Source organism: Leopardus geoffroyi, chromosome B1 (genome assembly GCF_018350155.1).
Source record: "Leopardus geoffroyi isolate Oge1 chromosome B1, O.geoffroyi_Oge1_pat1.0, whole genome shotgun sequence".
Lineage (NCBI taxonomy): Eukaryota > Metazoa > Chordata > Mammalia > Carnivora > Felidae > Leopardus > Leopardus geoffroyi.
Window position 1 is genome coordinate 148,486,054 of NC_059327.1, and position 72,089 is coordinate 148,558,142.

General features: G+C 38.0%; 1 protein-coding gene across 2 annotated transcripts; it reads right to left on the reverse strand.

Moving 5' to 3' along the window:
* Positions 1-20,849: 20,849 nt before the first annotated feature.
* On the reverse strand, positions 20,850-36,347 carry AMTN (amelotin). 2 transcript variants are annotated; one of them, XM_045450339.1, is made up of 9 exons: positions 36,266-36,347; positions 36,093-36,161; positions 32,913-32,996; positions 31,478-31,543; positions 30,223-30,312; positions 25,928-25,963; positions 24,779-24,805; positions 21,827-22,091; positions 20,850-21,124 (listed from the first exon to the last, which is right to left on the reverse strand). In XM_045450339.1, exons 2-9 carry the CDS (start codon positions 36,144-36,146, stop codon positions 21,114-21,116), a joined length of 633 nt encoding a protein of 210 aa, XP_045306295.1. In that variant the 5' UTR covers positions 36,147-36,161; positions 36,266-36,347; the 3' UTR covers positions 20,850-21,113. The 2 variants fall into 2 exon arrangements, with proteins under 2 accessions (XP_045306295.1, XP_045306296.1); XM_045450340.1 differs by lacking the exon at positions 24,779-24,805.
* Positions 36,348-72,089: the final 35,742 nt, after the last annotated feature.

The following is a 72,089-nucleotide window of genomic DNA, read 5'->3' on the forward strand; positions in this document are numbered from 1 at the left end:
GCTGGGGGGTGTAGGGCATGACAAATAATTTTGCCTTCTAGAAGCTAAGAGTCTAGTTGGAGAGAATAATGCACACATGTACACACACCAATGATCAGCAGTGGTGGTTCAAGACAGTGTGAGATTAAAATCCAACTATTTATAGTAAATAGAGCCATAGTATTTCAGAGAAGAGATCTTCACAGGCAAGAGAAGTTTCAAAAACTGAATTTCAAATCCCCTTGAATGAGCTCTGAAGGGCAGATGGGACCACAGGACAGAGAGGAGGGATAGGTGTCTAATAAGGGTCGGCAGTGGCAACTAGTGTAAACCTATTATTCTTTTCAGACCTGAAGCCCTCTTCTTATAACAAATATTTCCTTTTCTGAAATTAAATTGATTCCATAATGTACATGCACAAGCAATTTAAAAATGAAATTACTTTAAATATAAATATAATGTTCTTACCATAATTTAAAGGAGAAAGAAAGATATAATAAGCAGTGCATTTCAATACATAATCCTTCAGCATGACTACACAAGTAGCCAAAATGAAGTAGTCAGATGTTTAACCACTTGTAATAACTAAGATAGAAGTTCGAGGAAGTAAGATTAGAAGCCACGTTGAACAAGAAGTAGAGGAAAATGAAAGAGCAGAGGCACAGTGAACATAGAATAAAAACTAGTGCTAGGGTGAGTAATGGCAGACTAGACCTGTCTATATGTGATGAGAGAAGGAGGGAAATCACCTTAATTGCAGCACAGATAACATGGCAGACAAATTATAGATTGTTGATGTGAGAAAATGAGGAAGTATGGTATTCTTGCAAATGAGCTGGATCTTACCTATCAGTGTGTGTCAAGGTAATTCCCTGTGTTGCCTGGGATGGACGAGACAGAATATTGCAGTAAATAAATTCTATCTTGAAACCACAAGTTGAGGTGTACATTCTGTCTTGAATATCCACAGGGACTACAGAGACCATCTGCTTTGATAATCAACAGGAAATTAGAGATCTATTGAAAAAAAGAAATAGCAATTCAAGGGACAATACAGAAGTTTTGTGGCAAATCTCTGGGGGATGAAGGGTTGGATAGAAAGTGAGATTGAAGAATAGCAAGCAGTTTCAAGAAAAAGTTTCCAGTTTAATTTTCATAACATACGTAACAAGAAACCATTACACCACAAAATTAAAGTAATATGATTATTAATACAATGTGATGAGATGTTTACATTTCATGTATATCAATTAATATTAATATTTGTCTCAAATCTTCACTGTAAATATTTGTAAGCACCAAATATTTGCAGCTACAAATGCAGATGGTACAAGTGTGGAACATGGGTTTGCATGCTTGCATTTCGAGACAAGATTTTCTACAATGGTTAGCAACTTTTGAAAAAATTTGAACAAAACCAAAGCATACTATTTTCTTTAAAGCATGATATTTTCATGATTAAGAGGAAGGTGCTGGCCTAAAATATTCTGTGTATATTAACATTGTGCAAAAAACACGTTGTGTTATATATCAAAAAGAGTTGAATCCTAGGCTCAGATATACAAATTATTTTATTTACTTCCATGAAAATCTGGTGGGATGTTTGGAAGTCATGTAGGATGTGAGCCCAATCTTCCTTGTTTGGCACATGCTCATGTGTTGCACAACATTTAGCAGGACTGTCCCTTGACACTACACATCAATAGCAGTTTCAATTACATGACAGTTAAAAATGCCTGAAAAAAATTGCCAAAATACCCCCATAGGGTTTTCCCATCTCCATTACAAGATTCTGTTACCATACAACAACAACAAAAAGGCTTAGGCCAAGTAAAGTTATACTTAAAACTAATGCAGTACAGTGGGTTTGAAGGAGAATGAGGCCTTCTGTTGGGCAGAACCAGTTAGCAGAGACTTTAAAAATAATTATTTGTTTCTGGGAGAGAGCAAACTGGGGGTGGGCAGAGAGAGGAGGACAGAGGATTCTAAGCAGGCTCTGCACTGACACGCTAACAGCAGCGAGCCTGATGTGGGGCTCGAGTTCATGAACCATGAGATCATGACCTGAGCTGAAGTCAGATGCTCAGCTAACTGAGCCACCCAGGTGGCCTAGTAGAGACTTTTAAATCCAAGGCCAAAGATTTTATTCAAAAAGTCGTGACGGGGCACCTGGGTGGCTCAGTCGGTTAAGCATCCGACTTCGGCTCAGGTCATGATCTCGTGGTCCGTGAGTTCGAGCCCCGTGTCAGGCTCTGTGCTGACAGCTCAGGGCCTGGAACCTGTTTTGGATTCTGTGTCTCCCTCTCTCTCCGACCCTCCCCCGTTCATGCTGTCTCTCCCTGTCTCAAAAATAAATAAACGTTAAAAAAAAATTAAAAAAAAAAAAAGTCGTGACAAGTTATTGGAGTTTTTTAAAACTTTTTTTTGGTAATGTTTGTTTATTTTTCAGAGACAGAGAGAGACAGAGTGTGAGTGGGGCAAGGGCAGAGAGAGGGAGACACAGAATCCGAAGCAGGCTCCAGGCCCTGAGCTGTCAGCACAGAGCCTGACGCGGGGCTCGAACTCAGGAGGTGTGAGATCATGACCTGAGCCGAAGTCAGAGGCTTAACCTACTGAGCCACCCAGGTGCCCCAGTTGGAGTTTTTTTTTTTTTTTTAATAAAAACACCAGAAATTTAGTTCTCACAGTTCTGGAGGCTGGGAAATCTGAGATCATGGGGCCAGCATGGCTGCCTTTTCTGATAAGGGCCCTCTTCCTGGTTCACAGCTGGCATCTTCTCATTGTGTCCTCACAGGTGGGAGGGGTAGGGAACTCTCTGGGACCTCTTTTATAAGAGCACTCATCCCATTCATAAGAACACTCATCTCTTTTATTTTTTTAGTTTTAATTTATTTTATTTAAATCCAAGTTAGTTACATATAGTGTAATCATTGTTCCAGGAGTAGAATTCATTGAGTCATCACATATAACACCAAGTGCTCATTGTTATTGAAATGTTTTAATACCTTTAGTTAGTCTAAAATTCATTCATCTGTAGTTTTTCATGTTTTTGTAATTGTTATACTATCACAGCTCTAAAGGGTCAAACTCCTTAGATAAAAAACAGTGAGTTTGCAACTTGTATTCACTCACTAGTAGGTGTTTAAGCAGAGTTTGCTGTGGGCATTTGTGGCTAAAATGTCAATTGTAAGGAATGTTCATTTCAGGAATGTCATTCCTGGAATATCATGTCTGCGCACCCCAAACTTCAAATCAGTAACTAGTGGTCATGTAATGAAGGGGGTAAGAATTTTCATTTTGTGAAACTTTTTAGTCTTGCAACGATGCAAATCTTTGTGTCTAAGTTAAGAAAAAAAGAATGTACCCAAGTTTTTGGGACAACTGACCACTTTTTTACCCCAAACTTCAAATCAGTAACTAGTGGTCATGTAATGAAGGGGGTAAGAATTTTAGTTTTGTGAATTTTTTTAGTCTTGCAACGATGCAAATCTTTATGTCTAAGTTAAGAAAAAAAGAATGTACCCAAGTTTTTCTTGGGACAACCGACCACATTTTTACCCCAAACTTCTCATGGCTTTGTTTCACTTTTCTCCTCTAGTGTCTAGGTCTCTTACTTCATGCTGACTGCCATTATTTAGGGAAATTGAAGCATAAATATTTCAGTATCTTCTAGAGGGTATTGTGGAAGGATTTCCCTGATTTTCACAAAGATGTAAGTTATTGTCATAGCCCAGCATGAATACATACCAATCATCTTTCTAGGCAGAGAGTGGATGCTTTTTCTTGAGCCTTGTCCAAGAAATCTGGGATTGGTAATTTCCTGAAGAAAAGTATAGGAGAATTTCAAGGACAGGTATAGTATCTTATTTCTTTTGTTGTTTCCAGTACCTAGCCAGTACATAATGGGCATTCAGTAAGTGTGCTTGGATTGAGTGAATGAGGCAGAAGTGCATACAGAGGTTACTGCCCTTTGTGATTTTCCAGGATTGTTCTCCATTCAGTCTTCCTCTCTGATACCATTTGGTCAGCAGAGGGAGTCCAAGATCCATGTCAGTATCAGAATAAACTAGGGAAATGAGAAAATTTCTAGACATAGAAAAGCAATCATCAAAAAAAGGAAGCATGAGTTTGAAATCGTCAAGAAGGCTTAATTTAACTCTTTCAATAAACTGTTACTCTTAGAATGCTAAATAATCTTGATCTCATGTGGATAATATATTAGAGGGAAATGTCTATTTTTATCTGATTTGAAACATGAAGCTTCCAGGATGTTTAAAGGAGAAAAAGATTGTTTACAACTAATTTTTACTCACATTTCACTGTCTCTACTTTTATCTTTGTATACATAATACATAGAATGTAGGATTCTTAAGGAAAAGGATTTTTGTATTATTTACCAGATTATTCCAAGTACCTGCTATGGGGCACCTGGGTGGCTCAGTCAGTTAAGCGTCTGGCTCTTGATTTTGGCTCAGGTCATGATCTCACAGTTCATGGGATGGAGCCCCCCATTGGGGCTCTGTGCTGACAGTGCTGAGTCTGCTTGGGATTCTCTCTCTTCCTCTCTCTCTGTCCCTTCTGCGCTCACTCTTCCATTCCCTCTGTCTCAAAATAAATAAACAAACATTAAAAAAAACCCCTTAATTAAAAAAAAGGAATAGCACCTGGCACATATAGGCATTAAATAATGAAGCTGTTGAATTAATCAATAATTAAAATTATACTACCATCCAGTTTGTGTCATTTAGCATTATATTGTCTATCAATGGATGGATGAATAAAGAATATGTGAGCTACACACACACACACACACACACACACACACACACACACACACACACTAGACTATTATTCAGCCATGAGAAATAAAGAAATCCTTCTCTCCTTCCACTGGCAACATGGATGAACAGGAGGGCATTATGCTAAGTGAAATAAGTCAGACAGAGAAAGACAAATCCTGCATGGTATCACTTACATGTGGAGTTTAAAAAAAAGTCAAACTCATAGAGAGAGTAGAAAAGTAGTTGCCAGGGCCTGGGGGTTGGGGAAAATAAGATCGTTTAGTAAAAGTGTTCTAATTTTCAGCTCTGAAGGTGGATAAGATCTGATCGACTAATGTAAAACATGGTGATTATAGTTAATAACACTATATTATATAGTTGAAATTTGCTAAGAGAGTAAAACTTAACCATTCTCAAGAAAGAAAGAAAGAAGGCAGTAAAGAAAGAAAGAAAGAAAGAAAGAAAGAAAGAAAGAAAGAAAGAAAAAGGTAAACATGCGAGGTAATGGATGTAATTAACTAGATGGGGGGAATTCTTTCAAAATGTATATGTCTACTAAATTACCAGTGTACACTCTAAATATCTTACAATTCTATAGGTTAATTAACCTCCAAAAAGATAAAAAAAAATTCAGTATTATATTGTAAGCATTTTCTTACATTGTATTTTTAACACTTCCTTTTATATTTCATTATTTCATTAAATATCCACATAATCACAATTTTGTCTATTCAGTAAAATATTCATTTTCCTTTGAATGAAAATACTCACTACTAGGCCCCACTCCCAGAGATGTTGATTTAATTAGGCTGGAATGGGATCTGGGCATAGATAGCTTGTAAAGTTCACCAGGAAATTTTAATATACAGCCAGGGCCAGCAAGCATTGGTGTAAGTTACATAGCCAGACTACTTTCCAAAACGGTTGCACTGATTTACAGCAGAATCAGTTACACGTAGCACCAGATATTTTCACCAATACTTATCATTATGGTTGGAGATTGCCTGAGTATTGGAAGTGTGGTCCCCAGCTTCAGCAACACTGGCATCACTTGGAGATAATAAGAAATGTAGCCTCTCTGACTCTTTTTGTGCCCTAGTGAATCAGGATCTAAGCTTTAACAAGATCTTCTGGTCATTTGAACACACATTAAAGCTTGAGATGCACTGATATAATGTCTTTTCTTAAACTGATGAGGCAAAAACAGTAGCTTGTTTTTATTTGAGCCTGCTGAAGTTCAATTTTTGAGGTTAAACTTTCTCTTTCATGCATTTATTGTCTGTTTCTGGCTCATCTTTTTAAATTGTCCATTTTCATCCTTCACCTGTTTTAAAATTAGGGTGATTTTCTCAGATGTTTGGATATATGAAGAAGCTCTGATGGCTTAACAAGGGACATGAATGAAGTATGAAGTAGAGATCTATTGGCATTGAAATTTAAATCTATCTAGAAGCAAAAGACACAAGAGAGAGATAGGGAACTAGGGAAGAATATTTAAACTGATTCTTATTTAAGGCCCTTAACATTTGTATCTCTCCTCTTAGCATTCATCAAATACCCAATCATCCATTCATTTAATGCATTTTTAGATTGTCTTTATACGGTATATGGTACTAGTGCTGTGAGTCTGTGTGACCATGTGGAAATCTATTTGCTCATCTTGGGGCCTTATAGTCTATTTGGTCTGGTTACACGTATGCAAAGTTAATTAATAATAAAAAGTTTTGTTTATTATGGCTGACTGAGTGCCAACTGGATGGCTAAGACATTGGAGTCATCTAGGAATTAAGCAATGGGTAGTGGAAGAGAAGGAACTCATATCCATTGAGTCTTATCCTGTATATGTTCTATCTTACTCAATTCTCATGATAACTCCATAACATGGTCAGGATATTTGGATCATAAACCATGTGAAAAGTTGAAGAATGATTGCTATTGGTGACATAGCAAATAAAGTTTATTTGGGGGAGAAAAGAATTATGTAAGAATTCCAATTAAAAAATGGAGAAGAAATGAGGGAAATAGAAATTCTCCATTAGAACCCCACAGTAATTGTTACTGTAGGAGAGATCCACAGATAAATGCTAAAATTAGTGGGTCAAACTTTTACAGAAAAAGATGATATTTGGATAGCCTAAAATCATCTCCCCCCAATATTTGGTAAGGGAAAAATAGTATATTTATGGTGGAGAAACCTAACAGACACCAGTTCAACATTACATGAGACATACTAATTCCATTTACCCCCTGAAAGATGCACTGAGAAGGGCATATCACTTCTGTGGTATTCTTCCTCAAAATTATAACCTCAATCTGATTCCTTAAAAAGTTAAAAAAATAGAATTACCATATGATCCAGTGATTTCAGTACTGTGTATTTACCCAAAGAATACAAAAACACTAATTTGAAAAGATACATGCACCCCTATATTTATTGCAGCATTATTTGCAATAGCCAAATTATGGAAGCAAACCAGGTATCCATCAATAGATGAATGGATAAAAAAGATGCAATATATATATCACATATATATATATATATATGAAATGTATATATATATATATATATGAAATGTATATATATATATATATATATATGAAATGGAATATTATTCAGCCATAAAAAGAATGAAATCTTGCCAATTGCAGCAATATGGATGAAGCTAGAAGGTGTAATGCCAAGTGAAATAAGTGATTCAGAGAAAGACAAATGCCATATGATTTCACTCATGTGTGGAGTTTAAGAAACAAAATAAATGAACAAAGAAAAAAAGGGGGCAAACAGAACAATAGACTCTTAAATATAGAGGACAAACTGGCACCTACCAGAGGCAAAGTGGGTTGGGGGATGGGTAAAATAGGTGAAGGGGACTAAGAGTACATTTACAGTGATGAGCACTGACTGTATAGAAATTGTTGAATCACTGTATTGAATACCTAAAACTAATATAAAGCTGTACGTTAATTATACTGGAATTGAAAAAATAAATTAAAAAAATTATAACCTCAATCTAATCACAAGAAAACATCAGAAAAAACCCAGTTGAGGAATAGTCTACAAAGTACCTACCAATACACTTCAAAGGGTTATTAAAGACAAGGAGAGCCTAAGGAATCACCCCTATAGGAAGAAGCTAAGGAAACATGACAACAAAATGAAATGTGGGATTTGAATTGGATCTTGGAACAGAAGAACAGTAGTGGAAAAACTGATAAAACCCAAATAAAGTCTGTAGTTTAGTTAATAATATTGTAGTAATGTTAATTTCTTAGTTTTAAAATCATACCATAGGTGTGTAAGATGTTATATGAACCTGGTTGAAGAATATATGGAAACTCACTCTGTGATTCTTCTCTAAGTCTAAAATTTTTTCCAAAAAATTTTAAAACATAAAAAAACCTGTTTATACTAAAAAAGAAAAATTTTAATTCTTCCTCTTCATCTTGATTCAGTTCTCAACATATGGCTGCAACCAAAACCTTCTTTACAAAAAAGAGGAAATGAAAAAAATTAATGTGATTAGGTTTTCCTTTTGTAAAGAGTGATCATTTCTACTATGGAACAGAGTTCTTGGCTGTTTATAGTCACTCCTTCATTGTCAGGTCTGCAAAGCATTGTTCCTGTGAAGTGAAAATTGTGCAATATACTGAATCTCTCTTGGCATAAGCATTTCTGGAACATCTTTTCACAATCAATAGAGTTTCATCTTGGACATCAGCTTGTCCAGCCTGCTTATTTTCATTTCATAGTTAGGATGGAAATAATACTAGATGTTTATATGTTACTTTATACTTTTAAAAACAGTTTTATATTTATATCTCACTTCATGCACACCAGCTGTAAGTGATAGGGCAATCATAACTGGCATCCCTGTTTTATAGATTTCAAAATACAGGCTGTAGGATGTTCACCAAATTCTAAGGCCACAGTTAATTATTGGCTGGCACTCTTTTCCACCTTCCTGAAACTTTCCTATTCTCTCTGAAAGTGAAAGTGGACAGTCAAATTCTCTTTCCCTTGCAGGTCAGAACACAGGGTAATCCTTATGTAATAATAATAATTAATAGTTAATAATAATATCCAGCCTTTATTGCATTCTTACAATATGCTAGAGGGTTTGCCGAATGTTTTTAAATAGATAATCTCATGCAATTTTCTTTATGATTTTACAAGCAGGTGGAAGCAGATGTGGAGGTGATTGGCATCTAATTGGATATGATTAGCAGGAGAAGAGGGAAACATAAAGGGTCATGATGGTCATAAGCTTTGGCGATATGGAATATGGTGGTACCATTAACAAAAACAGGGTGCAGAAAGAAGAATATGATGTAAGATGACTTCTTTTTTTTGTATATGCCACGTGTATACTCTGAACTTACAGTGTGCCCCTTGACTTTTTTAAAGTACTTAGAATAATTTGTTATGATTTAAAAAATTTACATGTGCATGCAATTGTAATGGTACAGAGACTGAGATTTGATTAGACAAGAGAATGTAAACTCATAACTTTCAGCAGACCCATCTAATAGCCACTTGCCTGGCATGGTGTGAAATCTTCCCTAAACATGTTTCTGAGGATTGCATTGGTGCAACTAGCTTCAATTAGCCTGGGGAGACATTCCTTTGAAAAGCAAATCAGACTGCAATTACGGTGTGTGGGGCAGACGGGGCGTGGAGGGGGTAAATGATTGATAATTAACTAGGAGAAGCTTGCTGACACAAAGTCTGATTTGAACAATGATAAAGAAACGTGTCTATAGTTATTACAGAATATGAGTTTTCTCTCTCTGTAACCCCACAACTACATCCCTCAGAGTGGGAGAGGGTGGGGAGAGATAGTATGTTACTGAGCAATCTTACATCAGCTGATGAAGCACATACACAGTACCCACAAGAATGTACAGAACAGTCCTTCAGGTCAGAGTCAAGTCCTACAACAAGGGCCATGGGTACAGTCAGCCCTGTCTGTTACTCACAGATAAGAGTCCCTCCATCTCTCATGGAAATAACTGTTTATGATTCCATATTGCTTTATACTAGGAGAAAAACCTATTTGGACTTAAATATATTCTATGGCCTTCAGGTTCCTTTAGTCTAGGGTTCCACCTTTTTTTTTGTTCTAAGTTTCCAGAACCAGTTGTTAGTTCCACCTGATTCCCCACTGGATGGGGCTAACTGAGGAGGGTTTCATCTCATGGTGAGGGTCTATGAGCCAGCTAGACCTTTCACACTGTTAAAAAGGACCACACCTTAGTCTTTCAGTTGATAATATTCCTAAAAACTCTCTCCTCTGTTTCCTTCCTTCTCTTACCAAATCCCTCTTCTGTTACCCTTGGTATATATCATGTCACAGACATGGGGAGGGAGGAAGGAAAAAAAGGCCAAATATCATCCCACTGATACCAGTTTTCAGGTGGGGAGAAGGAGGAAAAGAAGGTCACAGTGATAGGGAATTCTATTTTCACTTTTTATAGTGGTAACAGAGATAATTAAAGATTTTCTTAAGGTGCAAAATCCCTTTAAGAATGTTAAAGGATTTATTACATAAGTTATGGTTAATTGGTAAGGTGGAATACAATTTAGACATTAAAAATACGGAGTTTTTGGCAAAATAATGACAGGGAAATATTTATGATATATAGTTAAGGGGAAAAAGCATGTTATATCATACACTATGTTACTGTGGAGATAATTCAGCTTTGTGAAAAAAATAAACAAAATATGCACAGAAAAAAGCGACTAGAAAATGTTCATGAAAGTGTTAATTACGGTAGTATTACATAAATGGTAAAATTTGGGTGACTGATTTTCCTAGAATTTTCTGCATTTAGAAAATTTTCTGTTTGCTTCTTCTCTAAGATAAAGTCACAAGAATCAGCTGGTGACTGGCTGAAAGTCTCTTTATTGGAAAGTGCACAAGCTCCAAATTACAGTGGATATTTTGACAGTCCTGGCATAATTTTGTTTACTTTTAAAATGAAAACTAATGTACACATTCAAAGTACGCAGAATAACTACTGTAATATTTAGAGTTCATTTTGTACATATACAAATTCACACACCCTCCTTATCAAAGTCTTGTTAGTTTTTTTCTGATTGAGGACCAGAAGGGACCATTAATGCTTAATATTTGAGATACCAGATGTATCATATTTCTAATGAATAATCACTTCTCATTTGATATTGGATGAGGTACCACGTGGAATTGTTCCCACTTGATCAGAATTAGCAACTGAGCCTCAGATTAGAAGAACAGGGGCTGAGCATTCACATTCTTTGTTTCAAGGAACCATCAGGTATCAGGACTAGCCGCTTCCTTGAACACTATACACCTTTTGATTGTTAGTAAATCTCCCTCCCTGCCCTCCCTGCCAAAGATACTGTGGAGTGGGTTAGGAATAAACACCAGAAATGGATTTCTGGTTTCCATAATGATAGATTAAGTCGTTTGGACAGATTCTGTCTGCTGGAGAAAACTGAACATGTGAATGATACATTGAAAAAAGTTTAAACCATCAAAGAGTTAATGTCCTAGTGAGGAATTACTAGGCCAAGGTCCAGAAGGGGAATGGAAATCTAGAGAGGAGAGTCCAACATTTGGAATCATTTTTGCGCTGGAGCTGGTGGCTAATCTAGAAGTGACCAACTGCACGTTCAATAGGGCTGCTAGGTTTGAGGGGCAACAGTCAGAGTCTAGGGCCCACCAAAAGTGGGAGCCCTAGAGAGCTACCATCTGCTATTGTTAGGGCCCAGTAAGGGTGAGCCAGAAGGAAGTCAGTTCTGGAGAAATTGAAGCCCAACTTTCCATTATCTGAGTAGACCAGAAAAATCTCAAACTCTAAAATTGGGTTAAGATGATCCAAATTGACGTTCCCCTGGGCTCCTGGCAGAGGCAAACAAAAATGCTCTCTGACCTTAATGGTTTCTGCACAAATTTTTAGAAACAACATCTGACGTGCTATCCAAGATAACTTGATTCAATAGGGGGCAAGATCTCATGAGTAAGAAAGAGAAGAAAAACCAAATAGGAGAGACCAAAGTTGAAACAAGATTACTAGGATTATACTTTACTTTGAAAAAACCAAAGCTCAAAAAACTTATCAGGAAACAAGAAACTATAAGTATGGTATAGCAGATTTCAAAAAGAGCCAAACAGAAATTTGGAATTGAAAATGTCAGTCAACAAAATTATAAAACAATAGATGGGTTTAACTGCAGATTAGCTACAGCTGTAAAAAAAACCACAACAATCTAATAAGTGAAACGTAGGTCAGAAGGTTAGAATGTAGGGTGACAATGAAGGTTTTTAGAAATACATATTGACAGGGCACCTGGGTGGCTCAGTTGATTAAGTGTCTGACTTCAGCTCAGGTCATGATCTCATGCCTCGTGAGTTCAAGCCCTGTGTCAGACTCTGTGCTCACAGCTCAGAGCCTGGAGCCTGCTTCAGATTCTGTGTCTCCCTCTCTTTCTGCCCCTCTCCCACTCACACTCGTGTGTGTGCTTGTGTGTGTGTGTGTGTGTCTGTAAAAAATAAATAAACTTCAAAAAATTAAAAAAAAAAAGAAATACATATTGACATTCAGAGGTTACCCCCAGGGTATTGAGGATACAATTTGTAACATAAATGTGTCCACCCAAACCAGTGATGGCTATCCACCTTGAATGGTAGTGGGGAAGGAGCAGGATTATCTGTGCAGAAGGTGATGTGTGTTAGTACACAGAAAGTGTGCTAACTTCCTTCCATGATTGCCTTCTATGACTTTTCACATTGTTCTATTCTCAGATGCACGAGGGCACTAAAATAGACTGGTAGGCTCTTTGGGTTCTAAAAATGTTTAATAGATTCTGGAAAGGACATAAGTATACTACTTGTTGAGATGTTCTTATATGTGATGTTTTCTTGTGGCTATAAATTTAAGGGAAGTTTAATTCAAACTAGTTGTTCTTTTCTTTCTTTTTAAAGTTAAAAAAATTTTTTTTAAAGTTTTTATTTAAATTCCAGTTAGTTACCATGCAGGTAATAATAATTAGTGTACAAAATAGTGATCAACCCTTCCATATAACACCCAGTGCTCATTACTAGTGCACTCCTTCATCCTTATCGCCTATTTAACCGGTGCCCCCACCTACCTCCCCTCTGGTAACCATTAGTTTGTTCTCTATAGTTAAGGGTCTGTTTCTTGGTTTGCTTCTCTCAAATTTTACTCTGAAATGAATACTTCTTGCAATTATTTGTCCTATGTGTGGGTCTAAAATCTGTCACACAGTCGTTTCATGCTAGGTATGTGATTTTAGTTTTACAAATTTAAAGTTTTAATTATGTTAATAATAATAGAAGTTCAACTTCTGTTTCCTTAGTTCCATTGAGTTTCTTGAATGTGGCTCCTAATGTCTTAGGTTAGATGTTTACTGGTGAGGTCTGTCAATATCTCACTGGGAGAATGAGCCTGCATTTTTATAGCTCTTTTAGGATGATTTCTTTTCCTGACCCGCAGAGGTCTTCCTACCCAAGGGATACTTAGTTGGAGGAGTTATGGAATATTGTTTCCTCCTTTCCAAATCACTCCCATTGTAGAAGGTGTCAATCACTTATTTATTTTGCTCATATGTTCTCTGATTTTCCTTCCTCAACCTTCTTCCTGAGTTCATGGGTTCTAACTTGGATTTTATGAATAGCTATCAGATTTGAGACTAAATTTATTTCTAAAAGTGCCCTGTTCCCCTGAAACAGCTATTGCTCTCTTTTCCTTGGCTTGAGTTGGTTCACTACACTTCTAGTTTTTCTGTCTCTGGACCACCAGGGGGAGGTATTTTCTATCCCTTGGCCTGATAATTTCTAGCAAGTCATATCAATTGCAAATATTGTGGGCTAATAATTTTTTATTTTTTATTTTTTTGAGAGAGATGGAAAGAGTGAGAGTGGGGCAGAGAGGCAGAGGGAGAGAATCTTAAGCAGACTCCACGCCCAGTGCAAAGCCTTACATGGGGCTTGATTTCATGACCCTGGGATCATGACCTAAGGTGAAATCAAGAGTCAAAAGCTTAACTTAGTGAACTACCCAGGTACCCCTGGGCTAATATTTTAAAATACCAACAAATGTTTAGGAATCTTTAAAAAAATTGATAGACCCTTAAAAAAAAGGTCTTAGGTTTAAAGAAAAATTGAACAGAAAGTAAGGAAATTTCCCCTTTGTCCTCTTTCCCACCCCAACCATTGATCTCATTACTAATATCTTACATTGCTGTGGTGCATTTGTTACAATTGATCCAATACTGATACATTTTTATTAACAGTTTTCCATAGTTTACATTAGGGTTCACTTTTTATGTTGTAGATTCCATGAGTTTTGATGAACAAATGTCTAATGACATGTTATCTATCATCTCAGTATGATACAGGATAGTTTCATTGACCCTCTGTGCTCCACCTAGTAATCCCTCCCTCCCTCTGAACCTCTGGCCACCCTGATCTTTTTACTATCTCATGGTTTTGCCTATTTCAAAATGTCATCTGGCAGGAATCATATAGTATGTATTATGCACAGATAGGCTTCTTTCACTTTGCAATACGCACTTAAGTTTCCTTCAAAAGGTGGATTTTTCATGGCTTGATAGCTGAATAATACTTCACTGTTTGGATGTCCCATAGTTTGTTAATCAGTCTTCTACTGAAGGACATCTTGGTTGCTTCCAAATTTAGCAATAATGAATAAAGCTGCTATAAACATTTGTATGACGATTCTTCAGTTTTCAACTCATTTAGGTAAATTCCAAGAAGTGCAATTGCTGGATCATTTATTTAAGAGTATGTTAAGTTTTGGAAGAAACCACAAACCTGTCTTCCAAAGTTGGTGATACCATTTTGCACTCCCACCAGCAACAAATAAGAGTTCCAGTTGCTTCACATACTCCCCAGCATTTGGTATTATCAGTGTTGTGGATTTTAGCCTTTCTAATAGGCATGTAGAGGTATTTAGTTTTTTCTTAAATTTGTAATTTCATGCATATGATGTTGAACTTTTTATCTTTTTCATATATTTATTTGCCATCTATATATCTTCTTTGGTGAGATGTCTGTTCATAGTTTTGTCCATGAAAAAAAATTGTATTGTTGTCCTATTGTTGAATTATATAAGTAGTTTGTATATTTTGGATAATAATGCTTTATCAATTTTGCTACTATTTTCTCCCAGTCTGTGGCTTTTTTTTTTCATTTTTCTAACATTATCTTTGCAGAGCAGAAATTTTTAATTTTAATTTTAATTAAAAAATTGTTAATGTTTATTTTTGAGAGGGAAAGAGGGAACAGGGGGCGGGCAGAGAGAGAGTGAGACATAGAATCTGAAGCAGGTTTCAGGCTCTGAGCTGTCAGCATAGAGCCCGATGCAGGGCTTGAACCCATGAACCATGAGATCATGTCCTGAGTTGAAGTCAGATGCTTAACCAACTGAACCACCCAGGGACCCCTTTAATTTTAATTTTAATTTTAATTTTAATTTTAATGGACTTTGGGTTTTCTTCTTCTTCTTCTTCTTTTTTTTTTTTTTTTGGTGTTGTATCTAAAAAATCATCCCTATACCCAAGGTCACCTAGATTTTATGCTCTGTTATATTCTGGGTAAATTTAGGTATATAAGTCATTTTGAGTTAACTTTTGTGAAAGTTGTAAGATCAGGGTCTAGATTTGTTTTCCTTTTCTTTTCTATTTTGTTTTATTTATTTATTTTTTGCATATGAATGTCTAGTTTTTCCAGCACCATTTGTTGAGAGGATCATCCTTACTTATTTCTGACATTTTTTGTATCTTATATGACAATGATTTTATAGTATCTTTTTTTTAATGTATAGAGAATAAAAAGATAGAAAAGAATAGAAAGATGATTTGGTCTTTCCTGTAGCATTATTGATAAAATTTTATCTTTGGAAATTTAAAAAAGTTTCTTCCAACTTTATAACTTATGCAAACCCAAGTTCAAATGCTAGGTTCTCTGTGACCTTGGACATGTGACTTATACTAAGCTTTAGATTTCCCATAGGTTAAAAGGAATTTTACTTTAAAACCTGTGGTTCTTCTTAAATCTAGACTTGCACTGTCCGATGTGGTAGCTACTCATCACCTGAGGCTATTGAGCCCTTGAAGTGTAACTAGTTTAAATTGAGATGTAAATGGAAATTCTCATTTGATTCCAAAGATTTAGAAACCAAAAAAAAACAAAAACAAAAACAAAAACAAAAAACCCAAAAAACCAAAACCAAAACCAAAACCAAAATCAAACCAAACCAAAGCAAACCAAAGCAAACCAAAAGCAAAAACAAAAACAAAACCGAAGAGATTTTTGTTTGAGTCTAAAATAGACTATTAATTTTTTATGTTGCATATATGTCAAAATATGCTATTACATATATATGTTGTGTTAAATAAAATGCATTATCAAAAATTTTTTAAATTTTTAAATTTAAAATTTTTTAATGTTTTATTTATTTTTGAGAGAGAGAGAGACAGAGAGACAAAGCATGAGCAGGGGAGGGGCGAGAGACAGGGAGACACTGAATCAGAAGCAGACTCCAGGCTCTGAGCTGTCAGCGCAGAGCCCAACAGGGGGCTCAAACTCACAAACCCTGAAATCATGACCTGAGCTGAAGTCAGGTGCTTAACCGACTGAGCCATCCAGGTGCCCCAAAATGCATTATCAAAATTAATTTTACCTACTTCTTTTTACCTCTTTTATGTGGTTACTAGAAAATTCAAAGTGACCTATATGGCTCATTTTATATTTTTATTGGATGGCATTTCTTTAGACTTTGGTATCCATTATCATGTCAAGAGTAAATTAGAATTCCGTTTTCTAAAAATATTCTGTTTTGTACTTCCTAAATAGAATGCCCTAAGTATATATTATTTCCCTCTTCTTTGGGCTCCAAGAAGAATTTGTCATCTAAAAAAAATTTTTTTTGACGTTTATTGATTTTTGAGACAGAGAGAGACAGAGCATGAACAGGGGAAGGTCAGAGAGAGAGAGAGGGAGACACAGAATCTGAAACAGGATCCAGGCTCTCAGCTGTCAGCACAGAGCCTGCTGCGTGGCTCCAACCCACAAACTGCGAGATCATGACCTGAGCCGAAGTCGGACGCTTAACGACTGAGCCACCCAGGCACCCCTTGTCATTTAGAATGAAGTAGATATTATTACATTTTGCCTTTTAATGAGGACATAAAAAGGATTAATGTAAACATAACACAAAGCGCAGGGAAAGGAGGGCAAAGCACATGTCTAGATCTAGGAGACAGAGGTGGATTTATAATGAAGCTAATGAAGTTCAAGTTCACGCTGCAGTGCTCTTCACTTGTATGGGTTCCTTCCTAGCCCCTGAGAGGAGAGGAGGCTAATAATGTGCTCACAGAGTCTTATGTTTTGCAGCTCTTGAAATAGTTAGATATTTTAACCACAACCAGTGAAAACATTTGACTCTCTCACCTTGACTTTCCTTTCATCTTACTCTATCTTGTGTCAAATAGCATTGGGGTGATCACAGGGATTTTGGGGACGGGCCTAAGGAAGGTTGATTTAGGGACATATTGAATTTGGTGGGGTATATTTATATAGATTGTGAATAATTAAGTTGCTCTGGTTGCTTCATTTCGCACATGGCTCTTGGGAATACTCCTAACTGTCCTCCCCACCTCTGCCCCAGCGACTCAACCCACCAAATTTTGGGACACCAAAGTGAAGGCAGTATGAACTTGTCTTGTGGTGCTTGGAAGCAGAAGTACGTGGTAAGGGAAGAAAAAAAAAAAGTTCTGTATGATGTTTAAAGACAGAGACTGGTCTGCGGAAAATTTTACCAATCAGACTGTAAAGTTGACAGCAGGTTTCAGCTTTCACTGGTGCTTTGTTGAATGGGAAGATGTCAGTTGCCAAGAATAGATTTAATACTGCAGCACATACAATTACATATTTACTATAGTTTTTTTTTTTCTTCTTTGGTGGGAATTGAACGAAACTGATTGTATCAAAACTACTGTGTTTGTAGAATAAGAATGAGAAGACCTGTGTGTGAAGTCACACACCTGTGATAGGTCGCCATATATTTTCAATATAATTCCAGGGAGAAGATTAAAAAAGAATGGATGCTACAATGCTCAAAGTTGTTCTCAAAGTTTGGTGATGATCCTTGGGGGTCCCTGGTATCCTTTTGGTACATCAGTGAGTTAAAATACTTTTGTAGTGATACACAGATTATATTTTGCCTTTCCATTCTCATTTTCTCAAGAGTATTCAGTGGAATTTTGAGCAGTTATGTATGTGATATTACGACAGATACATACAGATTGAATGCAGAAGTAGGTATGAGAATCCTATCTTTTTTTTTTTTTTTTTTTTTTTTTAAGTAGGCTCCACACCCAGCATGGGACTTGAACTCACAACCCCTGGAATCAAGAGTCGGATGCTTTACTGACTGGGCCAGCCAGATGCTCCGAGAATTGTATCTTTTGTTATGTCAGACATGAGAGAAATTTCAAAGATAAATCCACTCTTCTCACTACATTTTCTTAATTAAATAAGGCTTTCTCATTAATAAAACAGTATTTTCATTATTTTTATTTTTTTAAGTTTATTTATTTATTTTGAGAGAGAGAGAGAGAGAGAGAGAAAGAGAGAGGGAGAGGCAGAGAGATGGGGGGAGAGAGAGAATCCCATCCTCACTGTCAGTGCAGGGCCTGATGTGGGGCTCAGACTCACGAACTGTGAGATCATGACTTGAACCAAAGTCAGATGCTTTGGGCATCCCAAAAACAGTATTTTTCATGTAAAAATATGTTATTTGTACCAACATGTAATTTATTTATTATTGATGTCTTTAAGTGAATGGATAACTAAACATTTTTAATTTCATATATTCTTTTTTTTTAATTTTTTTTTTCAACGTTTATTTATTTTTGGGACAGAGAGAGACAGAGCATGAACGGGGGAGGGGCAGAGAGAGAGGGAGACACAGAATCGGAAACAGGCTCCAGGCTCTGAGCCATCAGCCCAGAGCCCGACGCGGGGCTCGAACTCACGGACCGCGAGATCGTGACCTGGCTGAAGTCGGACGCTTAACCGACTGCGCCACCCAGGCACCCCTAATTTCATATATTCTTAATCTCTACTGTCAGGAGCACACTGTATACACTGTATGTTAGCCAACTTGACAATAAATTATATTTAAAAAAATAAAAAAGAAAAAAAGAAAAGATGTAGAGAAATATTGGTAGAAGTACATCCACATGGCCATTTTAGAGAATAATTTGCCAATATCTATCAAAATTTTAAACATTAAAATGCATATCCTTTTATCCAGTAATTCACTTTCAGGAATCCATCCTCTAGAAATTCTGGCTCTGGGATGCCTGGGTGGCTCAGTTGGTTAAGCATCTGATTCTTGATTTCGGCTCAGGTCACAAACTCAGTTTCTGAGTTTGAGCCCCACGTTGGGCTCTGTGGGGACAGGGTGGAGCCTGCTTGGGATTCTTTCTCTCTCCCTCTCTCTCTGCCTTTCCCCTGCTTGTGCACTCTCTGTCTCTGTCTCAAAATAAATAAACTAAAAAAAAAAAGTTTTCAATGATCAATTACATGATAATTCCATTAGGTCCTCATTTAATTTTGTTGAAAGCTAAGAACAAGAAACTACTGAGTTGCAAAAGGTTATTTTCATTCTCAACATCAGCACCAATATTTGAAATTCTTTGTTATGTATCTCGGAGGTGTTCTATGACAGAGCAATTTCCCACAGTGAGATTGGCGGTAGGTAAGACATGGTCCTTTTTTGGGTAATGTTGGGAAAGAGACTATGTAAGGAGAGAAGGAGAGAAGGAAGAGGAGACGTGTTCTCGATCAAGGTCAGTCTTTGCAAAACACACATGTGGGGGTTAAGAATGGAGATGTCACCCTCAGAACCATCTGTTTGTAGCCCTTGGAAAGTCTTCATGTTCCTGCAGGAGTAGCATGCTCCAGGAAGACACCCGGTCTAGATTGTCTAACTGGTAATCATACAACTAAACTGATAATTAAAGCACAGAGAGGAAGGATAGGGACAAAGGGTGGATCTCAAAGGACAGATAATTTCAATTGGTTACAAGGCTACTAAAAGTTTATAGTGGTGTGGAGTTCGCAGAGCACTTTTATGCACTATCTACTTGTGTAAACCTTGTGGGACATTTATAGCAGGGTTTTTTGCTCCCATTTTACAGATGAGAAAAATGAGGCTAAGAGAGAATGTGTTCTGTTTTTTTTTTTTGATAATGGGTCATCCAGGAAACCATTTGATAGCTCTTTTAATTAGTATCACATGGCACTAATGGAAAAATAGTTTTGGAAAATTCAGTCTTGATTTACTCAATTTGGCTATGAAAACTTTGACAGTTTGTAAGTATATTATTCATACTCTGCAAATCTGAAACATTGTGGCTAATAAATGGTCAGCCATTAGTAAATCTTTAACCACCTGAAAAGCTTATCATGGCATATATATTTGGATTTGTTCCATACTGATGGGGCTGAGTCAAACATAGTGAGAGATGTTATGAAACCTATCCATGTTTTCCCTTTGTGGGGCTCTATTGTGGTTTCTGTGAATCCTTTCCATTCCTTCCCACTCTGAATGAACTGTGGTGGTCTGAGTTATAAACTCATTCAGACTAAGTTCTACCTTTTAGATGTGTGGAGCAAGAGAATCACTTTTAGTGATTACTTCATGTCATTTCTCACTTTTAGATATACCAAAATAAAGCACTAAACGCCAAAATCCCTAACTCTGTATTTAAGCAACTTGAGGACAGGCAGTGTGATTTACAATTCTTTGTTTCCAGTTCATATTTTGGGAGTGCTTGTAGAAAATTAAAGCTGTGGCTCTTATGGGAGAGAGTGGGTAATAAGTTGGTTGTGAGGAAATCAGAAATTATCTTCACATTGCTCAATATCCACTCCGTGACTGTAGTGCCTCCTACTCCAAAGAAAGCCCTCCATCTGGAACATCATCTAAGTCCTGATGTAATGCAGTTTCTGAAAGGGTCCCATTTTCTTCTCTCCCCAAAGAAGAAAAAAATTCAGTTTCAAAATACATTTAATACGTATACTTTCCAAGTCCAAGGTGGCATAACGTTACATTTCAAAGACAAATTTATCCATTTGTTTTCAGAAGTCATTATTCTCCAGGAAGAATATATTTTCTGAAATTTCAAGAAAGTTAGGTAAACTAAGAGTTTCTTCTGATACTCTCTAGCGTGTCTCCATCTATTCCATGATATGATCAGTGAAAAAGATTTGAGGTGCATTTGAGGCGGCTTAGTTGAAAAAAAATTGAAACAGCTTACTGATTTCCTGGAAGAAAACAAAACACTTTTTAAATGTAGGTAAAAGCATATTGGATTGAAACATTTTTACTTGAGATCAAAATTTCTTTTCTAGGAGTATCCATCTCAAATCATTCTTTTGTTCTTTCCAAGGACATTTGGTTCCAGAGATCTGTACATGTTAAATGATTATTTCTGCTTGTTGGTACTTAAAGAGCTTAGTTTTGCAACATTTCTTAAGTCCCATCTCAAGATAATGGCACATATGTTCACCTACTGTGCTAAATCCTATCTATTACTATGACTATTACTATAGACAGGAAGTATTACTGCTTCCAACACTAGGTTAAGAAGGTTCTGTGTCTCATCCATGATGGGTGAGTGGACAAAAGTATCATGATTGATGAACTGTGACTGCTGCGGACCTGCATGTGTTTGGGAGTCAGAGGGAGGTGAGAAAGGGAAAGGAAAGTCTGTTTCCAAATACTCCCAGATCAGACCTAAGATAGAAAGTATGTTATGCCAGCAACTAAATGTCTCCTTTCTGGGTTGATACAATAGAATTGGTGGCCCAATAAAAATACTCCCTCACAGTACTGGAATCAACTGTGAGTGTTAGGTATAGGGGATCCCTGGTTTTATTAGGATCTGTATTTGTCGAGGCAAGACAACTCTGCTCCCACCCTGCAGATGACTTTCACAAGGCATTTTCCTGGCTCAGAGTATTTACCATTTGACGGCCCTGTGGTGGTTTCCTGGGTAGTGTGCATGCCCCTTCGGATGCCTGCAGGGACCGTCACTTCAAAGTCATCATCTGTGTCACTAGGAGTTGGAGAGAAGCCTTCTGAGGTTCCCTGGATGGCAGGATTCATTCCTGCTTGCCCTGCAGGAAGGATTCCATTCTGGGCATCTGGATTAGCTTGACTGTTGGGCAGGATGGATCCTGGGAACAGGGGCTGGAAAATGAGGCCTGTGAAGATTTGTGGGGCCATTGGCTGGAATGAGGAAGGGAAAATGCAAACAAAGTCAAAAGACACATTTTAATGCTGATCAACCAGCCTTTTCTCCTTTGAGGTTAGCAAATTGAGGTAGGAAATGCAGGACCAGAAGGGTAGAGTCAGGCAAGATAATCAGGATTGGACATTCCTTAGAGGAAATGCCTCCTTCTTTTGAGCAAGGCTGATGCTGGTTTTGTGACTACAATTCCATGTTGTATCAGAAAGGACACATCAGAATCAAGCCAGTCATGGGAAAAGGAATAATGAAAAATTTGCTCATCTCAGATGTATGTGGAGATAGAACTAAGGCAGAAAATCCATACTATTATGCTGGGCTTTCTCTCTGCTCTTAACCTAAATTATAGTCTCTCTTTTGCCCAAAAGTTTTTAAAGTAATTTAAGATACTAAACGTTAATGGAAAAATTAATCCAAGTAGTCAATCAATCCTCATCTCATGGTTGGCATCTCTTCAGGTTTCTTTTGATTTATTTTTCAAAGGCATTGGAATATTCAGTTAGAAATATTTCTCTTGTCATTTCAACCACTTCTTTATTCCTTGAGGTTACTCAACGGAATTCCTCTGGATAGGTCTGTCAGTGATTTGCACACTGGAAATAAATGTTGCTGCCTGCATTTATTTTTTTTCCCCTGGAAAAAATTACTGTAAGAAATTCTTCCTAAGAAAAAATAATTTAGTATAAACTGGATTTGGAGAGAATTCAGCGGGACTTGTTCTCTGAAACCCCTTAGCTCTGATAATGTTGACATTGAGTAAGAGGGGTTGAGGGCAAATAATTAAGATACAGGTCATTTTCTTTGAGCATAGTTCTTAATTGTAAGTTTGTATAAGAATGGCCTGAGGGGGGTGCCTGGGTGGCTCAGTCGGTTAAGCATTTGACTTCGGCTCAGGTCATGATCTCACAATTCATGAGTTTGAGCCCTGCGTCAGGCTATGGGTTGACAGCTTAGAGCCTGGAGCCTGCTTTGGATTCTCTGTCTCCCTCTATCTCTGCCCCTCCCCCACTCACATTCTGTCTCTCTCCCTCTCAAAAATAAACAAACATTAAAAAAAAAAAAAAAAAAGAATGGCCTGAGAAGTTTATTTAAAAGGTAATTCCTAGGCTCTATTGTTAGAGAGATTCTGATTGAGCTATTTTAGGGGAAAATCCAGAAGTCTGCATTTTTTTTTTATCAACACCCTGAGTTGTTTGATTTGCGAGCCAACACTAAAGTTTTTGAAAACACTGTCTTAGATTTACCAGGTACTGAAACCAGAATTAGACTTACGGCAGATGAGAGACAGGAATAGAACACAGATATTTTCAAGCTGGGGGTCATGGCCTCCATAGATTTGAAATAAAGAAGGCAGTAATGCCCATTGTTAAAAAACAAGATAAAAAGAATAGACTATAAATTACCAAGTGCATTCTCTACAGTAAGGGTAAATACTATTTCATGAAGTGTGTCTGTGTGTGTGCATGTGTGTATGTGTGTGTGTTAGCTGCATGAAAAATATAGCTGTTACCATGAGTTTTACTGAAAAGAAGTTTGAAAACCACTGGTATAATGGATCGAAAAATGGCTTTTGATCCGAATATACTGTTTCTTGACCTTAGGACCTAAGGTGCTTGGGTTCTCTGAGCCTCAGTCTTGTTACCTATAAAGTTGGGTTACAACTCTGTTCTTTGTGTTCTTCTGGACTGGCTGGCTCAGTCCGTAGAGCATGCAACTCTTGATCTTGGGGTTGTGAGTTCAAGCCCCACTTTGGGCATAGTTTACTTAAAAATCTGTACTTTGTCACCTGGTGAGAATTAAAGGCAATGTATGTAAAAGATCTACCAAGGTACCTGTTACACAGAATTGGCTTAATGACTGGTAGATGTGGATGTTCATATACCATTGTTGCAGAAAAGCCCCATTACTTGATTTTATTTGTGAACAATCTAGCAAATCTCTACCTTTTTCATAATAGAAAGATTTCAAAGAAAGCTGTCTTCCAAGATACTGCCTCAACTCTTAACTTCAGTGTCATGTTTAGATACTGCATTAATTCAAGTCATTTTTTTTCTGACATGACTTAAGGGGAAATGTATAGAAGTGTCTAATAATGGCAAGATGAGTTTCATTTAGGTCAGCCCTCTAGTTATTTCTGTGTATAGGGAAGGTTCATCCATCACTATAAGATGCTAGAAAAAACATATTTTCATAAAATTAAAAATTTAAGCCAAGAAAATGAATCTTTCTTTCAATAAATATCAATATGTATATTATTATACATTGTATGACTTTTGATAATTTAGAATCCTAGATTTTAATCTATGCATTTTAAAAATATGCATTGGATTTCTGGATAGAATTGAATTTGATATCAATATAGAGAAAACAAAAGCTAAGTCAAATGAATGGAAAAGTATCTGGAGAAGGATAGTGAAATCTTCAGCTAGACAAAGGATAACTTAATACAAGGACCTATAAAAATGTTCGGTTTATAGAAGCATGCACAAGGGTTAGCGGGTGTGGTCAAAAGAGATTGTGTGGGGACAGAAAGAAGGATTGTGATAGCAGGGAAAAGAATTTGAAGTGCTCGTAATTTTAATAATTTTATATAATTTTATATTTTATATAAAATTTTATATAATTATATATGTGTGTCTGTGTGTATATATATATGTATATATTTTACCAATTCTTCTGAGCTTAGGATGGTACCCTAAAAGGACAATAATAACACAAGTTATTAGACAAATTTTAATATATTTGAAGCAAGATATGTATAACATAACTTAAAAACTTAAGATACTTATAAAATTTGTAAAGAGACATTTAAAAAATTTCAACAATATTTTAACTGCCTCTGTGACTTGTGTCATATAATTCAAGCTGGCATATGATATTGGACTGCTAACACTTATTATCTGAATGATGTGAAGTCTTCTGCATTTAAAAAATTATAAATGTTTCTATTATTAAGTAATACATGCACATTGGAGGAAACTTGGAAAATGTAGAAAGCAACAAAGAAAAAAAGTATAATGCCATTGTACAGAGTTGGATGGATTTTCTTCCAGATGTTTTTCACACATGTCTTTTTTCCATAATAGAAGTTATGTCATTTATATAATTTGGGTCTTACTTTTTCTTTTAATACTATATCAATAATCATTTAACCTTACTAGTGACAAAATCGAATAAATAAATATCCTTTTGGATGGTCACAAAGTATTTGCTCTATGTTGTACCATTTACTCAAACATTTCCTTTTTGTTTAAATTTAAATTGCATCCAGTGTTTTTCTCCACTACAAATATTATTATTTTGATGGATATGTTTGTAAATAAACTTTTGCCATATTTCAGATTATTTCATTTGAATGTGTTCCTAGATGTGGAATTAAGAATTGATACGAACCAGGGGCTTGGTTAAGCATCTATCATCTCATGTCATGATCTCTTGGTTCATGGGTTCAAGCCCTGCATTGGGTTCTGTGCTGACAGCTCAGAGCCTGGAGCCTGCTTTGGGTTCTGTGTCTCCCTCTCTCTCCCTGCCCCTCCCCTGCTCCTGCTCTGCCTGTCTCTCTCTCTCTCTCAAAAAAAAAAATATTGTCGTTAAAAGGTTGTTTTGAATACTGAGATAGTATATAACAAATAACCAGATGCCTAGAACAGTGCCTGGTGTGTAGTAAATGCTCAATAAGTGTTAGCTCATTACTATCAGTGTTCATACAGTGCAAAGTAAACAGGAAACTTGGCAACTATCTGGTGAATTGAGGCAGGATGACATATTTCACACTAAACTGATTTAAAGTAAAAATCACATTGCAAAACAATCTTACCTGGGCTCCAAGGTGTGCTACAATAACTGGCAACATCTGGAAAAGAGTGAAAAATTCAATAAAAAAATATGTTCCAAGCAGATGATATAAATATAGGGACTTTCTTAAGAGTATACAATATGCCTTGAACAAATATTTGTTACCAATGTATCAGCTACAATCATAGAGGCCCATCGAGTTGGATGGGAACTGGAACTCATCTGATGTGTAAAAAGCAGATTCAACCCAGAGGGATTTGGAAACTAGTCCAAGGCAGCACATTAAGGAGGTAGAAGTTACTAAATTGGATGAGCAAAAACTAATTTTGGTCTCAAGCTATCTCCAAACTGAAAGTTATTACAAGTAATCATGAGGATAAAATGCATGTATTTCTTTTATATGGCACCTCAGAAGATACACTAAAAAACAGATTTCTAAAATACAAAGATTTATTGAAGCAAATACATTTAGTCTCATAATGATTACCTGGATATTTTGCTGTTAAAATAGAGCACTGGTAGAAAATGATGGATGACGTTGTTCTATAATCTTGATACTGGCAGTTCTTAGAACTGAGTGAGAAATACTTTACTGGTCACTGATAATCACACGAATGTTATTGATATGGAGAACAAAGGCAAAAGAAATGTAGATAAAATTAAATTTCCACATAACCTGCAGCCCACTGACAAATACTTGAGGCTGGCAGAGTATGACATTCCTATAGGAACTCCCAATCTTAATGTTAATGCTTTGCTAGAGGAAAAAACAACCTTAGCTTGACAATAGCTAGGCCTCCAGGATCCTATAAGTCTTCTTTAACATATGAAAACCTTTTGCGAACTTTTCTTTTTCTCTGCCCCTCCCAACTTAAAAGTATATAAACCAACAGCTTCTTACAATCCCCAGGACAGCCCTTTCTGCCCTCAGTCCTGTGTCCTGGTGCTTTAAATATAACCACTTTTTTGCACCAAAAATGTCTCAAGAATTCTTTCTTGGCCATTCACTCTCAGACCCCCACTTCAAATCACATCATTATGAAGTTTTAGTTGAAAAGATTTTGGTGAGGGGGTTGGCATTCTCTAGTACTCTAAGAGTTAACCTAGAGTTTGTCCAAGAGAACTAGGCTTTTAAAGTTTATTTTAATCTCTATAGAAATTCACATAGTGTCACGAAAGTTATCAAAATGGGGATTTTAATACTAACCACACCAAAGATGCAAAAGTCTTATGAAATGGACTCTTAACTTTGTTATTTCCCAAGATAGTTTGCACAGTAATATCCATAATGCCAAAAGGTACATGCATTTAAGTATATACATTTAAGAAAAAGTTTTACTGTCAATCAGATTCTTGATTACTGACAAAACAACTGAGTAATCTTCAGAATGGCAATGGCAAAGTGGGTTGAGGGGAAGGGGTGCTCAGGATTTGGAAAAAAAGCATAATTAAATTTCTTCTTTAAAGGCCAATTTGAAGGAACGAAAAGATAAAAACAGGAAACCACAGATGTGTAAATAAAAAGTTTAATAAAAAAATAACTTAGTTATTAACCAGTGTAACAATAAGGAGAAAAAATTTTTATAAGTTTTTTGGTAGAGAAATTGTTTGAAATAAAAATAGCTAACACTTCTGAGTGTTTACTGTGTGGTAGGCACTGTTCTAAGTGTTTTATGTTTATTTACTCATTTAATTCTTATAATAGCCCTAGGGGTAGGTTCAACTTTAATTCCTATTTTAAATCATGAGGAAAGTGCGCCACAGAGTGGTGAAGTAACTTGACCATACATGTAGTGACTAGGGAGCTGGGATTTGACCAAAGTTTTATGGTTCAGGAGTTCACTCTTTTTTTTTTTTTTTTTTTAATGTTTACTTATTTATTTTGAAAGAAAGAGTGTGCATGCAAGCAGGGGAGGGAAAGAGAGAATCCCAAGTAAGTTCTGTGCTGCCAGCATGAAGCCTGATATCAGGTTAGAACCCATGAACCCTGAGATTATGACCTGAGCCGAAATCAAGAGTCAGATGTTTAACTGACTAAGCCACCCAGGCACCCCTAGCGTTCTTAATCATGTTGGCTTTGGGTTGATTAATGAGAGCTGTGGACATGTGCCCAGGTTTCTGGCAGAGGATATAAGCTACTCTGCATAGGGAGAGGCAGGCTCCAAGGAGCTGGGGCAGCACAGGAAGTCAGGTATGGGGACCCTTGGTGGTGGCATATCCTGGAGACACTGAAGAATCCCTACTGAGAATGGGGATTGATTTATATTATTGCATGTTGGGAGCATGCAGTGTCAAACCCAGTCTACTGAATCTTTAGTAACTTCTGTGGTGCCTACTAATGCTTTTGACTCCAGTGGATGTTTGTTGGTGAATTTGAAGATGTACTAAATTTGACTTCAAGGTTGAAGCAGGGTGACAATTGAAACTGAAGCTGGGGAGTTAGCATATGGATTATATCAGGGGCATGTGTTAAGGAGATTCTCATTTTATTTGCCTGTCTCTAGTCTTTTAAGTCTTTCTCTAATATGTATGTAAGAAATAAGCACTGACTGATAGACAAGATACATCTCAATATTAAAAAAGAAATGTAAAAATTAGTTATGTCACAGAATTTCACAAATATGAATAAATGAAACAGTATAGAGTTCCCTGTGTTATTTTGGATAAATGAAAGTACAGAGAAAGTACTTAGTTGCATATGACATAAAACTTGAGCAGCTTAAAATTATTTTGTCAGTTAAACTCAGCTTTGATTATAATTACTAATTAATTTAGGCTAGATCTTATTAAGACCTGGAGGTGTCCATAGTGATAGGAAGATTTTAGAATATATTGGTCCATTGTTGAATTCATGTTTCATAATTTGGGAATGTGTATTAAAAGTCTTACATATTTGTATGTCTTTGGATCCCAAAATTCTGTTCCTAAGAACTGGTCATAAGAAAATAATCATTGACATGATAAAAGACTTAGTTAAAGGATATTCACTGTAATATTGTTTATAGAAGCACACATTTGGGTGAAAAAAACCCCACAATTTTTACAGTATGATGGAATGCTAAGCAATCATTAAAAACCATTTTATTAGTGAATATTTCAAAATACAAAGACTATTAAAAATATATTAAGTGAAGGTGGCCTAGGTGGCTAATTGGTTAAGTGTCTGACTTGATTTTGGCTCAGGTCATGATCTCATGGGTTTGTGGGATCGAGCCCCCTGTTGGGCTCTGCACTGGGCATGGAGCCTGCTTAAGATTCTCTCTGTCCCTCTCTACCACCCCCTCTCAGAATGGATGAATAAACTTAAAAAAAAGAATTCTATCATATATGCATATATATATATATATATATATATGCATTTTCTTTAAAAAATGTACAATACTCATATTTTCTTAAAAAAATGTACTTACATGTGTAGAAAAAGGACTGGAAGGTCATACCCTAGAATGGTGACAGTGTTTAGTTCTGGCTGATAGGATTATGAGTGAATGTTCTTTTTCTTTTTGCTTTCTATATTTTCATAATTCTATATAAGTTACACCAACTATATATGTAATACGTAAAAAAGCTTCTACAAAAATGAGACCATTATGTGGGAATGATAAGGGCTGAGTTCATGTGTTTATCTATGAACAACTTAGTCTAGCTGTAAAGGGATCATTGTGTTTTTCTCCAGAGTCACTAAGCTTATTTAGAGAAGTTTTAAGAAGGTAAAACTTGGACTTTGTCTGTAGGTAAAATGCAACACTTCTGACAGAAGTGATGCCCCATGTATGTCATTTATATCTTAGTGGGGGAGGGTTTTTCAGGGTTTTTCCTGAAAGCAAGTAATGATGGGAGGGGAAAAGGAACTAGAGAGTCATTGAGCACTTGAGAGGAGGCATGAATAAAGGGCATAAACAGGAGACTGGATTTGCTGGGAATAAACTTTATCCATCTCTTGATTTCTCTTTGGGATGATTGTGGTCACCCAGGAAGTCCTCTATGGAAAACAGCAAGCAAGAAAAGAATCCTGCTACCTCTCAGTTTCTCCCCTTATATTCTTGACTTTTCAGTCTTCCACAGCTCTTCACATTTCCCTGTTACCCACTACGAATGTATTCTAGAGAGGGTATGGGGTTGCGTGCTTGGCTTTCCTTGTGTGTTTTCATCAAGAACTAAATTGCCAAAGATGTTCCATGTTCAATTGGACATTCCTCTGTAAATTTCTGGGTGAAATTTTCAAGAACCTTAAAAAAAATTCTTTCCTCCCCTTTAGGGTTCCACCTGATAGAAAATGCTCCCCCTTGTTGAACTGAACTCCTGTTTTGAACTTACTTGGGCTTGCAGTGGCTGTTGTGTATTCAATCCCCCCAGGGTCAGTGGGAGGGTCTGGGTACCAGGCGCCAGCCCTGCAGGAGGATTTAGCTGTAGGGCAATGAAAAAGATTGTTATTGTGTTGTTTCAGGTTGGCCATTCAAGAAACCAAAATGTATTTGCCAAAGTTAAAATATGTTTAAAGGACGGGTTTGCTATGCAAATATATGTGTTTAGTATGCAGACCTGAAAAATAGTATGCAATATATTATTGCTTTAGGAATTAGGTATAGAGATGAAGTTCAAAGACTTACTTAGTGTACTAGTACAGCCATAAGGTCCAGGACTAACTTTCCCCATATTAAGTTTTCCTTTGGCATTTATTTTATTTATTTATTTATTTAACGTTTATTTATTTTTGAGACAGAGAGAGACAGAGCATGAATGCGGGAGGGTCAGAGAGAGAGGGAGACACAGAATCTGAAACAGGCTCCAGGCTCTGAGCTGTCAGCACAGAGCACGACGCGGGGCTCGAACTCACGGACGTGAGATCACGACCTGGGCCGAAGTTGGACACCCAACCAACTGGGCCACCCAGGTGCCCCAAGTTTTCCTTTGGCATTTAACCCATTTTCTTGAGGATTACTTAGGTGATTTTATCCTCACTTTCCCCTTTTGGCCGTAACAATGGTTCCTGGGATTTTTTGCTAGCTTTCTTATAAAGAAATTAATTCCTTTATAGGTATCCCCATAAAAATTGTGAAGGTCACAGTGAAATATCTAGTCTGAATGTGGTTTAATACTATGTTTCAATCTTAACAATCAAAAAAGGAATTTATTATGTTTCCTCTCCCACAGTAAACCATACAGATAACCCATGAGAAGAGTGAGGATCTTTCTACCCCTTCTAGTTTTCTCTTGTCTCTAGTTTTCTCTTGTCTAGTGGTCATAGCGTTTGTGTGGGTGTGTGAACACTGTAGGGTGCAGTGAGGAAAATATGTTGGAGGAATGTGTAGAGGGGCTTGAAGGAGAGATAAAAAGAACAAAAGCAGCAAAGACACGAAAATTTGATTAATTCTTTTAGAAACCCTCTTGCTAAGTAAAACTTTGAATGATGCACTGAAGAGCATCCAATGCTCCTACTTTTTTGTGTTCTCTTTCAACTTATCTACAATGAATGTGTGTGTGCGTGTATGTGTGGGAACACACACATGGACATTAAACATTACGTATTGCATTTAACAACAGATATTAAAATGATATAAAAGAGTCTTACCAGCTGCAGATCTGCGCCCAGTGTGATCATCTGTGTCAGCGGTATTAGACTTAAAGAGGGGAAGACCTGCAGGGCATGGAAACTGATGTGAGACCAGAGCTTGTCTGTTGCCACCATGCCGTCCGTGCTGGATATCCTCAAGTACGTATACTCCCATTACAGGTGGATTTAGGTAGATTTAGGATGAAGGTAAATGGAGGTGAAGCTTGACTCCTTCCATGGCCCTCAGAGGTGCCCTAGCAATGTGTTGAGTTTAAAAGTGTGTCAGTGCACCTGGGTGGCACAGTTGGTTAAGCACCCAACTCTTGATTCTCTGGATAAAGCCCTGTCTCAGGCTTTGTGCTGTCAGTGTAGAGCCTGCTTGGCATTCTCTCTCTCTCTGCCTCTTCTTGCTCTCGCACTCTCTTTCTCAAAATAAATAAATATTAAAAAATATGTAACTTACTCTCATTTCTTATCTCATAGTAAATTATACACTTTAGTACTTAATTTCACATAGCTAATTTTGTCTTCTTTTGCTTAAACAGCATCCCCAAATTGTATAAGCTTCAGGTTCCTTAGGGAGTGAGATGGGCTCCTGACTTGAGTGTTCTCTAATGTCTACAGACTAAAAAGAGAACTTTGGACTTTGTTGTTATAGTACTATTTCACAACATTTAGAGGTAGGTAAGGAGAGATCCTTTAGAGCAGAACCAGGGTTGGATTGAGAAGGTGGAAGCCAAGAGATGATGCAGTTTTTTTTTTTTTTAATTTTTTTTTTTTTAACGTTTATTTATTTTTGGGACAGAGAGAGACAGAGCATGAACGGGGGAGGGGCAGAGAGAGAGGGAGACACAGAATCAGAAGCAGGCTCCAGGCTCCGAGCCGTCAGCCCAGAGCCTGACGCGAGGCTCGAACCCCCGGACTGCGAGATCGTGACCTGGCTGAAGTCGGACGCTTAACCGACTGCGCCACCCAGGCGCCCCAAGAGATGATGCAGTTTTCAAAAACATTTAAATATGTTTTAAAGAAACAGATTTTACAGTGATATAAGCTTATCAGTAACAATGGAACTTAAGAGAACTATATGGAAATATGCAGTTATTTTTATAGATTACCTCTTAATCTCTGCTAGCTCTGGCAGATATCACATACGACTATGTCACAGTATTTCAAGGACATTGATGACCACGCTTTGTCAATAGGTGTAGCTATTGCTTTACAGAGTTTACTATTGGTTGCTAAACAATAAGACAAAAGAAAAAGAATGAAGATATTTTGCTTTTCTTGCTCAAAATTTTCAAAAAGTATATTAGTCCTTTTTGTTTTTTCTTCCCAAAAGGAAGCCTTTCTCTCTTGTTCGGGCATAAGACTATGTAAATCTTGATTTTAAATTCCTCAGTCTTAACATGTTTCCTTTGTTGGCTGCAAATGTTCTGCATTGTAGGACTCTTACCTGATTTAGCTGCTGTTGGTTTAGAAGAGTTGCCTGATCTAGAGCCAGTTTTGTTGGAAGTCCCAAAGCAGGGTTGAGCTGTGTCTGCAATTAACAAATATTAGATGAGGCAGGAATGTGTCTGAGATTTTGTATCCATTTATTTCCAGGATGTTACAAGTTGTCCCAAATGCACAGATGTCTCTGGAGAAGTTTTAGTTCCCTGGAAAGTTTGGTGTGTGACAGGGGATGGAATTGTAGAGTCGAAAAATGTGAGACCAGAGGGGTGTGGTGGGGAAGGGTCTACTGTGGGGTTGGGCACATAAGTTTCTTATGGTAGTTCCTAGGCTTCCTTTTCTGTAACTGCCTTCCTCCTTTTTTCAGGACATGAAATACATAATCTGAACCTTAACTCTGTAACATTTGCTTTTTCTCAATGTCTGAAGGTAAGCTGCCATAACTTCTACTCCGTTTTCATGAAGCTTCCTGCTTCTGTCTTGTGCCTGACAAATCATTTCATGTAATGGAGATTCAATCTCCTTCTTGGCCTCCTAGTGTATTAAGAATAACCATCTTGCGGCACCTGGATGGCTCAGTAGGTTGGGCTTCTGGCTCTTGGTTTTGGCTCAGGTTATGATCTCATGGTTCAGGGGTTTGAGCTCCTTATCAGGCTTCATGCTGATAGTGGTGAACCTGCTTGGAATTCTCTCTGTCTCCCTCTCTCTGCCACTGTTCTGTTCTCTCTTTCTCTCAAAAATAAATAAACCATAAAAAAATAGCCAACGTGTAGGGGTGAAATGTTCTTGACATCCATATCATCTGGTTGTATGGTTTTGTTCTATAGACGAGGAAACTGAGGTCCACAGAAGCAAAGTTACCTGCCCAAGGTGATACGGTGAACAGCAGAGCCATCCACCAGGATCCCTGCAAGTTCTCTTAGTCCTTGAAGAAATAAATCCTTTTTCATTAGCTTCTCTGCATTCAGGTAGAAGCTCCCTGGCCAGGTTGACTCCAGTTTGCCTATGCTCCCCGCTGCATCCCAGAGGGCAGCGTGGTATGGCCCTCCAGCGCTGCATCAGCCATTGGGTAACTTGGGTATATCTTGAAGCTTCTACTGACTGGTTTCACTCTGGACTTACCCCCTCAGTTGTAAGAAGTAAGATTGTCCTTAGAGGTCCTCTTAAGCTGTAAGATTATGTAAGTGTGTTTTTCATCCCCTACAATCTATTGTCAGCATGGCAGCCAGAGTGGTTCTTTGAAAACAATAGTCTGGTTCTTTCACTTCTCTGCTCAAACTCTGCATTGACTTCTATTTTCACTCAGAGTAAAAATCAGAGACCCTACAATGATCTGAAAGTCCTCTTGCCCTGGGCCTCCAGTGTCTCTCTGAACTTTCCATCCCACCCCATTTCCTTTTGCTCACTCTGCTGCTGTCTTTGGGACAGATGTTTGCTGTCTTTGGGACAGATAAGGCTCATTCTTGTCCTAAAACCTCACCTCTACCTGTTCCTTCTCTCTGCAATGTTCTTACCCCGGACATTGGCTCACTCCCTCACCTGCTTCAAGTCAGTGCTTGAGTGCACTGTTTTATTGGTCAGGGTCACTTACCCTGGCCTTTCTCCTAAATATGCAACTTGTCCCATCACCAATGTGTACCCTATTCCCAAGCTTTGGATCTACTAAAAACAACCACTAGGCTGTTTGAAATGTCCACATTTAAAAATTGATTCATTTTTATGGCTTTATGATAATTTAATAAATTCATCTACAAATAATAAAAAATACTTTGTCTATGTGTCATGATTTTTCATTTGGTAAATATCACTACTATACCTTATAGACATGTCAGTGTCACACCCCACATCCCCTGTACCACTCACACTGCTCTCACGTCATTGGTTGTTAGCAATCTGCATTAACCTGCATGCCACTCCTGAGTCAACCTTGCATGATAGCTGTGCTCCTGGAAAGTTTTATTTATCGTGAGTTTTTACAAGTAGTATGGTAATTTAAATACTCCATAGACACCCTATCTAGAAAAACTTGTTGGTAAATTTGTTTAAAGTGAAAAATCCATGTTTTGTAAAAGAATTACTAATTTACCTTGTTTCAAATTATTTTTTTTGTGGACAGCTTCTTTAAAGAGGGATGTAGGTATATTTGGAGTGAAATAAGGAGATTGGTTCTATCTTCTACCCATAAATTCACCCTGTTCATCTTCTTCATAGAAGTAATCATAGTTATAATTTATAATTTAACATTTCTTTAAAAAATATTTAATATCTACAATCCTTGTGAACACCATGAAGGGTCATGTCTTCCCCTCTGCCCTCCATTATTGTGTCTTCAACAGCTAGCACAGGATTGGGTACATAGAGAGTTTTCAGTAAGTATTTGTTGATAGCATAGATGATTATAGACATGTCCAGTGAGTTCAACTATAAATGGGTTTTTTTGATTCTTCTATTTCACAGAAAATTCCTTCTAATTTTTTCTCAGTGTACATGCTCAAGCAGCTCAAATGGTCAAAGGGAAGTCCATTGAGAGATCCAAACCACCCACATGTACGTCTATAAAATATTGGAGGACAATTGAAGTATGTGTTAGAACACTGGTGCTCCTTCCTTTCAAAAACTTGTTAAATGTGAACGTATTTTTCGGTGAAATGTTCTAAGTAAAAAATGTTAGCCACTTTGTAATATTCCCTTGCTGTTGTGCAATTTGATAACCTTTTTAGAGTTTATATACTTGCATAATTTGGTAGCCTTTTCAGAGTTTATATAGTCTACATGCTTCGTGCTTCCAATTAAGAAAGTCAGAAAGTACAGTCTACCTCTTTAGTCATGAAAAAATAATTGATCGCCAAGAAAGTCTTAAATTATTTTTGGAAAGTAAAATAATTATCTACTTTGAGTAGGTATAATTTAAGCATTCCTCCCCTCTCCCCCCGGTTTCTACCCTATTGTTCTGCCAAAATAATTAAAGTTCTATGTTAGAGTGGATGCATTTTTAAAATCTAAGAATTTGAAATATGCACTAAACCGTATTAGTTTATCATTTTTCACTTTGGAAAATAAAAACAGAAAATGAAGGGAATGGGTTACAGGACAGAGCAGTTTGGATGGAATGCAGGAAGAAAGGTCTACAAGCAGGGGGTGCTGCTGAGGCTGGTTGGTAATAAAATAAACATATTGCACTTACTGGTAATGACTGAGTTGATCCTAGAAGATAAAGCAGTAGAATCATAGTCTTCATGTTTCAAAATGCTGCCTATAATAACAAAATGATGTCACTCTTTCACTCTATTTTTTCCCCCTTTTCAGAGAAGATTTAAAAAAAAAAGTTCTATTTGAAATATCATCAGTTGATGTTACCTTTCTCTCCACTCAGGAAATATACAGGTGAAACAATATTCAAAGTCCAGTTGATTTCTCCAGTTTCTGTGTTGAATAATTTTACCCTTGTATGAGTTGTAAGTTTGTAGAAGGAATTTAAACTCAATTCCAGGAGGCTGGCAACTGAGACACCAATCAGGACTTAGCTGTCTGTGAAATCATTTGGTTTCTCTCATTTCCCAACACTTCATTAAGTGAGTTATTAGCTGCAGACATCATATTACCCAATGTCTACCATTTGAATAGAGGGTATTTCAGGAAGACATACCTTGTGCAATTAAAAAAAAGTGCAGACAATAAAAAAAATTACAATCCTCTTTCACTTTCATCTCCCTCCCAAATGACTTTCCAGATGTATGTTTTGTCATGTTTGTAATGTTATGTGAACATATAAATCAAACATCAGAATGTACAGCTTTGTATACAGTTAGAAAGTGAGGCCTATTATATATTGCTTTGCAACTTTATTACTTAAATAATGGACGACTTCAGGTGTCAGTACATTTAGATTTATTTCATTTGTTTAATGGTTATGTTATATTATGTAACATTTCTTTTTGATGGACATTTAATCTACTTCCATTGCATTTTGTAATTATAAAAGTGGTACAATGAATATCTTTATAAAATTTGTCTCACACATGTGGGAGTATTTCTGTAGGTTTTAATCTCAGAAGTGCTGAATTAAAAGATATCTATGTTTTAAATGTTAATAGATATGGCCAAATTGTCATCCAGAAATGTTCAATTGCCTGCTTTACTTTAAATGAGGAGAAAGATACTGAAACTTAAGCAAAAACACAGGTGTCCACTGAGGTTTGTTTAACAAAAAAAGAAATAAATGAGTGCTCATCATAGGTTTTCAGGGTCCCAGGCTACACTGGGAGTTTTTTGAGATGTGCCACCTCTTTAACAATATTTTTATGGAAGTTGGTTGGGTCTATTCAACAACTTCCTTTTTTTAAAAAAAAGTTTTTTTTTAAGCTTATTCATTTTTGAGAGACAGAGAGACTGAGTGTGAACAGGGGAGGGACAGAGAGTGGGAGGCACAGATTCTGAAGCAGGGTCCAGTCTCTGAGCTGTCAGCACAGAGCCTGATGTGGGGCTCAAACTCACGAGCAGTGAAATCATGTCCTGAGTCAAAGTTGGATGCTTAACTGACTGAGCCACCCAGGCGCCAGGTGCAAATCAGTGATGAATCTGTGTTTGCCAAGATTTCACATGGGAGGCCATCTTAGATTTGGTTTGTTTTAGGGTCCAAGTGTCTGTTAATGGAAAATTGTCTGAGGCGATGAGGCATTCCAAAGAAATTTTCTGTAGCTATTCAATTCATTACACAACTAATTTTTATTATTGTCAGATAGGGATAGGAATACTGTCTGGGAGGGAAGCACAAAGGTTAGCAGTTGTATGTATGGTAAGTGCAATAATAGGAACAATCACATGTATGAAGGACAGCAAGGTTAATTTTGTTGGGGACAGAAAAGAAGAACAAGCTTAATAAGGAGGTGACTCTCAGCTCAGCTGGGTTTTGAAGGATAAAAAAAAATTCATTAAGAATGCAAGCAGAACAGCTAGGCAGACCAAGTGTCCAGATATGGAGGAATGATGTTATTGTTTCCTACCACTGGAACAAAATGGAGTGAGGGTAGCAGTGGAATACAAGGTTGGATAGACACCTAATTGTAATCTTCTGTAGCATTTTGTTTGCTTCTATTACTCATTTTGGCCCTTGGTTAGACATTATCTTATTGGGCTCCTTCATTATTTCCCAGTTATATGTTTCTCTTGAATTGGATGGAGAGTCTTAGGATCTTATCTTACATTTGTTTAGTGTCTTCTATGTTAATGACATTGCAAAGCACCAGATGGTCACCACATGTCAATGAATAAACGGTAGATGTATAGGTCTTTGGAACAAAGTTGAGGTGAAAGAAAACTTCAGGGAAGAGATGGGGTTTTAAATGGATTTGAAGAATAAATATAACTGGTGAGACAGAGAATAGTCTGGAAAGGGGGTGAAATTGAGAGGAGCAATGGAATATAAGTGCTGACAGATGTGAAAGGGAGGCAACTTTATTTATGTTCTCACAGGCTTTCATAGATACAGTCAACTCATTCCGTTGTCCAGTCAACTCATTCTCCCAACTCATAATTCAGCCTGTATTTTCTCTGTGTTTTCCTAGCATCATTTCAGAAATAAAAGTGAATGCAAGGGACAAAAATCCCTGCCCTCATGTAGCTTACATTTTGGTGGGGGGAAACATTAAATATTCAAGCACCCTTATTGTATGGGAGGGAGCCCACAACATTAGGGCAGCTACTTTCCCTGGACACTATTTTCTTTTCTTTTTTCATTTTTTTAGATGTTTATTTATTTTTGAGAGAGAGAGAGAGAGAGAGAGAGAGAGAGAGAGAGAATGTGAGCAGGGGAGGGGCAGAGAGAAGGAGACACAGAAGCAGGCTCCAGGCTTCCAGCTGTCAGCATAGAGCCTGACATGGGGCTCAAACCCACCAACTGTGAGATCATGACCTTAGGTGAAGCCAGACACTTAACTGACTGAGCCACCCAGGCACCCCTTCCTGGGCACTATTTTCAATGAATGTGTTGGAAGTGAGACTTCCTTATTATTATTATTATTATTATTATTATTATTATTATTATTATTTTTCTTTTTGGTGAAGGCAGAGTTGAATTCTATGGCCCTGTTGTTTTCTGGGCTTAAGTGAGGAGGCTAGTGCTTTACCCCTGGCCTAGAGTATAGTGCTAGCAAACAGTTTGTTGGAACTGAATCACTGTGACTGTCTGGACATTGGGTGATTCAGGGGACTGACAGTGCATCCAATGTCTCCTGCAGACATGCCTCCAACCCCAAGTGGGAATGAGACACGCCTTAGCTCGAAAACTGAGCAGTCAGTGAGATTTGACCAAAATAAACAAGGGAAACTCAGAAGGCTGAGTAATTTTCTTAGACAAGAAATTTTAAGTCTGAAAGCAGATAACTTACAATAATATAATTATGGATTTAAGTGGCAAGAAATATGTACTATAAAAGGAAATAAATTCCTAAACCATTATAAAACTGAGAGACATCAGCAAAAACAGTGAGGTAATTTATTTTTCTGAAATGACTTAGGCTATCAGGATTCATTAAACTAAAGATGATACCTTTTAGACTTGTAGGTCTAGACATTTCTTGATCTTTCTAATTGTTTTTACTTTTGTGTCTTTGAGTTATGCACCTCTTTGAGAATCTGATAGAATCTATACACCATCTTCTAAGAAAAAGGGCACATTTGCTCATGAATACTATGCATATCAGAAAGCTTTAGAGGTTTTGTGGGTCTCCTGATAGCCCAGGTTAAGAGTGTCTAGTGTAGAGGAATCTTTCTGGACACCTCTAATAATTACGTGATCCTTGAGCTTTCTGGGCTTTCTCAAGTCAAGTAATCCAGTGGATGTGGGAAGATCTGGAATTACCCATACCCAAGGTTCTCTTTGTGAATCCTGGTCTAAGAAGACCCTGTTTGTCAATGAAAGGATAAGGCAAATTGGAAACCTTCTCTCTCTCCTCCCACCACTTGATAATTCAACCACAGTGTTAAAAGAATTTGAGACACATGATGGCTATTAACTATATCGATAGCTTGACTGAATAAATCAAATAAATGAATAATTGGAAACTGCAGTTACTATTCCATGATGCAAGGTAATTCCAATGACACCTATTAAACATAAACCTAAATTAAAAAAAAAAAAAAAAAAAAAAACCTAAATTGAGCTGGGCCAGGCATTGTACTTGATGTTAGGACACAAAAGTAAGTAAGACAGAATCTCTGCTTGAATTCTTGTGGGAAATACTGCAAGTATTTGCTCATGGTCTAACATGCAGGTAAAATGGAAGTGTGTAGTAGGGGTCAGAAGACAGCCTTAGAACATTTTCGTCTTATTTCTCTACCTTTGCTCTTGGTATTCCCTCTGCCTGGGGTCTCACTTTTCATCTCTGCTCTCAATGTTCTCTTCATCCTTAAAGATCCTTCTTTATGCTACAATCTCCATTAAGTTTTTCTTTTTCCCCCCCTAATTTGGAGTCAGCCTTTTCCTTTCCTAACAACTTTTGGAAATTTGTAGCTTTCTTATTTATTTTATTCTACATTGGCTGATGATATTGCTGTTTATGCTTATGTTTTGAGATATTAGATTTCAAGGAAGATCCTGTGTCTTGCTTACTGTAGCATGCACCAAAGTATCTTACATGTGGTAGAATAATTAATATGACTTGAATTGAATTAACACTTGCTTGACTTTGTAAATTTACAAAACTCTTTGAAACTCTTGACCAGTTTGTACTATCCCAGTGGAACGTAGGACATATACTTGGAAATTTGCAGCAGAACCACTTTTTTATGGAATATTTTGGTGAATGTCAGAACAGCCACTAGATTAAATATACCTAAAATTCTAAATAGAATATAACGATACAAGTTTTTACAAATCTTTTGAAGTTCTGTTTGGATTAGGCATCAGAAAATATGTCCAGACTTCTTGGCAGAGTGGATTGTCCCTTGTCAGGGGTAATATAGTATATAGTGTCATTAGAAATGTTGGATATGTTATATAAATGTCTATATACTATAAGGTTGAACTCAATAGATTGTGTTAACATTGTACTCTGTTTATGTAGAAAAATTTCTTTCTTTTTTTTTTAATGTTTATTTTTGAGAGAGAGACACACACAGAGTGCACGTGGGGGAGGGGCAGAGAGAGAGAGAGGGAGACACTGAATCCAAAACAGGTTCCAGGCTCTGAGCTGTCAGCACAGAGCCCAATGTGGGGCTCGAACTTATGATCTGCGAGATCATGACCTGAGCCAAAGTTGGACGTTTAACCAACTGAGCCACCCAGGCACCCTGAAAAATTTCAACTCAACATTAAAAGTACACACTTGCGAATTAAAAAAAAAAGTTAGCATGATTGTAGATGATTTTCTAAAATGGAAAAGAATGTTCTGCAAATGGCAACAAATGAGAATGCTGAGGGGAGGCATGAGATGCAGTACTAGTGTAATGGATGAATTCATAATTTCAGCGTTTGGATTATGGCAAAATGGCTTAGATAAGGTTCTGGGATGGTGTTGAGAATTTATATAGTTTCAGAGTCTGTACAATACTGCCAGTGGGGTAGTTACTTTCAGTTTTGTGGAAGTAATCAGGAAAATACATAGTTTCAATGTCAGATGGAAAGTTAGTATATGATTCTATGGTGCCAAATGGAGACTCCAAAATTAGATTCAGAGTCAGTATAAGATGGGGTGCCATCATAAGGAGATGCTTTTGTTTCCAAGTAATTGTTGTAGGTTTCAACTTCTGGGCTATTGTAGGTTGGGGTGGTTTGCTTTATGGTTATAGCAGATGTTAGTGTGGAAATTATAGTTTGAGCTGAGTTGCACATGTGGTGGTGATAGTGGAAGTTGCTCCAGAAGTAGTGATAGCAGGGGCAATGAAAGTTATAGTAGTGGTTTTTGTTTGAGGGTGAGAGCTTGAAAATGAAAATATTAGATCTGGATGTGGGATTGGATAGAGGATCACAGAAGGGAAAATTTCGTTTTGATAAGGTTGAGTTTGTCCAAGTCTCTTGTTGATTTGTGGATTTGGACAGGGTTTGGTGAGATCAGATATTTCTTAAGATGGCCTTCGATAAGATTAAGATTTATGAGGGTTTTTTTTGGTGCAAATAATAAATTTTCAAAAATATTTTGATACATGAGATTTTGATTGACTACAAGGCTTTGTAAGAGTTTTTGCAGAACAAGCAACTGACTAAATAGCTGGTATAAGAAAAACTTTGGACAACACAATTCTCTGCTTAATAGCTGTTTTTGGATGACAATATGGAAAGCCTACACCTGATGAAGCAACTGCTTTTGGATGCATTTTAGATGGGTTGGCTCTTTGCTTATTAATTATTGTTCAGTGGATTTGTGTACATGCAGGTCTTAACAGCTGTTTTTGGATCAGCTATGGATAAGGAAATGTTCTTCTGATAAGTTAGTTTTAGATGAATTTTGTTAGAATCTGTTTTTTTTTTTCAATTACAAAAATTTTTTAATGTTTATTTATTTTTGAGAGAGAGGGGTGGGCAGGGGCAGAGAGAGAGAGAGGGAGACACACAGAATACGAAGCAGGTTCCAGGCTCTGAGCTGTCAGCACAGAACCTGATGCAGGGCTCGAATTTACAAGCTGTGAGATCATGACCTGAGCTGAAGTTGGACACTTAACTGACTGAGCCACACAGGTGCCCCTCAGAGGCAGCTGTTTCTGGATGAGTTTTTGATGGTATAGCTCTTTGTATATTAACTTGTTTCAAATAAGTTTGTTTGAAGTGGCTCCTTGCTGAATAACTTCCTTGGAGAAGAGAATTCTTTGTAGGCCAGCCTTTCTTTTATGAATTTATGTTGAGTCAGGTCTGGGGTAAGGAGCTGCCTTTGGATGAGCTTTGGACAGGAAACTTTTCTGGGAAGTTGATTTCAGATGAGTTTGTGTAGAATTAGGTCTTGAATGAATAGCCATTTGGGGATGACTTTTGGCTGGGGTGGTTCTCTGTATCCAAATTTGTATAGAGCCAAGTCTTGGCTGACCAACTATTTCTGAATGAGTTTAGGATGGAGCTATTTTCTTCTCATCAGCTATTTGGGAAAAATGAATTTGATCAGACTTGCATTGAGATGAAGTTGGACTGAATGCAGGTGAATCAGATTATGCTCTTTGGTTCTACCTTTCCTTTGCTATTGTCATGGGATTGATCAGAGAGAAGGGTAAACCTAAAAAACTATCACTAAACTTTAGGGAAAAAAAAGTTTGCAAATGATGGCAATGTTTTTTTATTTGACCTTTATTTTACTGGGAGGTCTAAGCTAGCTCTCATGTGTGTATACAATTTAGTTCTATGACTTTTTCTCTTTAAAAATATTTTTTTTGTTTTTTCTTTATTTTTCCCCCTTCTATCTATTTATTTATTTATTTATTTATTTATTTATTTATTTATTTATTTATCTATTTTAATTTATATCCAAGTTAGTTAGCATATACTGCAACAATGATTTCAGGACTAGATTCCTTAATGCCCCTTACCAATTTAGCCCATCTCTCCTCCTACCACCCTCCAGTAACCCTCAGTTCGTTCTCCGTATTTATAAGTCTCTTCTGTTTTGTTCCCTTACCTGTTTTTATATTATTTTTGCTTCCCTTCCCTTATGTTCATCTGTTTTGTCTCTTAAAGACCTCATATGAGTGAAGTCATATGATTTTTGTCTTTCTCTGACTGACTAATTTTGCTTAGCATAATACCTTCTAGTTCCATCTACATAGTTGCAAATGGCAAGATTTCATTCTTTTTGATTGCCATGTAATACTCCATTGTATATATATACCACCTCTTCTTTATCCATTCATCCATTGATGGACATTTGGACTCTTTCCATACTTTGGCTATTGTTGATAGTGCTACTATAAACATGGGGGTGCATGTGTCCCTTTGAAACAGCACACCTGTATCCCTTGGATAAATGCCTACTAGTGCAATTGCTGAGTCGTAGGGTAGTTCTATTTTTAGTTTTTTGAGGAACTTCCATACTCCTTTCCAGAGTGGCTGCACCAGCTTGCATTCCCACCAGCAGTGCAAAAGAGATCCTCTCTCTCCGCATCCTTGCCAACATCTGTTGTTGCCTGAGTTGTTTATGTTAGCCATTCTGACAGTTGTGAGGTGGTATCTCATTGTGGTTTTGATTTGTATTTCCCTGATGATGAGTGATGTTGAGCATTTTTGATGTGTCTGTTGGCCATCTGGATGTCTTCTTTGGAGAAGTGTCTATTCATGTCTTTTGCCCATTTCTTCACTGGATTTTTTTTTTTTTTTTGGGTGTTGAGTTTAATAAGTTTTTTACAGATTTTGGATACTAACCTTTATCTGATATGTCATTTGCAAATATCTTCTCTCATTCCATTGGTTGCCTTTTAGTTTGCTGATTGTTTCCTTCACTGTGCAGAAGCTTTTTATTTTGATGAGGTCCAAATAGTTCATTTTTGCTTTTGTTTCCCTTGCCTCTGGAGACGTGTTGAGTAAGAAGTTGCTGCAGCCAAGGTCAAAGGGTTTTTTGCCTGCTTTCCCCTCAGGATTTTGATGGCTTCCTGTCTTACATTTAGGTCTTTAATCCACTTTGAGTTTTTTTTTGTGTATGGTGTAAGAAAGTGGTCCAGGTTCATTCTTCTGCATGTCGCTGTCCAGTTTTCCTAGCACCACTTGCTAAAGAGTCTGTCTTTATGGCCACACGTTTGTGGGTCCATTTCTGGGTTCTCTATTCTGTTCCATTGACCTGAGTGTCTGCGTTTGCGCTCATACCATACTGTCTTGATGATTACAGCTTTGTAATATAGCTTGAAGTCTGGGATTGTGATGCCTCCTGCTTTGGTTTTCTTTTTCAAGATTGCTTTGGTATTTGAGGTCTTTTCTGGTTCCATACAAATTTTAGGATTATTTGTTCTGGCTCTGTGAAGAATGCTGGTGTTATTTTGATAGGGATTCCATTGAATATGTAGATTGTTTTGGGTAGTATTGACATTTTAACAATATTTGTTCTTCCTATCCTGGAGCGTGGAACCTTTTGCCATTTCTTTGTGTCTTCTTCAGTTTCTTTCATCAGCTTTCTATAGTTTTCAGTGTATAGATTTTTCACCTCTTTGGTTAGATTTATTCCTAGGTATTTTATGGTTTTTTTGTGCAACTGTAAATGGGATTGCTTCCTTGATTTCTCTTTCTGTTGCTTCATTGTTGGTGTATAGGAATGCAACCGATTTCTGTGCATTGATTTTATATCCTACGACTTTGCTGAATTCATGGATCAGTTCTAGCAGTTTTTTTGTTGAATCTTTTGGGTTTTCCATAGAGTATCATGTCATCTGCGAAGAGTGAAATATTGACCTCCTCCTGGCCAATTTGGATGCCTTTTATTTCTTTGTGTTGTCTGATTGCAGAGGATAAGACTTCCAATATTATGTTGAATAACAGTGGTGAGAGTGGACATCCCTGTCTTGTTCCTGACCTTAGGGGGAAAGCTTTCAGTTTTTCCCCATTGAGGATGATATTAGCGTTGGGTCATTCATATATGGCTTTTAAGATCTCGAGGTATGATCCTTCTATCACTACTTTCTTGAGGGTTTTTATCAAGAAAGGATGCTATATTTTGTCAAATGCTTTCTCTGCATCTATTGAGAGAATCATATGGCTCTTGTCCTTTCTTTAATTGATGTGATGAATCATGTTAATTGTTTTTCAGATATTGAACCAGCCCTGTATTCCAGGTATAAATCCCACTCTGTTGTGGTGAATAATTTTTTTCATGTATTGTTGGAGTGGGTTGGCTAATATCTTGTTGAGGATTTTTGCATCCATGTTCATCAGGGAAATTGGTCTATAGTTCTCCTTTTTGGTGGGGTCTCTGTCTGGTTCTGGAATCAAGGTAATACTGGCTTCACAGAAAGAGTTTGGAAGTTTTCCTTCCATTTCTATTTTTTTGGAACAGCTTCAAGAGAATAGGTGTTAACTCTTCCTTAAATGTTTGGTAAAATTGCCCTGGAAAGCCATCTGCCCTGGAGTCTTGTTTTTTGGGAGATTTTTGATTACTAATTTGATTTCTTACTGGTTATGTGTCTGTTCAAATTTTCTATTTCTTCCTGTTTCAGTTTTGATAGTTTATTTGTTTCTAGGAATTTGTCCATTTCTACCAGAATGCCCAGTTTATTGGCATATAATTGCTCATAATAGTCTTTTATTATTGTTTGTATTTCTGCTGTTTTGGTTGTGATCTCTCCTCTTTCATTCTTGATTTTATTATTGAGGTCCTTTCCTTTTTCTTTTTGATCAAACTAGTTAGGGATTTATCAATTTTGTTAATTCTTTCAAAGACCCAGCTTCTGTTTTCATTGATCTGTTCTACTGTTTTTTTTTGTTTGTTTGTTTGTTTTGGTTTTGATAGCATTGATTTCTGCTCTAATCTTTATTATTTCCTGTCTTTTGCTGTTTTTGGGTTTTATTTACTGTTCTTTTCCCAGCAAATTATGTTAGGTTGTGTAGCTGAGACCTTTCTTCTTTCTTTATGAAGGCCTGGATTGCTATATACTTCCTTCTTTCGACCGCCTTGCTGCATCCCAGAGTTTTGGGGCTGTGGTGTTATCATTTTCATTGGCTTCCATCTTCTTTTTAATTTCCTCTTTAACTTCTTGGTCAGCTCATTCATTCTTTAGTAGGATGTTCTTTACTCTCTAAGTATTATCTTTCCAAATTTTTTCTGTGGTTGATTTCAAGTTTCATAGCATTGTGGTCTGAAAATATGCACAGTATGATCTCAATCTTTTTATACTTGTGGAGGGCTGATTTGTATCCCAGTATGTGATTTATTCTGGAGAATATTCCGTGTGCACTGGAGAAGAATGTGTATTCTGCTGCTTTAGGATGAAATGTCTGAATATATCTGTTAAGTCCTTCTGGTCCAGTGTGTCATTCGAGGCCGTTGTTTCCTTGTTGATTTTCTGTTTAGATGATCTGTCCTTTGCTGTAAGTTGGGTTTTGAAGTCCCCTGCTATTATGGTATTATTACCAATGAGTTTCTTTATGTTTGTGATTAATCGATTTATATATTTGGGTGCTCCACATTTGGCACATAAATGTTTACAATGTTATGTCTTCTTGGGGGCTAGACCCCTTAATTATGATAGAATGCCCTTCTTCATCTCTTGTTAGTCTTTATTTTAAAGTCTAGATTGTCTGATATAAGTATGGCTACTCTGGCTTTCTTTTGGCAACTATTAGCATGATAGATGGTTTTACATCCCCTTATTTTCAATCTGAAGGTGTCTTTAGGTCTAAAGTGGGTCTCTTGTAAACAGCATATAGATGGATCTTGTTTTCTTATCCGTTTTATTACCCTATGTCTTTTGATTGAGCATTTAGTCCATTGATGTTTAGAGTGAGTGCTGAAAGATATGAATTTATTGCTATTTTGTTGCCTGTAGAGTTGAAGTTTCTGGTGGTGTTCTCTGGTCCTTTCTAGTCTTTGTCGCTTTTGGTCCTTTTTTTCCCCATTTTTTCTCCCCTCAGAGAGTTCCCCTAAAATTTTTTTTGCAGGTTGATTTAGTAGTCACGAACTCCTTAATTTTTGTTTGTCTGGGAAACTTTAAAAAAATAATTTTTTAAAATGTTTATTTATTTTTGAGACCGAGAGAAACAGAGCATGAACGGGGGAGGGTCAGAGAGAGGGAGACACAGAATCTGAAACAGGCTCCAGGCTCTGAGTTATCAGCACAGAGCCTGATGCAGGGCTCGAACTCACGGACCACAAGATCATGACCTGAGCCGCAGTCAGACACTTAACTGACTGAACCACCCAGGCGCCCCTCTGGGAAACTTTTGATTTCTCCTTCTATTTTGAATGACAGCTTTGCTGTATAAGGAATTATTGGCTGCATATTTTTTCTGATTCAGCACCTTGAATATATCCTTTCTGGATATAAGCCACTCCTTTCTGGCTTGCCTAAGTTTCTGTGGATAGATCTGCTGCAAATCTGAGATGTCTTCCCTTGTAGGTTAAGGACTTTTTTCCCTTGCTGCTTTCATGATTCTTTCTTTGCCTGTATATTTTTTGAATTTGACTATGATATGCCTTGTCGATGGTCCGTTTTTGTTGAATCTAATGGGTGTTCTCTGTGCTTCCTGGATTTGATGTCCTGTGTCTTTCCCCAGGTTAAGAAAGTTTTCTGCTATGATTTGCTCACAGAACCCTTCTACCCCTTTTTCTCTCTCTTCATCTTCTGGGACCCCTATGGTTCTGATGTTGTTCCTTTTTAATGAGTCACTGATTCCTCTAATTCTTAAATTAGGCTCTTTTGCGTTAGTCTCCCTATTTTTTCCTGCTTCATTATTCTCCATAAATTTGTCCTCTATATCACTGTTTCGCTGCTCTGCCTCATCCATCCTTGATGCCGTGGCAGTGATTTGAGATTGCAGCTCAGTTATAGCATTTTTTATTTCATCCTGACTAGCGTTTACTTCTTTTATCTCTGCAGAAAGCGATTCTAATCTATTTTCAACCGAAGCTAGTATTCTTACTATGGTGATTCTAAATTCTGGTTAAAACATCTTGCTTATATATGTGTTGATTAAGTCCCTGGCTGTCATTTCTTCCTGCTCTCTCTTTTGAGATGAATTCCTTTGTTTGTCATTTTGAAGGAAGAAGAGGAAATAATAAGGTAAAAAAATTAAAATTAAAAAATTTAAAAAAAGAAAAAAATCAAATAAATGATGCTACATCCAAGTTGTATTTTGGTCTGGTTATTGAAAAGAGCTTTATAGATTGGAGAAAAAAGAGAAAGATAAGGAAAGAAATGAAAAAAAAAGAAAAAGGAAAAAAGAAAAAAAAACGTTTGAAATTTGAAAAAATTAATACAATGAAATAGAACAAAATGAAATGATGGAAGTAAAATAGAATTTGAAAAATATACAAAAAAGTAAAACATACAGTAGAAAAAATTAAAGAAAAATATTTTTAATAAAAATTGAAAAGAAAAATAATTTTTTCTCTCTTTCTGTATTCAAGAAAAAGAAAATAAAACTGAATAGATGGACCAGCAAACAGACTGAAATATGATTCAAATTATATTGTTTTCCCCTAGAAGTCAAACTTTGAAGCACTGTATAGTCTGTAAAGTAAACAGGCTGAGAGACTTGAGTTTTTGAAGAGTGAGGTTGGCCCAGTTGGGCTGGTCTTAGTGTAATGGCTCTGTTCTCCACTAGATGGCACTGCTTAGTTTACTGGGGTGGATTGTTGTGCCTGTAGGTGTGTATGTGCATGCGCAGGAGGGGTGAAAATGGCATCACCCAACTACTCAGTCTCTAGTATTGGAACTCTGTTCTTCCTGATCAGCAATTGTACACCCGTCCTTTGTCTCTGGCTTGCATCCACTCCCCACTTTTACATTGTCCGTGTCCAAGCTGTGAGGTTGCCAGGCGGCACCTCCCTCCTGAGTTTTATCTCAGGTGCTGCTGTATTTCCCAACCCCTCACTTTTGAGGAACTACGGCTTTGACCCATTCAGATCTTCTGGGGGAGAGTCTCGCCGAGAAATGGCCAGGTGCTGGCTGCACCCAGGAATGTTTGCAGGACCGTGCTGTTGCTGATGCCCAGAGACTGCGGCTGGGTGCCAGCCTACCCCAGGAAAAGCTCACGTGATTGTGTAGCAGCAGCATTTCAGGGATATGGAAAATCACAACATACATCTGGCACTAGGCTTTGCCCTTAACATCCTTGTTCCAACACCAGGGAGAGTGGTTGTCCTCCAGGGTTTCCTGGGACCTTTGCCTGTTGGGGGGTCGCACAGCCTCTACCAAATGTCCTCCCAGTAGGGGAACTGACTCTCCCCATGTTGCCTTTGGACCCCTTGGACCTCACTCTCTGCTCCTGGGTATTCGCCCTTCGCACCAGAGCACTGCCAGGTATCGGGATGCAGAGTTTCAGACTCTGCACTCCCCCTCTTTATAGAGTCTTACTGGAATTTAAACCCTTTCCTTTCTCCTTTCTCCCTTTTTTGTTTAGTCCCTGTGGCTGTTTCCAATTTTCCACTTTCTCTCCAGCTGCTTTTGGTGGGGGTGCTTTTCCTGCGCTCTCCCCTTGTCTCTGTTCTCTCTCCACAAGCAAAAACAGTTCTCAGCCCTCCACAGCTTCTTTCTCCCCCAGTTCACCTCTCCATGCCACATACCTGCTCAGTTCTGTGGTTCAGGTTGTGCAGATTGTTGTGTTAATCCTCAAATCAGTTTTCTAGGTGTGCAAGATCGTTTAGTGTTGATCTGGCTGTCTTTCATGGATGCAAGACACAAAAAAGATTTCCATGCTATTCTGCCATATTGGCCCCTGGTTTTTTCTTTAAAGATATAAAAGTTGAAATGAAAACCCCCCAAAATATATTTTTTAATGTTTATTCATTTTTGAGAGAGAGAGAGAGAGAGAGAGAGAGAGAGAGACAGAGAGCAAGCAGGGGAGGAGCAGCGAGAGCACACATGGAGGGACTGGTCTTTGACTAGGTCATTATAACAGAAATAAAGGAGAAGAAGATGGGAACAGACATAGGTTGATTTGTAGATATGAGGGCAGTAAATTAAGGGAATCAAGTTGATGGGGTTTTTTGCACTGTGAAATAGCAGGCTAGTTCATTTACTAAGAGTTTAGGGAGAAGGAAAGAGACTGAGATTTTAGGCCAGAGGATACATAACATAATCTTCTGGATTGTGAGTGAGCATGCTGACAAGAGACTAGTGGTCTGGGGCAGGCATTTCCAAGAATTCCTATTGTTCTGCTGTGTGATCATTTCCAGTAACTCTCAGCATCTTGGTTACAGTGGAGAGATTCAGAGTGTTGTTTCCAGTGGGGTGCCTGTATTACTGTGGGCACTTAACCTTCGTGCTGAGGACAGTCATAGCTTCAGGGCACATATGGAACTAGCTAGGGATCCTCACTTGGTATTCTCTCAGTTGGGATCTTTTCCTTTTCCCCACTCTTTCCGAATGACAACCTTACCTTCCTTAACTGAAACAACATGAAGAAAATAAAAGCCATTTTCAGAGAACTCTCTTATCTTCTCAACACAGTTGCTCCTGGACTCATTTTCTTCTTGTTATGATGGAAGAAGTATTCATATTCCTACTAATAGACAACTTGTCTACTTTTGTTCTGGATACCATTCTGTTTTTACTTTCTTAAAGACTTCCTTTTCCAGTTATCTTGCCATCTCTTTTTCTTGGATGATTTCTATCAGCATACCAACATGGTCCACATTAGGAAACAACAAACTTCTCTTGACTCTACGTTTTCATCCAGTACCTGCCTTATTTCTTGACTGTCTTTCATGGGAGTTGTTTGCATTATCTCTGTTTCTTCACCTCCCATTTACGCATATCACAATGGCTTCTGCCCCACACTCCACTGAAACTGCTCTCTCTTCAGGCCTCTAGTGACCTCCATGATGCCAGTGCTAAGGTACAGTATTTGGTCTTCATCTTATTCAGCCTTTGGGTAGTGTTTGTATCCTTAACCACTGCCTCTTTCTCGAAGCACTTTCCTCTACTTTCTTGGCTTTCATGATACCACTCTCCTGGTGTTGCTGTTACCTCCCTGATGGTTCCTTCTGGTTTTCTTTATTATCTTTAGAAAAGTCTGAGCCCCTTAAGGTTTAGTGATAAGTGTTCTTCCCTTGCCTTCTCTTTCACTGTCTTCCCTTCTCTTTCTTTTCATCTCTTCTTCCACCTTTCTCTTCATGTGATCTCACTCAATTCCATGTCTTTGAATACATTTAAAATGCTGACAACTATCAATTTTATATTTGTGCCTAGATTTTAACTATGAGTTCAAATCCCTGTACTTAGTGGCCTACTTGAGATCTGTATCTGGATATCTAATAGTTATCTTGAATACAATGTGTTTCAAACTGACTACTTGAGTGTGCTCTTTATTCCTTTATTACTTTTTTCCCCTCAAACTGTCATTATCTTGGTAAATGGCACCATAACCTACCCAGTTTTCCAAGTCAAACACCTAGGATTCATACTTTATTTAACCCACTTTTTCATTTACTGTCAGTACTACTTCTAAAATACATCCCAAACCTCTCGATTTTTCTCCAGTTCTGTTCTCCCCACCAAATCTCATCTAGTTCTAGGTTTTTCAACCTTGGCATTGGCATCATGGATTAGATAATTCTTTTTTTTTTTTCAGGGAGATAATCCTGTACATTATAGGATGTTTAGCAGCATTCTTGGCCGCTACCCACTAGATGTCAGTAGCATCCTTCCAGTTGTGAAACAAAAAATGTTTCTAGATGTTACTAAGTGCTTCTTTGTGTGGGGCATGATTTTACCCAGTTATGAACTACCAATCTAGTCTAAGATACCATTATTACTAACATGAATTGCTGTGGTAAACTGAAAACTAATCTCTTGACTCTTACTCCTGCCTCCTGGTCTCAGATGCAATTATCTATGCACAGACTACTACTGGCTGCTTCCAGTGTGATCCCCCTACAGTTGTCTCTCCATGCAGCTACTATAGAACATGTTTGATTTTTTTTATTGTTTACTATAGATTTAACTTTATTTTTCATTTTTTTAAATTTATATCCAAATTAGTTAGTATATAGTGAAGCAATGATTTCAGTAGATCCTTTAATGCCCCTTATCCATTTAGCCCATCCCCCCTCCCACAACCTCTCCAGCAACCCTCAGTTGGTTCTCCATATTAATAGTCTCTTTTGTTTTGTCCCCCTCCCTGTTTTTATATGATTTTTGTCTCCCTTCCCTTATGTTCATCTGTTTTGTCTCTTAAAGTCCTCATATGAGTGAAGTCATATGATTTTTGTCTTTTTCTGACTAATTTCACTTAGCATAATACCCTCCAGTTCCATCCACGTAGTTGCAAATGGCAAGATTTCATTCTTTTTGATTGCTGAGTAATACTCCATTGCATATATATACCACCTCTTCTTTATCCATTCATCCATCGATGGACATTTGGGCTCTTTCCATACTTTGGCTATAGTTGATGGTGCTGCTATAAACATGGGGGTGCATGTGTCCCTTCAAAACAGCACACCTGTATTCCTTGGATAAATGCCTAGTAGTGCAATTGCTGGGTTGTAGGGTAGTTCTATTTTTAGTTTTTTGAGGAACCTCCATACTGTTTTCCAGAGTGGTGCACGAGCTTGCATTCCCACCAACAATGCAAAAGAGATCCTCTTTCTCCACATCCTTCCCAACATTGTTGTTGCCTGAGTTGTTAATGTTAGCCATTCTGACAGGTGTGAGGTGGTATCTCATTGTGGTTTTGATTTGTATTTCCCTGATGATGAGTGATGTTGAGCATTTTTTCATGTGTCTGTTGGCCATCTGGATGTCTTCTTTGGAGAAGTGTCTATTCATGTCTTTTGCCCATTTCTTCACTGGATTTTTTGTTTTTTGGGTATTGAGTTTGATAAGTTTGATAGATTTTGGATACTAACCCTTTATCTGATATGTCATTTGCAAATATCTTCTCCCATTCTGTCAGTTGCCTTTTAGTTTTGCTGATTGTTTCCTTCACTGTGCAGAAGCTTTTTATTTTGATGAAGTCCCAGTAGTTCATTTTTGCATTTGTTTCCCTTGCCTCCAGAGATGTGTTGAGTAAGAAATTGCTGCCGGCAATATCAAAGAGGTTTTTGCCTGCTTTCCCCTCAGGATTTTTATGGCTTCCTGTTTTACATTGAGGTCTTTCATCCACTTTGAGTTTGTTTTTGTGTATGGTGTAAGAAAGTGGTCCAGGTTCATTCTTCTGCATGTCGCTGTCCAGTTTTCCCAGCACCACTTGCTGAAGAGACTGTCTTTATTCCACTGGATATACTTTCCTGCTTTGTCAAAGATTAGTTGCCCATACGTTTGTGGGTCCAGTTCTGGGTTCCCTGTTCTATTCCATTGATCTGACTGTCTGTTCTTCTGCCAGTACCATACTGTCTTGATGATTACAGCTCTGTAGTATAGCTTGAAGTCTGGGATTGTGATGCCTCCTGCTTTGGTTACTTTTTCAAGATTGCTTTGGCTATTTGGGATCTTTTCTGGTTTCATACAAATTTTAGGATTATGTGTTCTAGCTCTGTGAAGAATGCTGGTGTTCCTTTGATAGGGATTGCATTGAATATGTAGATTGTTTTGGGTAGTATCGACATTTTAACAATATTTGTTCTTCCTATCCAGGAGCGTAGAATCTTTTGCCATTTCTTTGTGTCTTGTTCAATTTCCTTCATCAGCTTTCTATAGTTTTCAGTGTATAGATTTTTCACCTCTTTGGTTAGATTTATTCCTAGGTATTTTATGGTTTTTGTGCAACTGTAAATGGGATTGCTTCCTTGATTTCTCTTTCTGTTGCTTCATTGTTGGTGTATAGGAATGCAACCGATTTCTGTGCATTGATTTTATATCCTGTGACTTTGCTGAATTCATGGATCAGTTCTAGCAGTTTTTTTGTTGAATCTTTTGGGTTTTCCATAGAGTATCATGTCATCTGCGAAGAGTGAAATATTGACCTCCTCCTGGCCAATTTGGATGCCTTTTATTTCTTTGTGTTGTCTGATTGCAGAGGATAAGACTTCTAATACTATGTTGAATAACAGTGGTGAGAGTGGATATCCCTGTCTTGTTCCTGGCCTTAGGGGGAAAGCTTTCAGTTTTTCCCCATTGAGGACGATATTAGCGTTGGGTCATTCATATATGGCTTTTAAGATCCCGAGGTGTGATCCTTCTATCACTACTTTCTTGAGGGTTTTTATCAAGAACGGATGCTATATTTCGTCAAATGCTTTCTCTGCATCTATTGAGAGGATCATATGGTTCTTGTCCTTTCTTTAATTGATGTGATGAATCATGTTAATTGTTTTTCAGATATTGAACCAGCCCTGCATCCCAGGTATAAATCCCACTCTATTGTGAATAATTTTTTTCACGTATTGTTGGAGTGGGTTGGCTAATATCTTGTTGAGGATTTTTGCATCCATGTTCATCAGGGAAATTGGTGTATTGTTCTCCTTTTTGGTGGGGTCTCTGGTTTTGGAATCAAGGTAATGCTGGCTTCATAGAATGAGTTTGGAAGTTTTCCTACATTTTCTATTTTTTGGAACAGTTTCAAGAGAATAGGTGTTAACTCTTCCTTAAATGTTTGGTAGAATTCCCCTGGAAAACCATCTGGTCCTGGGCTCTTGTTTTTTTGGCAGATTTTTGATTACTAATTTGGTTTCCTTACTGGCTATGGGTGTTCAAATTTTCTATTTCTTCCTGTTTCAGTTTTGGTAGTTTATATGTTTCTAGGAATTTGTCCATTTCTACCAGAATGCCCATTTTATTGGCATATAATTGCTCATAATATTCTCTTACTATTGTTTTTATTTCTGTTGTGTTGGTTGTGATTTCTCCTCTTTCATTCTTGATTTTACTTATTTGGGTCCTTTCCTTTTCCTTTTTGATTCAACTGGCTAGTGGTTTATCAGTTTTGTTAATTCTTTCAAGGAACCAGCTTCTGGTTTCATTGATCTATTCTGCTTGTTTGTTTTTCCATTTCAATAGCATTAATTTCTGCTCTAATCTTTATTGTTTCCTGTCTTCTGCTGATTTTGGGTTTTATTTGCTGCTCTTTTTCCAGCTCCTTAAGGCATAAGGTTAGGTTGTGTATCTGAGATCTTTCTTCCTTTTTTAGGAAGGCCTGGATTGCTATATACTTTCCACTTGTGACTGCCTTTGCTGCGTCCCAGAGATTTTGGGTTGTGGTGCTATCACTTTCATTGACTTCCATATAATTTTTAATTTCTTCTTTAACTGCTTGGTTAGCCCATTCATTCATTTTTTTTTTTTGTCTTTGTCTTCGTTATCCTCAGTTTCCTAATCTTTATTTATTTATTTTTTCAATATATGAAGTTTATTGTCAAATTGGTTTCCATACAACACCCAGTGCTCATCCCAAAACGTGCCCTCCTCAATACCCATCACCCACCCTCCCTTCCCTCCCACCCCCCATCAACCCTCAGTTTGTTCTCAGTTTTTAAGAGTCTCTTATGCTTTGGCTCTCTTCCACTCTAACCTCTCTTTTTTTTTTTCTTTACCCTCCCCCATGGGTTTCTGTTAAGTTTCTCAGGATCCACCTAAGAGTGAAAACATATGGTATCTGTCTTTCTCTGTATGGCTTATTTCACTTAGCATCACACTCTCCAGTTCCATCCACGTTGCTACAAAGGGCCATACTTCATTCTTTCTCATTGCCATGTAGTACTCCATTGTGTATATAAACCATAATTTCTTTATCCATTCATCAGTTGATGGACATTTAGGCTCTTTCCATAATTTGGCTATTGTTGAGAGTGCTGCTATAAACATTGGGGTACAAGTGCCCCTATGCATCAGTACTCCTGTATCCCTTGGGTAAATTCCTAGCAGTGCTATTGCTGGGTCATAGGGTAGGTCTATTTTTAATTTTTTGAGGAACCTCCACACTGTTTTCCAGAGTGGCTGCACCAGTTTGCATTCCCACCAACAGTGTAAGAGGGTTCCCGTTTCTCCACATCCTCTCCAGCATCTATAGTTTCCTGATTTGTTCATTTTGGCCACTCTGACTGGCGTGAGGTGATATCTGAGTGTGGTTTTGATTTGTATTTCCCTGATGAGGAGCGACGTTGAACATCTTTTCATGTGCCTGTTGGCCATCCGGATGTCTTCTTTAGGGAAGTGTCTATTCATATTTTCTGCCTATTTCTTCACTGGGTTATTTGTTTTTCGGGTGTGGAGTTTGGTGAGCTCTTTATAGATTTTGGATACTAGCCCTTTGTCCGATATGTTATTTGCAAATATCTTTTCCCATTCCGTTGGTTGCCTTTTAGTTTTGTTGGTTGTTTCCTTTGCTGTGCAGAAACTTTTTATCTTCATAAGATCCCAGTAATTCATTTTTGCTTTTAATTCCCTTGCCTTTGGGGATGTGTCAAGTAAGAGATTGCTACGGCTGAGCTCAGAGAGGTCTTTTCCTACTTTCTCCTCTAGGGTTTTGATGGTTTCCTGTCTCACATTCACGTCCTTTATCCATTTTGAGTTTATTTTTGTGAATGGTGTGAGAAAGTGGTCTAGTTTCAATCTTCTGCATGTTGCTGTCCAGTTCTCCCAGCACCATTTGTTAAAGAGACTGTCTTTTTTCCATTGGATGTTCTTTCCTGCTTTGTCAAAGATGAGTAGGCCATACGTTTGTGGGTCTAGTTCTGGGGTTTCTATTCTATTCCATTGGTCTATGTGTCTGTTTTGTGCCAATACCATGCTGTCTTGATGATGACAGCTTTGTAGTAGAGGCTAAAGTCTGGGATTGTGATGCCTCCTGCTTTGGTCTTCTTCTTCAAAATTCCTTTGGCTATTCGGGGCCTTTTGTGGTTCCATATGAATTTTAGGATTGCTTGTTCTAGTTTTGAGAAGAATGCTGGTGCTATTTTGTTTGGGATTACATTGAATGTGTAGATAGCTTTTGGTAGTATTGACATTTTGACAATATTTATTCTTCCAATCCATGAGCATGGAATGTTTTTCCATTTCTTTATATCTTCTTCAATTTCCTTCATAAGCTTTCTATAGTTTTCAGCATACAGATCTTTTACATCTTTGGTTAGATTTATTCCTAGGTATTTTATGCTTCTTGGTGCAATTGTGAATGGGATCAGTGTCTTTATTTGTCTTTCTGTTGCTTCATTGTTAGTGTATAAGAATGCAACTGATTTCTGTACATTGATTTTGTATCCTTCAACTTTGCTGAATTCATGTATCAGTTGTAGCAGACTTTTGGTGGAGTCTATCGGATTTTCCATGTATAGTATCATGTCATCTACAAAAAGTGAAAGCTTAACTTCATCTTTGCCAATTTTGATGCCTTTGATTTCCTTTTGTTGTCTGATTGCTGATGCTAGAACTTCTAACACTATGTTAAACAACAGTGATGAGAGTGGGCATCCCTGTCATGTTCCTGATCTCAGGGAAAAAGCTCTCAGTTTTTCCCCATTGAGGATGATGTTAGCTGTGGGCTTTTCATAAGTGGCTTTTATGATGTTTAAGTATGTTCCTTCTATCCCGACTTTCTCGAGAGTTTTTATTAAGAAATGGTGAATTTTGTCTAATGCCTTTTCTGCATCGATTGACAGGATCATATGGTTCTTATCTTTTCTTTTATTAATGTGATGTATCACATTGATTGATTTGCGAATGTTGAACCAGCCCTGCATCCCAGGAATAAATCCCACTTGATCATGGTGAATAATTCTTTTTATATGCCGTTGAATTCGATTTGGTAGTATCTTATTGAGAATTTTTGCATCCATATTCATCAGGGATATTGGCCTGTAGTTCTCTTTTTTTACTGGGTCTCTGTCTGGTTTAGGAATCAAAGTAATACTGGCTTCATAGAATGAGTCTGGAGGTTTTCCTTCCCTTTCTATTTTTTGGACAAGCTTGAGAAGGATAGGTATTATCTCTGCTTTAAACATCTGGTAGAACTCCCCTGGGAAGCCATCTGGTCCTGGACTCTTATTTGTTGGGAGATTTTTGATAACCCATTCAATTTCTTCGCTGGTTATGGGTCTGTTCAAGCTTTCTATTTCCTCCTGATTGAGTTTTGGAAGGGTGTGGGTGTTTAGGAATTTGTCTATTTCTTCCAGGTTGTCCAGTTTGTTGGCATATAATTTTTCATAGTATTCCCTAATTGCTTGTATCTCTGAGGGATTGGTTGTAATAATTCCATTTTCATTCATGATTTTATCTATTTGGGTCATCTCCCTTTTCTTTTTGAGAAGCCTGGCTAGACGTTTGTCAATTTTGTTTATTTTTTCAAAAAACCAACTCTTGGTTTTGTTGATCTGCTCTACAGTTTTTTTAGATTCTGTATTGTTTATTTCTGCTCTGATCTTTATTATTTCTCTTCTTCTGCTGGGTTTGGGGTGTCTTTGCTGTTCTGCTTCTATTTCCTTTAGGTGTGCTGTTAGATTTTGTATTTGGGATTTTTCTTGTTTCTTGAGATAGGCCTGGATTGCAATGTATTTTCCTCTCAGGACTGCCTTCGCTGCATCCCAAAGCATTTGGATTGTTGTATTTTCATTTTCATTTGTTTCCATATATTTTTTAATTTCTTCTCTAATTGCCTGGTTGACCCATTCATTCTTTAGTAGGGTGGTCTTTAACCTCCATGCTTTTGGAGGTTTTCCAGACTTTTTCCTGTGGTTGATTTCAAGCTTCATAGCATTGTCGTCTGAAAGTATGCATGGTATGATTTCAATTCTTGTATACTTATGAAGGGCTGTTTTGTGACCCAGTATGTGATCTATCTTGGAGAAGGTTCCATGTGCACTCGAGAAGAAAGTATATTCTGTTGCTTTGGGATGCAGAGTTCTAAATATATCTGTCAAGTCCATCTGATCCAATGTCTCATTCAGGGCCCTTGTTTCTTTATTGACCGTGTGTCTAGATGATCTATCCATTTCTGTAAGTGGAGTGTTAAAGTCCCCTGCAATTACCACATTCTTATCAATAAGGTTGCTTATGTTTGTGAGTAATTGTTTTATATATTTGGGGGCTCCTGTATTCGGTGCATAGACATTTATAATTGTTAGCTCTTCCTGATGGATAGACCCTGTAATTATTATATAATGCCCTTCTTCATCTCTTGTTACAGCCTTTAATTTAAAGTCTAGTTTGTCTGATATAAGTATGGCTACTCCAGCTTTCTTTTGACTTCCAGTGGGATGATAAATAGTTCTCCATCCCCTCACTCTCAATCTGAAGGTGTCCTCAGGTCTAAAATGAGTGTCTTGTAGACAGCAAATAGATGGGTCTTGTTTTTTTATCCATTCTGGTACCCTATGTCTTTGGGTTGGCACATTTAGTCCATTTACATTCAGTGTTATTATAGAAAGATATGGGTTTAGAGTCATTGTGATGTCCGTATGTTTCATGCTTGTAGCGATGTCTCTGGTACTTTGTCTCACATGATCCCCCTTAGGATTTCTTGGAGGGCTGGTTTAGTGGTGACGAATTCCTTCAGTTTTTGTTTGTTTGGGAAGACCTTTATCTCTCCTATTCTAAATGACAGACTTGCTGGATAAAGGATTCTTGGCTGCATATTTTTTCTGTTCATCACATTGAAGATCTCCTGCCATTCCTTTCTGGCCTGCCAAGTTTCAGTAGAGAGATCGGTCATGAGTCTTATAGGGCTCCCTTTATATGCTAGAGCATGTTTATCTCTAGCTGCTTTCAGAGTTTTCTCTTTATCCTTGTATTTTGCCAGTTTCACTATGATATGTCATGCAGAAGATCTATTCAAGTTACGTCTGAAGGGAGTTCTCTGTGCCTCTTGGATTCCAATGCCTTTTTCCTTCCCCAGATCCGGGAAGTTCTCAGCTATTATTTCTTCAAGTACACCTTCAGCACCTTTCCCTCTCTCTTCCTCCTCTGGAATACCAATTATGCGTATATTATTTCTCCTTAGTGCATCACTTAGTTCTCTAATTTTCCCCTCATACTCCTGGATTTTTTAATCTCTCTTTTTCTCAGCTTCTTCTTTTTCCATAATTTCATCTTCTAGTTCACTGATTCTCTCCTCTGCCTTTTCAATCTGAGCCGTCGTTGTCTCCATTTATTTTGCAACTCGTTGATAGCATTTTTTAACTCCTCCTGGCTGTTCCTTAGTCCCTTGATCTCTGTAGCAAGAGATTCTCTGCTCTCCTTTATAGTGTTTTCAAGCCCAGTGATTAATTTTATGACTATTATTCTAAATTCACTTTCTGTTATATTGTTTAAATCATTTTTGATCAGTTCGTTAGCTGTTGTGATTTCCTGGACGTTTTTCTGAGGGGAATTCTTCCGTTTGGTCATTTTGGATAGTCCCTGGAGTGGTGCGTGACTGCGGGGCACTTCCCCTGTGCTGTCTTGAATAACTTGAGTTGGTGGGCTGGGCCGCAGTCAGACCTGATGTCTGCCCCCAACCCACCGCTGGGGCCACAGTCAGACTGGTGTGTGCCTTCTCTTCCCGTCTCCTAGGGGCGGGATTCACTGTGGGGTGGCGTGTCCAGTCTGGGCTACTTGCACACTGCCAGGCTTGTGGTGCTGGGGATCTGGCGTATTAGCTGGGGTGGGTCGGCAAGGTGCACAGGGGCGGGAGGGGCAGGCTCAGCTCGCTTTTCCTTTGGAGATCTGCTTCAGGAGGGGCCCTGTGGCAATAGGAGGGAGTCAGACCCGCTGGAAGGATGGATCCACAGAAGCACAGCTTTGGGTGTTTGTGCGGTGCAAGGAAGTTCCCTGGCAGGAACTGGTTCCCTTTGGGATTTTGGCTGGGGGATGGGTGAGGGAGATGGCGCTGACCAGTGCCTTTGTTCCCCGCCAAGCTGAGCTCTGTCGTCCGGGGCTCAACAACTCTCCCTCCCGTTGTCCTCCAGCCCTCCCGTTCTCTGAGCAGAGCTGTTAGCTTATAACCTTCCAGATGTCAAGTCCTGCTTGCTGTCAGAAAACACTCTGTCCGGCCCCTGCACTTTTGCAAGCCAGACTCGGGGGCTCTGCTTGGCTGGCGGGCTGCCCCTCTGCCCCAGCTCCCTCCCGCCAGTCTGTGGAGCATGCACCGCCTCTCCGCCCTTCCTACCCTCTTCCATGGGCCTCTTGTCTGCGCTTGTCTCCAGAGACTCCCTTCTGCTGGTCTTCTGGTGGTTTTCTGGGTTATTTAGGCAGGTGTAGGTGGAATCTAAGTGATCAGCAGGACGTGCGGTGAGCCCAGCATCCTCCTACGCCGCCATCTTCCCAGGATATCCAGCCCATTCATTCTTTAGTAGGATGTTCTTCAGTCTCCAAGTATTTGTTACCTTTCCAAATTTTTTCTTGTGGTTGATTTCGAGTTTCATAGCATTGTGGTCTGAAAATATGCACGGTATGATCTCGATCTTTTTGTACTTACTTAGGGCTGATTTATGTCCCAGTGTATGGTCTATTCTGGAGAATGTTCCATGTGCACTGGAGAAGAATGTATATTCTGCTGCTTTAGGATGAAATGTTCTGAATATATTTGTTAAGTCCATCTGGTCCAGTATGTCATTCAAAACCATTGTTTCCTTGTTGATTTTTTGATTAGATGAAGTGTCCATTGCTGTGAGTGGGGTGTTGAAGTCTCCTACTGTTATGGTATTACTATCAATGAGTTTATGTTTGTGATTAATTGATTTATATATTTGGGTGCTCTCACATTTGGCACATAAAGGTTTACAATTCTTAGGTCTTCTTGGTCTACTGCATCTCTTGATACAGTCTTTATTTTAAAGTCTAGATTGTCTGATGTAAGTATGGCTTCTCCGTACTTTCTTTCTTTTGTTGACCATTAGCATGATAGATGGTTCTCCATCCCCTTATTTTCAATCTGAAGGTGTCTTTTGGTGTAAAGTGGGTCTGTTGTAAACAGCATATAGATGGATCTTGTTTTCTTATCCATTCTGTTACCCTGTGTCTTTTGATTGGCACATTGAGTCCATTAATGTTTAGAGTGAGTACTGAAAGATATGAATTTATTGCCATTATGATGCTTGTAGAGCTGGAGCTTCTGGTGGTGTTCTCTGGTTCTTTCTAATTTTTATTGCTTTTGGTATTTAATTATATATATATATATATATATATGTATATATATTTCTTCTTTTGTCCCCTCAGAGAGTCCCCCTTAATATTTCTTACAGGGTTGGTTTAGTTTTCACAAACTCCTTTAATTTTTGTTTGTCTGGGAAACTTTTTATGTCTCCTATTTTGAATGACATCCTTGCTGGATAAAGAATTCTTGGCTGCATAGTTTCCTGATTCAGCACACTGAATATATCCCGCCATTCCTTTCTGGACTGCCAGGTTTCTGTGGGTAGGTCTGCTGCAAACCTGATATGTCTTCCCTTGTAGGTTAGGGACTTTTTTCCCTTTGCTACTTTCATGATTCTGTCCTTGTCTGAGTATTTTGTGAATTTGACTATGATATGCCTTGTTCAAGGTCGGTTTTTGTTGAATCTAATGTGAGTCCTCTGTGCTTCCTGGATTTTGATGTCTGTGTCTTTCCCCAGGTTAGGAAAGTTTTCCACTATGATTTGCTCACATAACCCTTCTACCCCCATTTCTCTCTCTTCCTCCTCTGGGACCCCTATGATTCTGATGTTCCTTTTTAATGAGTGACTGATTTCTCTAAATCTTAAATCGTGCTCTTTTGCCTTGATCTCCCTCTTTTGCTCTGCTTCATTATTCTCTATAAGCTTTGTCCTCTATATGGGTGATTCTCTGTTCTGCCTCATCCATCCTTGCCGCTGTGGCATCCATCCGTTTTTGCAGCTCAGTTATAGCATTTTAAATTTCATTATGGTTATTTTTTACTTCTTTTATCTCTGTATAAAGGGATTCTAATCTATTTTTGACTCCAGGTAGTATTCTTATTATCGTGATTCTAAATTGTGGTTCACACTTCTTGCTTGTGTCTGTGTTGGTTAAATCCCTGACTGTCGTTTCTTCATGCTCTTTCTTTTGGGGTGAATTCCTTCGTTTTGTCATTTTGAAGGGAGAAAAGGAATTAATAAGGTAGAAACATTGAAATTAAAAAAACTAAAGTTATAAAAAATTAAAATTAATAATTAAAGACACACCCACACAAAAATCAAATAGATGATGCTAGATCCTAGGTGTGTTTTGGTCTGGGTGTAGAAAGTGGTTTGACAGATTAGAGAAACAAAATTAAAAAAAAGGGGGGAGAGAAAAAAAAGTAAATCATTTGAGAATTTGAAAAAATGAATACACTAAAGTAGACTAAAATACACAAAATAGAGAATATAGTAGAAAAAATTATAGAAAAATATTTTTAATACAAATTAAAAAGAAATACGAATTTTTTCATTTTCTGTATTTAAGAAAAAAGAAAAGAAACAAAAAAGAGAAAAAAGATAAAAAAAGAAAAAAGGAAAAGAGAAAAAAAAGAAATCATTTGAAAATTTGAAAAAGTGAATACACTGTAGTAGACTGAAATAAAATGATGGGGATAACAGAATTTGAAAACATTTACATAAAAGCAAAATATATAGTAATAAAAATTAAATAAGTGTTTTAAAAGAAACTGAAATTAAAAATGAAGTTTTTCTCTTTCTGCATTCAGGAAAAAGAAATGAAAAAGAGAAAAAAGAAAATGAAAGAAAAAATAAGAAATTGAAAATTTGAAAAGGTGAGTACACTGAAGCAGACTAAAATAAAATGATGGAATTAAATAGAATTTGAAAAAAAATTACACAAAAGTAAAAAATAGAATAAAAATTAAAGACAGATATTTTTAATAAAAATTGAAAATAAAAATGAGTTTTTTTCTCTTTCTGTATTCAAGAAAAAGAATAGAATTGTAAAAGAGAAAAAGGAAAGAGAGAGAAAAAAAATTGAATAGATGAACCTGCTAACAGATTGAAGTAGGAGTGAAATTGCTTTGTTTTCCCCTAGAGGTCAGTCCTTGTAGCTCTTTATAGTGCATAGATTAAGCCGGTGGTGAGGTTCCTTCTGGAAGAGCGAAGCTGGCCCAGTTGGGCAGGGCTCGGTGTAATAGCTCCGCTCTCCCCTAGATGGCGCTTCTAGCCTACTGGGGTGGAGTGTTGCGGTGTTCGTTGGTGCGCATGCACATGCGCGGGAGCGGTGAAAAATGGCGCCTCACAGCCACCCAGTCTGTTCTCCCGGATTAGCAGTTGTGCACCGGTCCTCCGTCTTCAGCTGTAGTCCACTCCCCGCTTTTCCACTCTCCGTGACCAGGCCCCAGACAGTACCTCTCTCCCGAGTTTTGTCTCAGATGCAGCTGTTTCCCCCCCGCCCCTTACTTCTGAAGGACTGCGGCTTTGACCCTCTCTGCACCTCTGCGGGAGGGTCTCACCGAGCGATGGCTGAACGAGCAATGGCCGAATGTCGGCTGCACCCAGGAATGCCCCCTGGATCCTGCTTTTGCGGGTGCCCCGAGACTGCAGCCAGGTGCCAGCTCACCCCCCCAAAAAATCGCGGGACAGTGTAGCCTCAGTGTTTCAGGGACCATGGAAAATCGCAACACACATCTGACACCAGGCTTCACCCTCAACAACCTTGACCCAGGACCAGCGAATGTGGCTGCCTCCCGGGGTCTGCTGGGACCAGGTGGCTTCAACAGTCTCTACCAAATGTCCTTCCAGCAGTGGAACCGCTTTTCCCCGTGTGGCCCGAGAACCTCCCGGACCCCACTCTGTTCCTGGGGATTCGCCCTTCCCACCAGAGCACCACCAGGTATCGAGCTGCGGGGTTGCAGCCTTTGTGCTCCCTTTGTTTACAGTCTTAATGGAATTTAAACCCTCTCCTTTCTCCTTTCTCCCTCTTTAGTTTAGTCCCTGCGGCTGTTTCCAATTTTCCACTTTCTCTCCAGCTGCTTTGGGGGAGGGATGCTTTTCCCGTTTGCTCCCCCACTCCCCAGTCTCTGTCCTCTCTCCACCTGCAAAAAGGGTTCCCTAACTTTCGGGGCTTCTTGTTCCCCAAGTTCCGTTCTTCGTGTCACGTACCTGCTGAATTCTGTGGTTCAGGTTGTGCAGATTGTTGTGTTAATCCTCCGATCAGTTTTCTAGGTGTGTAGGATGGTTTAGTGCTGGTCTGGCTGTATTTCATGGATGCCAGACACACAAAAAGCTTCCATGCTGTTCCGCCATCTTGGCTCCTCCCTAGAACATGTTGATCTCCACGCAGCTACTATAGAACATGCTGATAATGTCTTGCCCTATTTAAAATCCTCAGTGGCTTTTCATTGAATTTTGAGTGAAGTATAAACTTGTTACTATGGTCTATAATCTTTTTAAATGTTTAAATATTTAAAAATTTTTTTTTTTTTTCAACGTTTATTTATTTTTGGGAGAGAGAGAGACAGAGCATGAACGGGGGAGGGGCAGAGAGAGAGGGAGACACAGAATCGGAAACAGGCTCCAGGCTCTGAGCCATCAGCCCAGAGCCCGACGCGGGGCTCGAACTCACGGACCGCGAGATCGTGACCTGGCTGAAGTCGGACGCTTAACCGACTGCGCCACCCAGGCGCCCCCATAAATGTTTAAATATTTTAAATTAGAAAAAGTCTTTAAATAATTTAGTTTTTTGTTAACTTCATCAGGTACTCATCTTCCTATAGTTCATCATGTCCTTGCCACTTTAGACTCCTTTTTGTGGCTGGTTCCTTTAGCTCTTGGATTACACATCTTCTTCTCAGAGAGGACTTTTCTTGAACACTCCAGTGTCTAAGGAACTTCTCCCCATCCCCTTCCATCACACCACTTTGCTTATTTCCTTCACAGTATTAATCACCACTTCTAATGACTTTGTTTATGTACCATTTACTTGCATATTCTCCTGGCTAAAATGCAAATTTCAGGAAAGTGAGTACACTGTTTTTTTCCACTGCTATGTTGGTATCCAGCACATAATAGGCACCTGATAAATACGTATTGCATGAATGAATGAGGTAATTTGGTATAGTGGAAAAAGCAGTCGCATATTAACATCAGACACATTTGTGTTTGAATCCTGACTTTGGTACTTCCTGGCTGATATCCTCAGGCAAATTAAGGAATATTGCTAATCCTTAAATTCTTTGTGTATAAAATAAGCACTTTATCTTTACCTTACAGAGTTGAAGGTTTTTATGGCTCTGAACATCTAGTATTATGCTTGGCATATAGTAAGTTCTTAATATTTATTTTCTGTTTAGGGTCTGAGACCCAAAGCTAAGCTGATAGCAGTTTGGAACCTGCGGGAAGGACATGTTCACTGGATCCCTTTGCTCCTGGCTTTAAAGTAATAACAGGTCACTTCTTCATGAAAGTGAAAAGTTTCTCTCCCTCCATCCCCTACCACTGCTGGTTCTCCAATTCTTGATTGCCAGTGTCTGTGTTCTAAGCATGTGGGGTTATGGACTGTCAGTATCACCAGTTAATTACACAGGGCACTTCTGTATTTCCTGGGGCTCAAAAACCTATACAGATTAGATGGTACTGAGAGTAGTTTAGATAACCTATCTCCAGGTCCCCACCTTCTCTCTTTTGAAGATTAGTAGCAGAAAATTTGATGTTTCTGAGATACTAATATGTAGAGTTATTTTTCCCTCTTTGTTCATATCCCACTATACAGATTAGCTCTCAATTCTATCTGTGCAACATCAAAAGAGTGTTAAAAGAAGTTCTTTCTCTAAAAGGAATGCTACTTCCTCCAAGGCTCACACTGTAGCCAGATTTGAAAGCAACATATCTTTCCCCTTCTACATTTGCAATTCTGTGAAGAAATAAAATTAACCAATCAGTAATGAGTACTGTTCCTAATACATGCCTGATACTAACATAAATTGGAGAAAACGTGAAGTAAAACAGTAAAACATCCACGTGTTCTGCAGGACTGTCTTGTAAGCTATCTGACAAAGTTGTGGCATCTGTGAGAATGTTTCTTATTGTCTCGTGTTCAACATAATCTTTGGTAGAGGCACTATTTACCCCCAGTTGGTTCTTGGGTTTGATCTGTTTGTCTTGGAAGATTCTTTGTGACCTGCTTTCACTCTGGGTAAGAGAACTGTTTCTCATCTAGTTGATCTTCAGAAACTATGTCTGGATGAGGTCTTTTTGTTTTGTTTAAGCTTCGGCTGATGGTGTCCACACTCTTTTAGCATATCCACACTCTTCTATATTCTTGGTAGGTGCTACTGTGCATCACTAACAATTAGCAAGTTAAAGGATAAGATTACATCCTGTGTCACACCTACTTAAAATATGATACAGCATGTTGTTTGCTGTCGTTTCTAAACTGCAGGTTTCTAGATTTCTTAGATTGTTTCTTTTATTTTTTTATTTTTTATTTTTGAGAGAGGGAATGTGAGCGAGGGAGGGACAGAGAGAGAGGGGGACAGAGGATCCAAAGTAGGCTTTGTGCTGACAACAGTGAGCCTGCTGTGAAGCTTGAAATCACGAACCGTGAGATCATGACCTGAGCCAAAGTCAGGCACTCAGCTGACTGAGCCACCCAGGCACCCCTAGATTGTACCTTTTAAAGAGACGCAGTGATCCCTCAAATAAAATAGCAGATGAAGTAACAAAGCGAATGAACCAGTAAGCAAACAAAACCAAACACCAAGACCAGAATCTGCACTTCAGGAGGACGGCCAGCAGAGGGCGCCTATGTCAAGGCCATGCTTTGCAAGAGGCTGGTGCGCAGTTTTTCTAAAGCCTTGAATACCAGTTCCCTTCTTCTCAATTGTCAGAAATAAAATCCTGTATAAAAAGTGAAATGAAAACAATAGGAAATAATTTTGCAAATTGTAAATAAAAACCTATTTGTAAATAAAAAAGGATGCTGAATGGGGCGCCTGGGTGGCGCAGTCGGTTAAGCGTCCGACTTCAGCCAGGTCACGATCTCGCGGTCCGTGAGTTCGAGCCCCGCATCGGGCTCTGGGCTGATGGCTCAGAGCCTGGAGCCTGTTTCCGATTCTGTGTCTCCCTCTCTCTCTGCCCCTCCCCCGTTCATGCTCTGTCTCTCTCTGTCCCAAAAATAAATAAACGTTGAAAAAAAATTAAAAAAAAAAAAAAAAAAAAAAAAGGATGCTGAAGAGAAATAACTTTAATGGAAAATTTGGTCATCATTTTTTTTTTTTTCCAAAATTTTGTTTAAATTCCTGTTAGTTAACATACAGTGCAATATTGCTTTCAGGGGTAGATGTCAGTGATTCATCACTTACGTACAGCACCCAGTGCTCATCACAGCAAGTACCCTCCTTAATACCCATCACCTATCTAGCCCATCCCCCACCTCCCTCCCTCCATCAACACTCAGTTTGTTCTCTATCTTATGGTTTGTTTCCCTCTCTTTTTCTCTTCCTCCCCTTTCCATACGTTCATCTGTTTTGTTTCTTAAATTCCCTATATGAGTGAAATCATGGTATTTTTCTTTCTCTGACTGACTTATTTCTCTCTGCATAATATACTTTAGCTTCATCCATGTCATTGCAAGTGGCAAGAGTTCATTATTTTTGATGGCTGAATAATACTCAATATTATATGTATACCACATCTTCTTTATCCATTCATTAGTGGATGGACATTTGGGCTCTTTATATAGTTTGGCTATTGTTGATAATGCTGGTACAAACATTGGGGTGAGAAGGGGGAACCCTCTTGCACTGTTGGTGGGAATGCAAACTGATGCAGGCACTCTAGAAAACAGTAGGAAGGGTCCTCAAAAAGTTAAAAATGGAACTACGATTCAGCAATTGCACTACTAGGTATTTTCCCAAAGGATACAAAAATACAGGTTGGTCATCCCAATATTCTGTAACGGTTTCTGACCCCAAATCAGATTTTCTGGAACTCCTTGATTAGAAGTTTAGGATTTTAAACCTATTTCTCTATTATTTTTAATCCTAGTAGTGAACCGACTTGACTTTAAAAGCCCAAACCAGATAATTTACTGAAAAATCAAGGATTGTTTACTCATGCATATTTTAGGAGAACTAATTTGTTTCGAGACTTTCGATTACAAATTACTCTTTGTTTTTTCTAAGATCTCAACAGCCACAAAAGCAACCTCCTTAATTTTATTTTTCAGTGTCTCAAAACAGAGCCAAAGTTCGTCCTGGATGGAGAGCATAACTTTAGATGTCCATTACAGTGCTAGTCTCATGGAAAGTGTGCAATTAATGGACTGTAATATTTTTCCTATTTCAGTCATTAGTTACTCTTTCCACAGGATGCTCAATAAAAAAGGGATCCTTGGTTGAAATGAGTTCTGGAGTGGCTACATACTGCAAGGCTTCTTGGAGATTCACAGTGCTGCAGAATGTCCAAGTGTTCCAGAAGTCCTAGAATTAATGAATATGTTTCCTTTAACATACTTCAAACTTATTCAATTGGAAAGTTTATTTTCACACAACTACTCTTCTATGGAATACATTTTGAGAAGCACAAAGCACATTATTACTTGAAATTTACTTTTTTGTAGATCTGAATGATACATTTTTAGCTTAAACTGGTTTTTGAGGAGGTTTTAGGAATGACTGAAACATGAGTTTCACATTTTTAATGAATCACATTTTTAAGCACCAACAAACTCTTTTGCATGCATTGCAAAAATGCAAAAATTTATTGCATAAAATATATATGTTGATTTAAACATACTGGACTCTTCCTGAATGTTACTTTTCCTGTATTACATTTTTCTGACAGTAATACCAACAAATGTCATGGGGTATGTATTGTCAGAAAGACTCAACCCAGGAATTGTGTAAATCAAGCAGTGTTTTCTTACAGAAGGAGGTCAGCAAATCAGGTTTGTCAGCAGAGAGAGCAGTGACTTCCTTTAAGAGAGGTATTAACTTCTTGGTTGTCAGAAAAGATTACACTGGATAGAGCTAAACAGGCAGGGAAGATTTTATTCAAAACTTTTGCAATAGGAGGAGAGATTTAACTCAACTCCACTGAAACAAGGGTTTTTAAGCCCTGAGATGAACCAGTGGGAAAGTATTGGAGGACACTGAAGTAGGGGAGGGTTGGTCAATGTGATTAGCCCACCTGTATTTGTTAATTGGCATTAGGTAGTTAGACTTGGTCATTGGCTCCTACTTTCCCACAGAGACTAGGAGATAGGGACACTTTCTTTCTGGATGATTACTTTTCAAAGAGATGCTTTTTAGGTGCTGTAAAACTGGCAAAAGACTGTGAGATCCTTTATCTAGTTTTCAAAGTGGCAGGAGAAGAATTGGCAATTTTAAATGTTCTAAAGAAAATGCTCCAAGTAAAGGGAGGTCAAGGGCCTACAGTCAGGAAAAAAACTTGTCTAAAGTTTAGGGGAGGGGAGGGGAGTATTAAGGCCATCCCAGTCATCACTCAGAGCTTCATAGCAGTCCATCTTCTGGGAACTATGCATATCTTTCTAGGTCTAGATGTATACACACACACAAAATGTTGAACTAGTCTTTCATATAGTGGGTAAATGGTAGGCATGGGTAAATGTTGGGAACTGTCTTACCTGGACCAAGTACATAGCTCAGAATAGTCCAAATTATACATTTCTCAATATCACAAAGTATAATATAAAGACCCTCAGTACATTTTAAAGTTAGTTGCCCTTGAACTAAAACAGGGGGTAATTTTCCAGATGTATCCAGAAGTCATGGATAACAAACTCACTGAGCAGCTGAGGAGCCTATCCAATGAAAAAGTGACATAATGAAGATAATAATACTTACAGGTTTTCTGATATTTTGATCATTATCATCACCATAATCATCATTTTCCTTAACACCATCAAAAATATTTATTAATGATTTATAGTACATAGAAGCTCATGTCATACACAGCATAGACAAAAAGTAAGAGAATCTAAAGCCTCTAAGGGTGTAGTTCAAAGGTAGAATTATTTATTTTTCCTCTTCTCTGAAGATGGCTCAGCTAGTTGATTGCTTAATTTCTTCTAAAGAAGTGATCTTTAGATAGGGAAAGATAGTGAAAGATAGGGAAAAGCAGCTTGTTGAACTTCTACTATGAACTTACTATAATGTAGAACATTTCTTGGGAGGGATAAAATTGAAAGTAGAAGGTTGAATAGTTTTCCTGGAAAAAGTGAAGCTTAACTTGAGACTTGACTTTTGTGAATCTACGTATGGTTTCTTTTGATCATAGATGGATAAGCAAAAAAAGAATCTCCTTAAAATGCTTTATTTTTAGGGGCGCCTGGGTGGCGCAGTCGGTTAAGCGTCCGACTTCAGCCAGGTCACGATCTCGCGGTCCGTGAGTTCGAGCCCCGCGTCGGGCTCTGGGCTGATGGCTCAGAGCCTGGAGCCTGTTTCTGATTCTGTGTCTCCCTCTTTCTCTGCCCCTCCCCCGTTCATGCTCTGTCTCTCTCTGTCCCAAAAATAAATAAACGTTGAAAAAAAAAATTTAAAAAAAATGCTTTATTTTTAAATATATTATTATTATTAATTTTTCTTAAAAAAATTTTTAATGTTTATTTTTGTGAGAGAGAGGGAGAGGGAGAGGCAGAGAGAGAAGGAGACACAGAATCTGAAGCAGGCTTCAGGCTCTGAGTTGTCAGCACAGAGCCCAATGCGGGGCTTGAACTCACGAACTGTGAGATCATGACCTGAGCTGAAGTCGGATGCTCAACT

What these genes read in the sequence shown, in the direction of transcription:
- AMTN (XM_045450339.1), bottom strand. Translation starts at nt 36,146, where the DNA reads ATGAAGACTATGATTCTACTGCTTTATCTTCTAGGATCAACTCAGTCA. An exon ending in AACAGCCACTGCAAGCCCAA is followed by an intron (nt 25,964 to 30,222) that starts GTAAGTTCAAAA and finishes ACTCTTTTCCAG; the next exon opens with ATGTTGCCAGTTATTGTAGC. An exon ending in TCCTAAGCTCAGAAGAATTG is followed by an intron (nt 22,092 to 24,778) that starts GTAAAATATATA and finishes TCCTCATTCCAG; the next exon opens with CCAATGGCCCCACAAATCTT.